This window comes from Camelus dromedarius, chromosome 12, assembly GCF_036321535.1.
Source record: "Camelus dromedarius isolate mCamDro1 chromosome 12, mCamDro1.pat, whole genome shotgun sequence".
NCBI classification, from domain to species: Eukaryota; Metazoa; Chordata; class Mammalia; order Artiodactyla; family Camelidae; genus Camelus; species Camelus dromedarius.
Genome location: NC_087447.1, coordinates 10,378,343 through 10,450,431, shown reverse-complemented (window position 1 = coordinate 10,450,431; position 72,089 = coordinate 10,378,343). Strand labels below are relative to the sequence as shown.

Below are 72,089 nucleotides of genomic sequence, written 5' to 3'. Positions count from 1 at the left end.
AAAAAATATTTATTCAGTGATTCCTGATTTACGAAGCAGTTTTGGGAACTGAGAGTTGTCTCGATGCCAAATATTTTTTTCTCAACAAGACTAATGATTATACAGAGAATATAACTCCAGATAGGAACTCTTGGATCAAAGTTCTTTCACTGATAAAGCTATTCAAAATAATTATTTGTTACAAAGAATTGGATAAAACAGCACTGAAAGAATGAGCTGCCAGTCTTAGGGACCACTGGAAAAGTTCCCTGTGTTGCAAATTCTAGATAGTAGATGCTTTTTAGGCAAATTGTTTTCTGCCTTTTGAGAATGATTATATGACTCAGAGAATTTCAGAGCACACTTTGGAATGATTCTACGAGTCTTTAAAATCATAACATTAAGACTGCTACTATTAATAGAGTCAAGCATTTCTTTTTTATGGAAAAAAATGTCCCCCTTTAGACCTTTGACGTCCTTCTCCAATAACTAGTTCCATAAAAAGTAGCTTTTATAAGATCGTTCCACTGGCATCATTTCCTCCCATGGCGCAATTCCAGGAAGACGTGTATGAGCCCTAGGCACTGGCACGAAATCGGCATGCCGTCTTACCCACCAGAGGAATAGCCACATACAAAAGAATGAAAAAAAAAAATACATCCCTCAGTCCCAAAACAACATTCAGTCTTAACTAGATATCCGTACAGGACTTGGGGACATCATTACGCCAGAGTCAGTTTCAGAGCATTTGCAAGGAAGTTCTCCCAAAGCAGCAAGCAACACACGATCCCTGTCTCTCTATTAGGTGGGATAGGCTGTGGGAACTGGGTGCATTTTACTCAACAAGACAAAGCTCCTTGTTGAATAAGAGATAACGATTCACCATCCTGAAGGGCATCTTCCTGCCTTGTGTTTCTCGCAGTTGGGGATCTCTGATGGGGTGAGTTGCATGATGCTGACAGAGATCATCTTTTATCTCTGCTGCTCAGGTGGCCACAGTTTTGAGTGCCCAAGTTCTGCACACCCGTTTCCATTGTGAGGGTAAATCCTAAGGTCTATTGACACACCAGTCCCCGGAGACCTTGCTAATGAAGCACGTGTTTCTGTCTGGAGAAGTTGTTTGACTTATAATAAAATCTTAATTTGTCCATAAAACCCTCATTTTTTAGATTTTATTTTTTATTGAAGTGTGGTTGATTACAATGTTAGTTTCAGGTTTATAGCAAAGCAATTCAGTTATACATATACATACATTTTTTTTCTTTTCATATTCTTTTCTATTATATGTTATTACAAGGTATTGAATATAGTTCCCTGTGCTCTACAGTAGGACCTTTTTGTTTATTTATTTTATAAATAGTAATGTGTATCTGTTAATCCCAAACTTCCAATTTATCCCTCACCAGCCATTTCCCCTTTGGTAACCATAGTTTGTTTTCCATATCTGTGAGTCTGTAAAACATTAATTTTTAATAGAAAATATGGGATTTTTTTCTATAAAATGGGACCTTTACTCTCTTTGTCCTCTTCTTATATTTTGTATGTTTTGTTAACAAAGCTGATTTCTCTGCAGTGCCTTTAGCTTCCTCACTCCTACTTCTGCTAACTCATAATTATATGACAAACAATGATAGAAGAATAGCACACAATGTTTATAGAGCCCATTTCAGGAAACCCAGGGGTAGGAGGTATCTGCTGATTGACCACGTCTCTGGAATTATATTCTCCAGCGCCATAAGGGTGCCTTCACACATTCTGTAGTCTTTGCTAAATTTTCCTCTTACTTAGAAAAAAGGTAGAAACATGCCATCCTCTGCACTCTAATTTCTCAGGGATTTTTTTTTAAGACTTGTACCTTGTACTTGTAATATCATATCTCCTGATCCTAGGTCTCATAAATATTCAGGCTTTCAGTATTCAGAAGAAAACACAGCTCTAACTAATTTAATGCCAGGACATAAATCTTCTTTCTCATGATTCAGGAGGATACTTTTTATTAAGTGGTTGGAGAGGCTAATATTTCCAATACTGGAAACAATCATGCCAAGAGTGTTAGCGCTCCAATTTCCTCCCAGCTGGAATACAAAAAAAGGTTCATTCACTGAAAATATTCAGGACAATTTTCTTCCATATTGTTATAAGGCCTCCATAAACTCTTTCCATGGAAGATATTCACAAAGAATTTTAAAAATCTTTTCTTTCTGGTTAAATTAAGTGGTAATCCATAAATGAGCAAAGGAAAGTTGGTGGCAACTGACAACTCAATAAAATATACCACAGGTAGAATCAACACTTGTGGGCATTGATTATTTCTCTTTCCTACTATGGATGGACCCAAATAAATGTCTACCCTGTCCAAGCCTAAAGCATGTATTTCTCTGTATCAACATTATTCATTGTTTCATTGTTGGCATAGAGCCTATCTCAGTTTTACTCATTTTCCTAAGAAAGGGATGGGAGGCATGGAGATGTGTGTTATGAAAATCCAGGGAAATAGATCTTATCTAAATCTGAGACAACTTCTGATTGTGTCTAGGAATGAGGTGATCAGGTAAACTATTGGGAAGAAAGGACATTTGTATATTCAAAGGTATCGACAAATATGGAACTTTTGGGTTATTGAGCTTTGTATAGGATATCAGACTGTTAGAAGGCCACACGTTATTTATAAATAAAGTGAGTTAATTGATACCTTACCAGTGCATTTGTTTGCTTCTTTGCAGACACAATGGTCAGATATCTAGAAATAACGAACTGCTCATAAAATAAGAAATGTGTAGGCATGTTACACTTCTTCCAGGTAGTTCATCTGCTGTCAGTCTCTAAAGGACCACCTTTATCCTCACCGAGTATTTTTTCCTATGAAAATCCCTTCAAAACTTTGAGCAAAGCAGATTATTGAATTGTATACACTGCACGACTAAACTTGCATTGGTCTGCTCGCGTCCTTATGGGGAAAAAGGCAATACTTAAAGGTAAATATTCTTATCTAAAGTAGAGGGGGTGGGATCAAAGGAATAGTGTGAGTGTTTTAATGCAAAGTGGAGAAAAACTTAAAAGAGAGTTAGATATAAATTAAACATATTTTGAAGTTCAGGAAAGGGACTGTGTGTACTTACATTTCATAATACTTGTCTCAGTAATTTTGGTCAGGAAAAATGAGGAATTGAAAAGAGTGCTTGTTCACTGCCTCATCATAATTTTCATCAACTCAACCCTCTACAATTAAAGACAACTGTGAATCTCAAACTCCCAAATTTATCCCTTCCCACCAGATGTTAGCCACTATATATAAAAATAGACTTTAAAAAATCAAGTTCCTTCTATATAGCACAGGGAACTATATTCAATATTTTGTAATAACCTTTAGTGAAAAAGAACATGGAAATGAACATATGTATGTATATGCATGACTGGGACATTGTGCTGTACACCAGAAACTGAACCATTGTAACCAACTGCACTTCAATTAAAAAAAATTCTGCTATAAATACAACTATGAATACAAATCAAGCATTATCTAAGAACCCCAACTCAACACAGTTTCCTAAAGCATGCAAGCAGAATTATATTGTAGACTTTATGATACACATTTAGCATTCCATGAACAATCATTAACACACAGACCTTAAGACTCACATTACAATAGAAGGTCCAGGAAGGCTGAGGTTGAATGTTGAGTTGTAGATAAGTGTGTTTAACTTCCAGGAGGTTAATGCGCAATATGGGTCTACTGATTTGATGAATGATGAATAAATGATTGATTTAATCAACTGTCAATTTTAGATGTACATCAGATATACTCACAGATAAAGCTGCCCATGTTGGGAAACCTATTTTAAATAAGAAGAAACTAGTTTTGTGTGTTGTGTAATGGAGAACAATAATTTCAACTATCTTATAGAAGATGAATTTCACACCAATCATAATCTGAGCCACCTGGATAAGGGACAGAACAAAATAAAATACATCAGTGAACATTTTCCAAGAAAGAGGATTCCTTTGTACAAATATAGAAGTCACCCATGAATTGAATCCTCAGACATCACTAAGAAGCACTTCTAAAAAGAGTCAGGTGCTGTGGTACCTGCTCCCTTTCCTGACGCAGCTGCAATGGTGTCACTGTGACTCTGAGCTTGCCTCCTCTTCCCAGTATGGGTCCCCCTCCCCTCCACGGAGCTGTCCATCAAGATCTTCTCCATAGAGTTCTCAGCACTTCACTCTACCACCTCCTGTGCAACCCAACAGCCACCACAGCCACCATCACCACCCAAAATTCAGGAACACTCCCAGTCTCTCCTCACTAAAAATTCTCCCTCGTAGAAGCTCACTTACCTCCAGTGGCTTGAGGTCTTTCCATGGCATTTCTGCAGCTTGTTTGATGAATGTCCTGAGGTCTTCCAACCTTTCCTAACAGGGTACCTTGGCTTTGACTTGAGGAAATATCCAGTCATCCCACTAGAATCCACTGTTCTACTCATTCTGTAACAGGCACCATCTGTCAACAGAATCAGATATGTATTCATTATTCACAATACTCTGTGCTTTTATCTGAGAACAATTAGTAGGAAAGCAGACAATAGCTGGTGGGGAAATATAACCGTCCTTGCCAGAATCAGTTCTGCCTTTCAGTGATAGTCACTTCTTTAATGTTGCCCAAGATCCCCTGGCTTCATCTTTATTTTTGAAGGAATATTCATTGGGTATAGTCTCCCTCTGCACTTTCTACATTTTCATTTTCTTCTTCTTTGCATATTTTCTAATGAGAAGTTTGTTATTGTCCATACCTTTGTTCCTCTGTATGTAACATAGCTTTTTCCTTGGGCAATTCTAAAGATTTTCTGATTTTGGGTGTTCAAAAAGTTAATTGTTATGTGTCTTGATGTGATAATCTTAACATTTATTCTGCCTGGGGTATATTGCTTTGGGTCAGTGGGCTCATGTTTTTCATCAAATTTATCAAATTTTCTGCTAAATTTATTCTCAATTTTTTCCTGTTCTTCACCCTCATTCTCGCTTCTTCCATGACTCCACTTATATTTATGTTATACTTGCTTGTTGTTCTTTCACAGGTTAGTGACATGCTGTTCATTTCTTTTAAGGCATTTTCTCTCTATGCTTCAATTTTTGTATTTTCTTTAGCTATGCCTTCACATTCACTCTTCTTTCCCTCTGCTATATTGAATCTCCCCTTAATCCTATCCAGTGAAATTTCATTTCAGAAAGTTTTATCTCTAGAGGTTTTATTTTTTCCTTTATGCAGATATTCGTCTTCTGTACTCCTTATATTCCCATTTACTGTAATCTTTAAGCATGTTATAATGTTTATAACAGCTGTTTAAAGTCCTTGGTAATTGCATCATCTCTAATTTATGGGTCTGTTTCAATTAATCGATTATTTTCCTGGTATGGGTCACAATTTCCAGCTTCTTGTCATGTCTAGAAATTTGGAATTTCTCATTGGCTAGTGCATATTGCACATGTCATTTTGAGTTGTGGTATTTTCCTTTTTTCTTTTACATCGATCTTCATTGCCTTGGGCACTTAGGTTATATGCAGACCAGCTCGATATTTGCACAGTTCATTTTTATGCTCTGTTAGTATGAGTCTTACATAGCCTTTTACCAGTAAACTTTATCCCTTTTCCTAAAGCATTCTCTTTCTGTGGTCTCTACTGAATGTGCTGAGTGGTTAATAAGGACTCTTCACTCCAGTTCAAGTATCTTCCCACATTATATGAGCTCATTTAATTTTCTGGTCTCAACTTTCTCTTTGTCCAGATTTGTGGAGTTTCACAATACGTATTATATTTCACTATATGGCAAAAGAATCAAGGGACTCCTAAGCAAACTTCTAAAATGTGTTTCCACATAGCTTTCTCTTTTGAAATTTTCTTTGCAACTGATAGTTGCATAAACCTCCCTAAACTAAGGTCTCTGTCTTTTCAAATCAGTAAAGCTGGTGTGCTCTGATTTTAGCTTTCTGTGCTGGAAATCAGAATGATCCTTTAGGCTGAAAGCCTGAACGCCGGGCTCATCTTCTTTGTTTTCATGCTTTCAGAGATGAAATCCCTCAGCTCCCTGTTTGACAGTGTCTGGGTGTGAGTTCTGTCCATTGTGGGTTTTGTCCAGCAAAAGTCCCACCACGGAAGAACGAGATTACTCAAGACGTTATCAGGTCAAGAGAGTGAGAGGGAGCCAGAGACCAACTCCTCGAGCTCCTCCAAAGCTCTTGTATTTATCAAGAACAGTCAAACAAAGAATCAGAGTAAAATACATCATAAGACTAGGTAAGGGGCATGGTGTGGGTGCAGGGATGCAGGTCAGCAGTTTCAGTTCCTGAAAAACAGAAACATTATAATCTTAATTTATACTTAGAGGGAAGGATACAATATTGATAGTACAGACGGTTATTTTAAACCTCAATCAATCATGAGCAAGGTATAGTGTTCTGAACAATTGATAATAAAAACCAGACCACCACAGAGTCTCCATACAATGATCAGAGAACATCTAAGCATGAGAAGCAGTGCAGCTGTTCCCAGCTAAGGGCTGAGTCACAGTCTTCTGTGAGCAAGAGCAGCCCACACTATCCGCCTATTCCTGGTAAGCGAAGCATGTCCTGCCGGTCAGGGCAGGGGACGAGTTCTGGTTTCCCATAAGCACAAAGCAGCCCTGAATCTATGACCTCGAACTAAGCAAAGCGAGCAAAGCATGTCTGTGCTTTTTATGGCGAGGACACAGTTTGTAGCAGATTCCTGCTGGCAAAGCAGCTTCAAGGCAACTGAGCTAAGTTCCATAGATAAGGTGATGACTGGTACTGAGAGTTCAGTCTTTTGTGCTTTTGGACATTTTGCTTTGAAACAGCAGTATAAAGACAAATACAGAAAGCATTGGTTTTCATTATACATTTCTTATGTGTTTACATAAAGGTGAGAATATGATTTGGTAAAAGCAATCATTACAATATCAAAGTTTGTTAACCCAAGTTTGTGCTCCCACATCTGGGGAAAATTCATATATATATTCCATATAGCATTCTATTTGTTTACATTAGGAGAACAATTCAGGTCTCTGTTACTCCATCAAGACTGATTTCATATTATAAAATTTTTCTTATTTGCTAGTAAGGTTATGCATCTATTTTTCATATGCTGTTGGACACTTCCATCTTTTTGTAGGTGTCTATTTAAATTTTGTCTATTTTTTAATGTTATTTTGTCTCTCTTACTTAATTATTTGTAGGAAATACTTATATATGTAGAAATTAGCCTTTTGTTAATTATAATTGTGGCAAATATCTTCTGCCATATAATAGTTTGCCTGAAAGTATGGGTAGGGAGCCAAGCCAGCAACCAGCCTACCTGCAAGGCACAGCCTCCAGCCCCTCTCAGATACAGTGCACAGCCAGAGACCCCACCCAATGGGAGAGCATAGCCTGCAGCCTTACCTGACTAATGAGCCTAGCCTGGGGCCTCATATGATTACAAAGCCCATTAGCAACCCTGCCCAACTGTAGGGAAACTGGGGTTCTGCCTGATCAGGAAGCCTGGACAGAAAACTTGTCCAGCAGCAGAGGACAGGCAGCAGCTCTGCCTGGGTAGGAAGTCCAACCAATGACCTGACTCGACTCAAGTCATAGCCTGATTGCAGAGCCCAGCCTGCAGCATGCTTGAGTGTGGGGCGGTGCAGTGGCATCACCTAGGCAGAGATCACAGTCTGAGGCCATGGGACCAGAGATAGTGGAGCCCAGCGAGTAGCTCTACCTAAATGTAGGGCCCAGACAGCTGCCCCATCAACCACGGAGCACAGCCAGCAGCCTCACTCAGCCTCAGGGCACAGGCAGCAGCCCTGCCCAAGCAGAGACCCTGACCACAAGCCCTTCCGCCCACAGATGCTGCAAACTGTCCTATTCAGAACCTCAGGCTCTGAATAGAGCTCCGGGCTGACTGTTAAAGATCTTCCCCTGCTGAAGCAGACATGTGAAGACTGGAAGAGGAGACTGCTTTGCCAAATACCCAGATACCAATATAAGGACAAAGGATTCACAAAGAGTCAGGTGACACCTGAATCAGGTATCATCAATATGACACCACCAAGGAAAACTAATAAAATGCTAATAACTGACTCTAAAGAAATGGAAATCTATGAATTAACTGACAAATAATTCAGAATAATGCTCTTTTCAAAAGTTTAGTTAACTAGAAATAAACACAGACAATTAAATGATAAGTTGGAAAATCCAGGTTGTGTGGCATTGGAGAAAATTCTGGCAAACGATGATTTACAAGTCCAGCAAAATCACATAGAGTATGATGAAACTTGTCTATACAACCAGAAAGATGAATATAGAAAGTGTATTATGTAGTTACAAATGCTACGTAATAAAAATTAACTATATTGATCACACAAAATAACATAGAATGGAATTAATTTTAAAAAGGTTTCAAGCAAAGTCTTGATGTATGAATATTCATATTTGCACCCAGCTAACTTAAAGGTAGAGTCATGTGGGCCCTACTAGGTGAGGATGTGGAAAGTGAAGCCTTATGCGTAGCACTCAGGAGGAACGTGGCAATGGGGAGCAGCTGTTGTTGAGAACACGGGTTTGCCTTCATACAGCCTCTAGCATGTGAGAAGTGAATTTGATTATTATCTTAAGGACATAACATAAAGCTTAAAAACATTACAGATACTCATCTGGCAAGCTGAGTGAGATAAATCACAGGAGATAAATGGTCAACCCGGGACTCCTGGCAATGTTTTCATCACGCATCACACGTCAGAGCCGGTCATGCTCTTTGAGGGCTGTGAATTAGAGCCCACGCACCAGAAGGGACAATAACTCCCATTTGTGTCCTCGGAGGATGCAAAGGTAGGAAGAAACCATTGCTCATCTTAGCCCTATGCTTTGTCTCCAAGAAGGGATCTGGGTGGGAGGGGTGTAAGTGCCTCGGCTATGGAGGTCCTTGTAAGTTAGCCAGAGGAAACTTCGGAATGAATAAAATCTTGCCTGACATCTTGCTGCAAATGGGTAGTTGCTTTTGCCTCTGCAATCTGGGTGGGGAAGGCAGATTTCCAGGTTTCAGTCTTACACTGCTTAGACCCTCTGCTTCAGGATCAGTAGCTGTGTACACATTGCTGAGGGCAGGCAGCTGTAACTCAGTCTAGATTTATCTGAGCTGGTTGCTTGGGTGGGTACGGGAATGAGGAAAGAAGTAAAAATCTGGGCTATGCCCTCATCAAAATGCAGAAATAAAATATGATTCCCCAGGGCTGCAAAATCCTCTGTCACTGGATTTCGATATTGATCAAGGAAGATATTCAAAAGTGAATATACATTGAGAAATATTCTCTTTCCTGATGCCAATAGCAACACCTGAACATGTGAGGCAGGTGCATCTAAGGGATCGACAAACCTTCCTGAGAGTGAGACCACAGTACAACTACGCCAGCTGGGGACCTGGATTTTGCCCTCCCAGCAGCGGAAGGGTCTGCTGCTCTTGCTGAAGGGACAGCCCCAGGCCCTAGGGGTGAGTGGGCCAAAGATCAGAGCATAGGCCTTGGGGATAGGGCCATTTCCTGAGACAGAACTGGGATTTCCTCAAAATATCCAAATTCTGTAAATCACTGAGAGTGATAATAAGCTGAATGGAACCATCCTGAACTGCACAAACCTTACAGATCCAGAAAATGGAAAGATTCAGTGAGCCTGTCCATCTCTGAAAGGGAAAAAAAAATTGCCTCTACCTAAGTAGCAAAGATATGAATAAAGACTTTTAAGATCAATGACAATGTCCTGTGTTGCACAAAGGAAAATACTTGATGTGCAGATTGCTATCTTCCTGGGAGACCTCCCCAAGTTTGGAGTCTCTAAGGTGGGAAAGTGGTTGGTGTGCACTGACCTTAGGGGAAACCTCCCTTCTGAGAACTTCTCATAGGCTGTCTCTCACCCTCCAGGTGGCTCAGATCCTGACTGGGCTGATGACACTGTGCCTGGGGGTGACAGTCGCTCCTTTTTTTCCACATTCCGTTGGATTTCGATTTTACATTATCACTAAAATATACCGTCCCGTGTGGGGATCCTTCTCTGTGAGTATTAGTCATCGTTTCATTGCCTCCAGTTTCAGCTATCTGCAGTACCTTCATCCTTGTCTCTCAAAAACCCCTGCATTTCTTTTCAAGCCTTAGGCCAACTGTTTGGGTAGATAACACTTATAGGGAAGTGGGGGGAGCTAGGAGAATGTCATAAGGCTGAGAGTGCATATCCAGGCTCTGAGTGGATTCTCTCTCTCTGGTCAGTTCTTCATTTCCGGAGTGCTGTCCATCGCTGCTGGCAGGAAAGTAACAAAGGGTCTCGTAAGTGTCTCACTGCTGAATCTCAAATGGGTCTAGTGAAACAGGGAATTATTCAGCTACGAGGCTAAAGCACACAAGACTTGCTGGTTCTCTAAAGAAGGGCCCTAGAAATGGTCTGGGGAGATCTCTAGAAGTGCTGTCTCCATGACACTTGGGCAGGAATGACTGACTTAGCTCTGTGTTCTGTGACATTCCATGCTCAACAGTCTCCCTGTACAAGAGCCTGGGGGAACCAAAGCTGAATCTCTATCAGATGCTTCCTTCTTCTTCTTGAGAATGGGGAAGCTCCCCCATGGAAACGTCCAAACTCAACTCAGCTGAGTTAAATGTCACTTACTGACCTCTCAAACACAGGTGACCATGGGACTGCAAAAATCTTTCTCGCTCACTCTTTTCAGATCCAAGGAAGCCTAGGGATGAACACAGTCAGTGCCATTATAGCAGTGTTAGGTACATATCTGGCAATTCAAGAAGAAATAGTTCTGTGGCAAGAAATTACGTGGAAATATTCTCATGAAAGCGTATTTCTTATTGTAAGTATTTCCTGTTCCAATAATGGCATTCTGGAAACCAGCCTTGTCTGAACTTTTCTTTGTAAATTCTCACCATGGAGCTGAATGGGGACTTGGGTTGCCTGGATGCTAGATTGAGGGTTGAGGAATCTAGAAGTACTGAGCAGTAAGGTTAACTTTTCAACATTATTCATCTCTGGAGGCTCTCATGTAGTGTGATTGGCCAGTGGGAAATTCTGTAAGAACTCAGATTCTCCAAGGAGCACTTTTCTGTTGATTTTGAAAAAAATCTGAGGAGAAAAAGGAAAACTGGTGTTCCAGTTGCTCCATGATTTTTAGGGATTCTGAGCAACCAATGGAAATGACCAGAGTGTATGTGTATTTCTTAGATGTGCTGTGCAGTCAGGATAAGGGAGAAGCTCAGGGGATTAACTGCAGGATCTTATGTGTCATAAGAAACAATTGCTCAAAGTCCAAAGGAGACTTTTAAGTCAGAAAATTACTGTTGAGGGTAGGAAGTGGGGAGGAGCAAAATGAACCAAAAACGTCACTATGGAAATACTTGGCCTTAACTGATATTCTTGCGTCCAAGAGTGAAATGGTAGAGTTCCACTGATTCATTTTCAAGTTGTTTACTTAGTGTATTTGAATTGAAAGAAGACCCAGGATTCCCTACTAAGGAAAGGGGCTCATATTGTAACGAGATGACCTAGGACCAGATATGAAATTCTACCAACTATGTCTGCCCAGACCTTCTCTTCTGTGCCCTGGTTTCTCTGTCTTCTACAAGCTTGACTTTGTTGTTGTTGTTGTTGTTTGTTAGTTTGGTTTTTTTCCTCCTGGTTTACAGGCAACGCTGACTGGAATGCTGATCCTCTTTCTGATGGAAGTCTGCACTGCTTTGTCTCTCTCCATATTTGGGTGCAGGGTGGCCTGTTCCATCAACAACGTGAGTGCTCTGGGTTTTTATGGGTTTTCTTTCTCTCTTTTCTTTTCTTTTTCTATCTCCTCTCCCTTTCTCTCTGTCTGTCTCTCTCCTGTTTCTTTCTTTCTGTGTGTGTGTGTGTGTGTGTGTGTGTGTGTGTGTGTGTGTCCTCTCTTCTTTCTGTGGGGAAGATTAGGGAGGGGAAAATATATGCAAACCCTGCTTATCTTTGAAGGAAGTAGCACAGATGGAGATGGAATGACATGACCAATTGCACTCAGCCAAAGAACTGTCCCTTTTTCCTGGTCCTCTGGAGTCATTTCTGGTATTGTTGAGAAAGCGTCAGGAAAGAGAGTGAAAGCCAGGATGGGAATATAGACCTGCCAGGTACCAGGATTCAGAAGGAAGGTGCTAAAGATTATATTATTTCCAAGGCATGTGGAATTCCTTTTTGCCTCCTGATAGTTTGACTACAAGATTCTAATGTTCTGATTTTTTCACAGGTGGTGGTCCTCTTGCCAAATAATGACAACAGACCTTCAGCAGTCTCCCCTGAACATGTCTATGAGGAGGTCACAATGCAGTAGATCCCAGTGGTTTGACAATTCCATTCAATTTGTCCTATTCTCACGCCACTGGCTATTTACTGCGTACATTCATGCGTCTGACTGTCCTCAAGTTTATACATTTGAAATCCTGTTGTGACAAAACAGAGTACAATAAAGACTTCTTTTGATTTTATGCCGACGAAGGTTATTCTTTTAATTCTCCACCATACCATCCCTCAACTTTTCGAGGAGTCAGGAAACAGTGTGGCACTTTAAAGTCTCTAAATCTATGTAAATAGAAACAAGTTGTAATTGGATTCAGATTTTTATTACATCAGTCCATATCACACCAAATCTCTCATAGGAGAAAAAGAAATCTACGTTGGTTATTTCTCATTCAACCGCTCTGTGTGGTCCTGCTTTTTAAAATTCTGTCTCTCTGAATGAAGGTCCGGGACATTTCTATGCCAGTGAATTCTTAGCCAGTGTCAACCAGAACAGCACCTGTATCTTCCTTCTGTGTTCCTTGATAACACTCTCAGACAAGGGCAGCGTGCATTCAAAATAGTAGCCCTACGAAGATCTCTGCATCCTGATTTCCAGAAACTTTGAATATGTTATATGGCAACTGGGAGTCAGAAGTGACAGAAAGAATTAAAATTGCTAATCTTGGATTGTCTCTTGGGCCCAATATTGTAACAGGGAGGAACAGGTCTCACTCCATATTAGGTCTGTTTCTTTTACTTTAATCTTTGCATTTGATCACTCTTGCTACAAGTTAATCACTAAAGGGCTGTTGACTATAGCTTAAAGTATACATAATGGCCCATCCTCTGGAACCCTGCCTCCTACGCCTGAGGGTTGAGTTAAAATACCTTTGTTTAGCTCACAGGAAACATTTTGACCAGGCTCACCTATGAACGACCGCAGGAGGGAAGAAACCAGCACACCTCCAGATCCAGGAATGTCTGCAATAGCTTAACCACTTTTTCATGCTACCTCCTCACCCCCTCCCAATTTTTGCTCTATAAAAGAACCTAACATCCAAACCCTGGCAAGATGGTTCTTTGGGACATGAGTCTACCTGCTGACTTTATGAATAAGGTCTCTATTCCTTGCCCCAATGACTGGTCTCTCGATTTATTGGCCTGTTGTACAGTGAGCATTATGAGCTTGGGCTCGGTAACAATCTAACCATATGGGTTCTTAAAAGGAGAGAACTTTTCTCAGTTGCAGTCATAGAGAGTGACATGTCAATGGAAGGAGGGTTAGAGAGACATGATGTGAGAAGAACCTGACCCACCATTGCTGGATCTGAAGGGTCTGGAGCCAAAGAATGTGATTATGTAGGGTCCAAGAGACAATCCAGGATAATTGCCTTATTTTAAGATCAGATGCAAACAATCCTGTAATAAGCAATCCTCACTCATCCTCTTTGAGTATCCCACCAATTTTCTTTCAAGTTAATAAATGATAGATGACACTCATGTAGACTAGGTGGGGGAGGGGACATAACCATTTAAATAAATCATGCTCAATCAATAATCCTAAGTAATCTTAAGGGAGAAAAAAGCTGAAATTGTACTTATAATGCACATCATAAAAAAGGCAATTCCACATGAATGATGGATTAAGTTTGAAAAGAAAACCATCATCAAGACTATAATGCAATATAGAATAATATATCACCACAATGAGGCACAGAAAAATGCCTTAAACAAGATGCACAAAATTTGACTGAAAAGTGTGTTTTACAGTCTGCATAGAATTAATTTTTTTATCAGATAGAAACATAAGGAGAGTTGGCAGATCAAGAATATATTTCTAGAATATTACTGTATTACACAAAACATCAAAGGGTTAATGTGAACAGTCTTCATGGACAGCAACAAATCAACTTTTTTAAAGACATAGAAGAGGGAAAAAATATTAACAGGGACCTCGTAGAAGAAAGCATGTAAGTACCAGAGACACAAGAAGACTAACCACCCTTATCAGTATTTAGGGAAATGAATTAAGTCCATAGTGTGATGCGTAGTGTGCAAGTACACGCCAACGAGGGAATCTGACAACACCAGCGTTGGCTCAGATGTAGATCAATGGGAACATTTATTCCTATTTTAAAGGAGAAATTTGATTAAAAAACACTTCGGGAAATAATTTTAAGTTTTCTCATAAAGTTACATGCTACATTTCCTATGTACCTGTTATTCCACTCCTAGATAAACTTCTACAGATGTGAACTAGGACTCATGCACAACAAGGTATTTTAAAGCCAGAATGGTGATAGCAAAGAGTTGAAGCAATCCAAACATCCATCTATAGCATGTTGGATAAAATACATAAATTATAAAGCAGTGAAAAAATAAATGAACCGCAGCTGTGCGTGACAATCTCCAGGAGTCTTCAAAATGCCGAAAGTGGAAAAGCATAGAACATGAGAATAGAACATGAGACTATATATTCATTATGACTCCATCTGCCTTTCTACTCACCCACTGAAAGTTTACATTGGAAATATATATGTGTATGTATATATACACACTCACTAATGTTTTATGCAAAAACCAATAAATGATTAGCACAAATTAAGAGTGGTAATTACCTGACAGGTAGGTTACCTCTCTAACCTTTTCTCCGTCACCTCTCACTGAGTCACCATGTCTAGCCACAGCCTTCTTGAAGTGAACAAATGAAGCTTACTCACTGCACTATTACCTCTTCCTGGAAGACTCTTTTTAATTCCTCAACAATTTTAAAAATGGGACCTTTTCAGGGAAACTTTTGACCATTCTATTCAGAATTGCAAACCTACCTGCAGCGCGCTTAATCCCTTTAAACTTCACATTTTGTTTCACATTCTTTTTTGTCCTCTAGCGTAACAACATAAATGTGCCTATGTACTTTGCTTATTTCATTAATTTCCATTAGAAAAAGTGCATCAGGAGGGATTTTTATGTTTTATTCACTGCTTTATCCCCAGTTGCCTAACACAGCATTTGCTGCATAGAGAATTCTCAAATAGTCTCTGAATAGGAAATTAATCAACTCCATATAGAGCAAATGATCCATATGAGATGCTTCAGACCTTGCTGAAGTTTTGAGAGAATGTAGGTCTGAGGGTTTAAACAAAGTAAATCTCAACTTGTTTGATTGTCTCAGGAGCCGGGGGCTCAACCAAAACTACAGAAACCCAAATTTACAACCAACTTTGACAACTTCTGGCAAGTTAACCATAAGGACTTCTTATAAGAAAACAAGCCACTGACTACCCTCGTTAAGCTTGGAGACGTTAAGGGTGCAGGGCCAGCCTCAACCAGTCCCTTACCATTTAGTAGATGACTCCATATGAGCTTCAGACATATCCTAGGACTTCTGACCAATCCATACACAGCCTTGAAAGTGTATTCATAGGTACAGCACAATTATTGACCTGAATATTCACAGAGGCCCAAGAAGACCATATGCTGGGAATGGAGTCTGAGGAGGGGAGTGTGTACAGTTGAATCAGAACAACTATTCCTTATTCACAGAAATGATACTAAGAACGTTGTCATTTCCTCTGTGGGCAAAGTGCGTGGTAAAAAAATGTTATGATGTCTCATGGATCATGGTTAACAGGATCCCTGTCTTGCAGAATCACGTCTTCATAAGTTTCAGGTGGAGTCAGTAAGTCTTGGTAAGGATCTTCAGAATCTGATCTGATGCAGCAACTTAGTGCAGAAACCTGGAAATACGACATCATAGCATCTGTAATTATGTCACCTAAATTGTCAGTGAGTTTTTTATCTGATCTTGTCAGTTATCTTTGTAACACTTTATTCAGTCCACAATTTCTCAACTGATGGTAATCTTACCCCACCACGGGACATTTTACAATGTCTGGGGACATTCTGGTTGTCCCAACTAAGGGTGGAGGAAGCAGCAGACATCTCGTGGACAGAGGCTGGGAATGCTGCTAAACACCCTACAGTGCACAGAACATCCCATCACAGCAAATAATGATTCATCCCAAAATACCAACAGTGCCAAAGCTGAAACTCCGCGGTCAGCTCATGTTTTCACACTAGCCAGCTAGGGGAGCAGGGATGTTCCAGCCATGTCTGGGAACGCCTTGAAATACACTTTGCAGTGGTCTTGCAGGGTATTAGTGTGGTCAGCAATCCATGCCCGCATCTACAGGATTTCGAGGAGGAGTAAGAGAGAGGGACATTCCATATAAAAAAACAAACACAGTGCCATCCATGAACACAGTGAGGTGTGTTCCTCTCTCTGCTGTCCTAGGGACATGGAAACAGAAGTATCAGTATGACGAAGTTGGGGCTGTAGCAAGGTCAACCATCTATGAGGGCTTTGCAGAATCTATGGCTGGCGGATGTCATACACACACGGCGACGTGCGAGATGACATGTAATATATAAATATGTATGTGGACATGAACACATGGACATATTGGTGTGTATATGACTGATGGGATGGCAGGAAAGATGTTACGAGGGCTGAATTAACATCAAGACTACACTTAGGCATTCCTAGAGCTATTTTGTCTCTCACTTGACTTACAATTTTTCCATTTAAGTATTTATTTTTATCTACTAGGACATTCACTTCTTGAAGACATGGGTAGTGTCACTGTTTCCTTATCTCACAACACAGTAAGCAACATAGTACATATTCAATATTTTTTAAGCCTTTTTTTTTTTCCAATGGAGGTACTGGGGATTGAACCCAGGACCTTGTGCATGCTGAGCAGTGCTCTACCACTAAGTTATACATACACCCCTCATGTGTATTTTAGATGATCAAATAAAAAAAAGTATGAATGAATGAATGAAACTGACTTTGTATATAACTCACAATGAATCAAAATGTTTACACAAAAGAACATTTAGCAAACAGAGTGCCTGGTGAGTATAACACATAATCATTGTTCTCTAACCCCACCATCTCCCACTTTACCATTAAGAATTTACTTTTGCCAATTCTCTACCCAATGAGAGATTGAAGTTAGCAAACAGGACATGTGATTCTTTGAAATACTACTTGAAAAGCTTCTCCCCTTCCCAGTAAAGAAGGCTACTCACCAAGCTGAGATCATTGCCATTCACGTGGTAAGTGAGCCCGCAGAGTGAGAATGAAATAAGAATTTGCACACAAGTCAGCATCATTTGAAGGATCACGATACTCTAGGGAAGAGAGGAGGACAGAGTTCAGGTTTCCCCAGTTTCCGCCTGCACTGTTCTCATCCTGATTGCCCAGGGCTAAGGGTTGGTGGATACTTTGCACAGCAATGCATTTCCTATTCAAGACATGCACATTCTGTTAAGACGGAATATTGGATCTGACGCAAACCTTACATACTAACACCCATAAATCTAATTCTACAGAAACAAATATGGGTTATGGGAATTCTAAATGGCAAAGCTTCTGCAAAGGAACTCCCTTGACATTCTAGAGCTACTTTTTTAAAAAGTTTTTAAAATTATTAGTATTAAAGTTTAGTTGATTTACAATGTTGTATTAGTTTCTGGTGTACAGTGTAGTGATTCAGTTATATATATATATATTTTTTTTTCTTTTTCATTATAAGTTATTATAAGATAATGAATGTAGTTCCCTGTGCTATACAGTAGGTCCTTGTTTATGTATTTTATTCATAGTAGTTTGTATCTGCTAATTCCAAACTCCTAATTTATCCCTCCGCCCTTTCCCCTTTGGTAACCATGTTTGTTTTCTGTCTGTGAGTCCGGTATCATATGTGGAATCTAAAAAAATAATGATACAAATGAACTTATTTTCAAAACAGCTGAAGTTACTCTTAGTTCAAACACTGCTTCACATGTAAAGCATGTACTTTACTCATGTATAGGATAGATTTGCCAACATTTCATTGGGTTCTTAAATAAACATAGAAAGGACTCAGACTAGCTCCCAACTTCTGTAGAATTTTAACTACTAGAAATCCACATACCAATTCTCAATTAATGCTCCAGATCAGGCCTCCTCTGGACACACTGGTCTATAAACAGCCTTTTTGTTATCGTATTTTTATTACAGAACATGTTCATTAGAGAAAATTTGGAAAGGTAAGAGTATGTTTTAAAACAGACACATACACACAATTCTGTAATCCTAAAATTGTGTTTTTGTTTTGATTTTTAGCAAAATTTGTGATTGCGTTTGTTTGAGTTGGTTTTTATTTCTCTATTCCTTTTCAGCATTTAGAAAATGTATCTTTAAGCTTTAGTCACTGAGAACTAATGTGGCTGGAAACAAACATCACAAGTGAAAACACCCTCCAATTAAAAAAGTACTTACAGTTGTAAAAGATTTAACCAATGAACATTCAAGAAACTCTGAACATCCAAGTATGATTATATCAACCAAATTCATTGAGAGAAGAATTATTCCAGTGCTTGAAAGTACTGTACTTATAATGTTAGCACCGATATTGGCTGTAACCTGAAGGAAAATAGTACATTTATTGAAAATACTCAGGGCCTTTTTTGAATTTCCAGGCGCATCTTCTGCAGCATCCCAGATGCACACCCTACACTGGTTGGTGCAGGGGATCCTTCCTAAGCAATTCAGTTCCCTTTGTTCCTGCAGCAGTGTGCTGAAAACCCATCGCATGTCATCGGAGAGAAGGCTACAACCCTCCCATCACAAATGAAAGGCCGTGGACAGAGCCAACATGATGGGGGTTCTGTGCTCTGATGTCACTGGTGGCAATGACCTTTAATATGACTCCTCTGAATTAGAAGCTCCCTGGCACAAGCACACACAAGCACTCACATATTTTCACCTTCCAAGATGTATCTCAACTACTGTAACAAGGTCTGCAAATAGAGGCTCCCTTACTGTGCTTCTTACGGGGAGAATTTTTGTTAACGTCTGCTAAAATTCAGACAGTTGGACACCTTCCTCTCCTCTAAGAAGTTCTTTTTTTCTACAGAATTACAGAGATCATTGATGTGAAAGTTACAAGTTCATCACCAAAATAGATTGGAGTATCCAAATTTTGTGTGGTCTGTCTTTGTACAGAAAGTCATTGTCAACTGTTCTTACTCATTAAGCGAGCAAAAGGGGAAATAATACTCACCAGAAATTTTGTGTGTTTTTTTGTACATGTGACAGTCAAAGATCCAGAAATGATGAACTGTTCATAAGACAGAAGAGACATCAGTGGGAGAGAGCTGCTCTCCATCTACCTCACCCACCTCCACCCTCGCTGACCCAAACTGAACCCCATCTCTCTCCCAGCCAGGGTGTATATTCTGAAAAAATAATCCTGAAGGCTAAATCACTGAACTGAACTGAAATGAATATAAGTCTATTATGGCTCTTCTTAGGTTGCTAGAAAGACCTGGAAGCATTGTTGCAGTGAATGAACATAGAACTATACAAGTGGAAAGACCAACTAATAAATATCTTTTGTTGCAGCTAAAGATAAAGCAAAAAAAAAAAAAAAAAAAAAAAAGGAAGAGGGGTTTCTGGATAGAAGAATATTGCTGTGGGGAAAAGGTAAGGCAAGAAGTCATTGATTGCGATAGAGTTAGAAAAGAGCGATCCTTCTCTGCAGACGCCCATCCTAATCTATCCAAATATGTTCCAACTTGAAATTCACTTGCTCTCTAAAGGATGCCTGGATTATCTCAGTTAAGAATGATGTCTCCTTTCAAAGGAGCCAGCAGATAACTCAAGAGCATTTTTTTTTTTAGCCAAAAACTTGCAATTGGTCCTGAGGCTAATTTTGTCTCCTACTTTCTTACAAATTCCCTAAGTTCTTGGCACAATGTCTCTTCTAAAAAGAGTCTCAGCTATTGTCTTTAAAAGTTATAAAAAATTAAATATACATATCTAATTATATATATATTTTATATAACTTTGATTTCCATGGTGGTTGAAACAGATATACTCACAGACATTGCAGCCCAGAATGGGTAGCCAATATAAAAGCAGAATAAAAAATTCCTGAAGTTGGAAGACCAGTAAAAAAAAAAATCTCAATTATCCCAAATAAGAAATATGTGGAGCCAATCATTATCTGAGCTGCCTGGAGGAAGGAAAAAGAAGGAAGCCGCTAATGTAGAAAGGTTATACATATGAATCTCAAAATCACATATGAATCACATTCTATCTTTTCTACCTTCAATGCCTCTTAAAAATTATCCTGAGAAGAGTGAAATCCTAGAAATTTGTGTTAGTTTACCAAGCCCTATTCATGGATATTGCCTCACGGGAAAAAAATATTTGGGGAAAAAACAGTTCATTTTATCTCTAGGAGCCCATAACACCTTCAAACCAAAACATTTTACCTACAGGTACTCCCAGATACATTTTCTTTGCCCACTTTTGATCTAATCTTGTAAACTGGTATAATTTAATTCATTTCCAAGAAAATTATAGACCATTTAGCTTTTCATACTCAACCCCCACATGTCTACAGGACTGACAATAACTTACACCAAGGGACTGTAGATTGTTTTTAAGGAAATTATTCAGCTTGCTGTGTCGATATTGAGCAAAATCAGATGTGTCTGCCTGTTCCACCCGAGTGCTTTGAATCTTGTTGGTTGGAATGCCCTCAGCATCCCGAATGGCGTCAGCGATGTTGCTCATTCTGTAAAAGACCACATGTAGTTAAAATTCTTAGTTAAGCTCCACCACTTCCAAAGTGCAAAATTTCTGAAAGCCATTTCACAGACAGCAGCCACTGTACTTCCTAGAACTCAGAGGTTTGTATTTAACAGGAAGAGAAGGGACTGGCAAAAATGCACCACATGTAAAACTTGGTCACCCGGCTCTCAACAAACCTATGGGAAGCAGGTGACAAGCCACCCTTTCTTAGGGCCTGGAAGGGCTGGTTCTGAGGTGCTACAGGATGGAATCAGTGAAATGTGGAATTAGTGGGAAACGGGAGTGGTTCAATGCACTGCCACTGGGGCTTGGACCAGCCTCGTTGCTACTTCCAGAAATTAAAGATGCTTACCTTTGTAAAGGGGACACGTCAATCTAATTTCCCACGTACCTGAAAAGACAATGGCTTGAATTGAAAGAACACACACTTTAATGTCAGGCCAACTCAGGCGTAAATCCCAGCTCACTCACTCACTTGTTCTGTGACTTTAAACAATTCACTTATATTCTCTGAGTTTCCGTTTCTTCAGCTGTGACTTAGGAACAGTGGTGCTTATCACACCTCATAAGGATTTTCTGATACAATGTCATTGAGATAAGCTCATCAACATTATTTAATAATCAGTCAGAAACATGATGAGTATTTCCAGCTAATGTCCTCTCTCCTCAGAACAAGAGCAATTTATGCTTTCCTATTAATTTTCCATGGAATTTTATACAATTCCAATATGATCAGTTTTTAGACTAGAACAGTATGGAACTTACTTAACTGGTCTTCTCATCTAAGCCTCATTTTTCTTTAATTCTGAAAGCAATACTATTTTTATATATTTAATATAATAAATGTAATATAAGCTTACAGCAATTTTGAAAAATAGAGAAAATTTTACCTCTAGTAGCACTAACCAACACAACTAACAGCATTTGTCTTCATTCCATTCCAATATTTCTTGATATACATAAATGGCTTTGGAGAGTTTAATTAGGGTTTATGTGCATACTTGTATCTAGATTTTTTTTACACTTAGCATTATGTATTAAAAATCTATGCCTCTTCCAGATGACCACTTTTATGTCTGCACAATATTTGTTAAAAAGGGTAAAAGTATAATTTATTAACCATTCTCAAGGTGCCATATGTGTAAGTGGCATTTTTTTGTTATTGTATATAAATATCCATTTAACATTTATATTTGTAAATGTCCTTTTGTGGGGTCACTGGATCAAAGTATAATAAAGATACTGTTACAGCGTGTGCTGCTTATTCCAAATTGCATGCCAAAGACGTTTTATCTATTTATGCTCTCACTAGACATACCTGGATTAGCAAGTTATGACACCCTCACTGAAAAACTTCTAAAGATTAAGTCAGATGTTGAAGAGAGACTTCAAATTAAAAATAAAAAGGAGCAGCAACAATTTTCTTTTTCTAGTAACATAAGATTTTCTTCACCTCTGTTTCTTTAGCATATAGAATATCACTTAGCATATAATGGGAGAACAGTACTTTATTTATTCAATAAACTAATGTCAAAAAAAATAAAAAGAAGATTTGAGTCTATTGCTGAAATCCTAAAACAAAAACAAGTAATACTTTTATGGATAAGTCATGAATTCTGATGCAAACAGACAGAATTAAAGGTGATACTTGCTGCTTTAGAAATGTCCTGAGTTACTTTTGACTATTTATCATATACACGCCTCTGTGAGAAACCTTTCTGTCTGTGGCTTTCAGAGTTTCAGAAGATGGCATATTCAGCTTTGGGTGAAGAAAAGTCTTATTTTTCAAAATTCTTTAATTACCTTTAAAATAAAACACTACCCTATCATGTGTATGAGCACATATACACATGGTAAAATTTCGATACGGGTGGGAAGGAGACAAACCATTCTCAAAAGAATGATTGTCTTTGAGTGAAGAAAAGAGAAAAATGGGATGGAGACTTAGGGTAGAGGCTTCAATTCTACCTGTGAAGATTTATTTATTTGCATTATGTAACATGAAGGTAAATATGGCAAAAAGCGACTCTGGGCGGTCGACTCTGGGCGGTCGGTAAAGTAGGTGTAACAGTATTGTCTGGCTGTATAGCATTACTATGTAACATATAACAGTAAAGGGAAAATACTGCCCCAAAACAGCTGCCATACTGACAGCGAGAGAAGGTTTTGTTTCACCCCCAGTCCTCACCCCTCCAGCTGAGACCTGCTCCCAGCACAGGGGTTTTACATATCCCCAACCCAGACTCAAGTACAGATTCATTGTCAAGTTCTGCCAGAACATATAAACCCCAAAATGGGTTGTGCCTACCTTGCTGTCTGTCCAAGGCTGCTCAGGTTTTAAGTTGCAAGCTACGTGGGTTTTTAACCAAAGGATTGTCACTCTAGGCTTCTGCAATTCCAACTTTAGACTGGGCATAACGGCAGTAGAGATAAGCCAGCACTCACGTTATCAGAAGATAATCAACACTCTACTGTGCTCAGAAACAGAGATATTTTGCCCGCTTCCTGAACTCTTCTGATGGTATATATTCTACTGTATTTCTGTTTTTACTTGCTTCTTTTATTTAGATTCAAACTCCCTTCAATTACATTCATATTAATTAATTCTAGTTATGTTTTTAAGTTACCCTTATCAAAAAAGACAACTTCAAACCCTGGTATCCTCCTGTGTCTGACCCTTTTGCACTTTGCAGAGAGAACACTTCCGAAAGGCTAGAATAATATTTTGTTGCCCTCATCTCTAACAAGTTATTAGAGAGTGGTATGTATGTAAGTAACGTTTAATGGGCTGGTTTAATGACCAGTGCTCAGCATTTCGTTGTCCAACCCTTACATAATCCGATGATTGACTTGTCATTTGTATTTTATAATTAAAAAGAAATGGAAGTTGAGAAGGGCTCCAAGCTCACACAAGCAGTGATTAATCAAACCGAGTCTGTCAAAGCACATCTCTGGGTTATTAGAGTTAATTTCAGCAAGCTTGAAATTGTCATGAGCTGTTCTGCTTAGAACCTGCGTGGCATTGACCCTTAGTCAAGACATTGATCCACAGTGTTGCTTTGTAACCATGGATGTGAGGAGTTTCTGGGCAGTTTCTACCAGCTTGTCAGCATTATTTATTGATAACAACGTGACTGGTGATTTGCACGTGGCTTCAGTGAGACCACAAAGTGGGTCTGCCGTTGGGGCTGGTTTCATAACAAGAAATATACCCACATGACTAACCAGGTATGAGAAGTCCCAACCACCGCTACGATTTGGGGCTCCCTGGTTCTGAGGTGTTCTGCCGGGGCTGCCTGTCAAGAACAGAGAATGTGTCACAGCGAACCGGAGCCTGGCATTCTAGACCTCTTGCTGTGAGGCAGTCTTTAGCTGGAATGCATATCCTTTGTCTAACATTGCTGCTGTATTGTGTCCTATCCCTGCATAGACCCCAAAGTTGTAAGCATTGTTCTGTTGGATCTTGTTGGTTTTCTTTAGAAATAGAACCCTATCTAACGGCCACCGTTAGAGCATTTGGTATCAAAACTGACACTGCACTAAAGACCCAGACTCATCTTTAAAAGTATTGCTGAGAATTTACTTTCAAGTAAAGAGGATGGCTCTGATAAAAGGGATACTGAGGTGTTATTGAGCCATTTTAGTCTGAAGTAGCACAGGCTTACATATAATAAATGGAAATATGTGGAAGTATAATATGGAAATAACAGAAACTTAATCTTAGGATCTAGCAAAATGGATGAGTAAGGAACTACAAAAAACGGCAGGTCAGCTAAAAATCCATTTTCAGTGTTGCTGCTTAGCAAAAACATAAGTGAGCCTTTTCCCTTTCTGGCCAGCAAGATTTGGTGCTCCAGCCAAAAGAACCCAGACAACCGGGGGAAGGGTATAGCTCAAGTGGTAGAGTGCATGCTCAGTACCCAAGAGGTCCCAGGTTCAATCCCCGGTACCTCCTCCAAGCAGATTTCATGAAGAAACCTAATTACCTCCCCCTCAGCAAACAAAAGAACCCAGGCAACCAAAACTGAGAAATTGGTTACAGCTTTTAAAATGGCTCCCAAGACCTTAGAGTTGACCAGAACGGATTAAGGGAAGGGTGCGTCATACGTACTCAAATGCTCTGCTGTCTGTCCTTTGTCACATAAATGGTCAGCACCTACTGGAGACATAGAAATTCTGCAGATGCTGGGGTATGAGAATGGCTATATGAAGACAAAAACAAGCTTCCAAATGGGATGCCCCTCACCTAGGTTCTGATCGATACTATGATAAAAGAGGCGCCACCCAAGTGGGCATCTCATTTGACTTTGCTGGTGTGATGTGACTGCAGGAGGATATAAAATGGTAGTTATGAGGCATACTTTTCTGACTTTTCTGTAGCTTCTTTTCTAACATCTTTGTCTGGCTTTGGTATTAAATTATACCGGCCTCACGGAATGAGTTGCAAGCATCCCCTCCTCCTTTCCTTTGTGAACAAGTTTGTAACGGACTGCTACTATTTTTTCTTAAAATATTTGATAAGATGTACTCGTGAAGCTGTTTGGATCTGAACTTTTCTTCGTGGTAAAGTGTTGTTTAAATATTATTTCCATTTCTTTACTTACTATAGATAGATTCATATTTTCTAATTCTTCTTAGGTCTGTTTTGGTAGTTTATGTTTTTCTATGGTTTTTTAAAATTTCATTTAATTATGTAAGTTGTTGGCATAAAACTGTTTATAATTCCCTTATAACGGTCTTAATTTCTGTAGAGCTGGTGGTGGTGTCCCCTCTTCTGTGACTAATTTTGGTAATGGGTGTCTTCTCTTTTAGTTCTGCTTGGTGTGTCCAGCTGAAGTTTGTCCATTTTGTTCTTGTTTTTCAAGGAGCCAACTTTTGGCATCACTGATTTTTCTTTATTATTTTTCTGCTTTCTATTTGATTTTCACTCTAACCTTAAGTATTTCCTTATTTCTGCTTACTTTGGATTGAGTTTTCTCTCCTTTTTGTAGTTTCAAAAAAAGGGAGCTTAGGTTATTGATTTGAGAGCTTTTGGTTTCTTATATAGGCATATAAAGCTATAAACTTTTATCTAAGCCGAGCTTTAGCTGTTTCCCAGAAATTTTGATATATTATATTTTTTAAATTCAATTCAAAATATTTTCCAATTTCTTTTTTGGATTTCTTTCACCCATGGTCAAGTGAGAAACAAATGGCTTAAATTCCAGTTATTTGACAACTTTTATGATTTCTTTCTGCTATTGATTTCTAAGAAATTCTGTTTTGTTCAAGGAACATTCTTTATATAATTTCAACATTTTAAAATTAATTGTCTTAAGTCCTAGCATATGATCTGTATCTGTTTTCTATTGCTGTATAACACATACATCAACACAAACTTAATGGCTTAACACAATCCAAATTTACTATCTCACAGTTTCCTTGGGTCAAGAGTTGAGCAGGGTGTGAACTGGTTCTCTGCTCGGGGTCTCACATGGCTGAAATCAAGGGTTGGCCAGGGCTGTCGCATCATCTCAGGAATGGGGTCCTCTTCCAAGTCATTCAGGGTGTCGGCAGCATTTAAGTTCTTTGCAACTCTGAGAATGAGTTTCTGTTTTCTTGCTGACTGTCGGCTGGGCGCCCCCTAGAGGCCACCCACGATTCACTGGCATGTGGCTCTCTCCAAGACATGGCAGCTGCCCCCTCATGGCCAGGAGGAGATTATCTTTGCTGCTTTGAATTTCTGATTTCCTGTCTGACTTCTAGACCCAGATTTAAAGGGCTTGCGTTATTAGGTCGAGCTGCTCATATAATCTCCCTTTGATTAACCCCAAATCAACTTATTAATAGCACTAATTATATCTTCAAAAGATCCTTTGACATATGACATAACATAATTCTGGGAGTGATATTTTATAATGATCACAAGTGTCACTCAAATGCTGCAAGAAGATTATGCAAGGTGAAAATCACTGGGGATCATTTTATAATTCTGCCCACAGTGTGGTCTGTGCTAGAGAATGTTCCATGTTTGCACTTGAAAAGTATGGGTGTTCTGCAGTGCCTGGAGTGTGTGTATATATATAAATATACATATTTAAATATAAAATATATATTTATATATGTATATTATAATTTTATATATATATTTATATTATTATATTATTTATGTTTGTTTAAGTTGGTTGCTAGTGTTGCTCTTTTATTCACTTCTTGCTTTTTCTGTCTGGTTTTTCTATCAATGATTGTGAATGGGATATTGAAACCCAGTTAAATTTGGTGAATTCTCTTTTCAATTCTATCAGTTTTTGTTCATATATTCTGGAGCTCTGCTGTTAGATCTCCATTCATTTACACTTTATCTTCCTGCTGTACTGACTTTTTATTGTTATAAAACATCCCTGTTTCTCTCTAATAATACCTCTTACATTAAAATATGTCTTACTTCATGTGAATATAACCAGTCCAGCTCTTGTGTGGTTATGGTTTGTGTGGTATCTCTTTTTGCAGAGGCACATAATGAGTAATTTCTGAGAGATGTGCAGGTCTCCCCTCACTGATCACTTATGCAGACAAAGATTGCACGTATGATTTCCTGTTGGCGAGTTAGCTGCCTTCAGGGCGATTTTCCAGGGAGACTGAGTAAGTATCCTGGCTGCCTTTTCTATTTCTCTGAGGGTTGAGGGGAGGAGGAAATTCCTCCTCATTATCACCACTGGATGTCAGCAGAGTCACCTGTGCAGAAGTCCTGAAAAAAGCTCACTTACATGTGGACTCTAAAAGTTAATAAAAATGAATCTATATACAAAACAGAAACAGACTCACAGACATAAGGAAAAAACGGGGAAGGGGAGGGGGTAGGACAGATTAGGAGTCTGGGATTAGCAGATACAAACTACTATACGTAAAATAGATAAGCAACAAGGTCCTACTGTATAGTACAGGGAATTTCACTATCTTGCAATAACCTATAATGGACAATAATTTTTAAAATAACCTTTATAGAGATAACTCAGTCATTTCGCTGTACTCCTGAAACTAACACAATATCGTAAATCAACTACACTTCAGCTTTTAAAAAGCCATTAATTCTCAAATCTTCCCCTGCAGTAATGGGAAGAGAAAATAGAAATAGTCTCAGAAAACAGTCTGAGACTCTTGTCTAGAGCCCTCTACGACTCTCCTGAAGAAACAGGATTTTATGAGACTAATCAGGTTCAAAATCACAGAAGTGGATTGGGAATAAAACTGACTTTAGTCACAGAGAATCAAGTTGGAGCAGGGGAGGAGAGGCAGTAAGGAAACAGAGAACAAAACTCCACTAACTGAGTATCTTCCATGTGCTGGATACAACAGTAAGTGCGTTACAACTTTGTTTCTATAAATCTTTACATGTCAAGGTAGACACCATTCTCATTTCACTCAGGCTAGAGGGGCATCGTTACTTAAGAGGAAAGATATGGATGTCTGACTTAGCATTTATGTTGAACCTACGACAAGAAGTGGCTTTAAGTGTTGCCCAAATAGCTAGCTGCCTTCTCTGAGAAAGAAGACAAAGCTAAGAGAGGCCCAGGAGGAACTCTGGGGACTAGACATTTTATTGGATAATTGTGATGGAAGTGATGGGGCAGTGGAGGTGAAGATATGGTGGCAGGGGGTGAGGAAAATGAGCCAGCATGAGACTACAGTGGGCGGAATACACCAATTGTATATTCTGGGCCATATTCTTCCCTCATGGAAGGAAGGTGGCACCATGTGATTGACAACCCCACTAGGATGATGTCCACTGGGAGGTGGAGTTCTCAAAGGAAAGAATCTCTCTCTCTCTCTCTCTCTCACACACACACACACACACTTTTATTCTCTACAGTTTTTAGGCAGAAGAAGGTGTTCTTTATTCTGTGCTCAAATAGCACTAATGCATTAAAGGCGTATAACGCTCCTCTGATTCATTGTCCTCTGTTTCCCCTAACTGATTGTGAATTTCTTGAAGCCAAGAAGTGTATCTTATTCATCTTTATAACCCTAGCATCGAGCATAGTGTCTGGTGCTCCAGAAGTGTCCATAAATGTTGAATGTCCATGTTAAAAAATTTATAAACAGAAACTGTAAGTAAATAGAGACAAGAGACGAGAAGGGGACATACTGAAGCCCTGTGAGGGACAGCAGAACCAAACAGGAAGAGGAAAGAACACTTCTCTCCTGGCAAGAATTCAGCCAATGATAAGCCACTGACTCTTTGTTCGCTATGGACTTCCCAACTTCCTCTTCTCCTCTAAAAACATCCTCCTCCCCTTGCTGTTTGGGGACTTGCACGTGGCTAGCAATGTTTGCAGATGCTGAATGGCAATTCTTTGCTGACCCTGGATAAACTCATTTTTACTGGAGAAATAATGGCCAGTCCATCTATTTCAGATCAACATAGGCCAATAAATAAAAGGAATAGTGAACATATGTGAATATGTGTATGTGTGGAGCGGGGAGCAGAAGGAAAGGAGAAGACATAGTCAGAGAGTTTGAAGAAAGAGCTAAAACCAGAGGAACCAACATTCTCCTCTCAGATTGGAAAACAACAGAGAAACTGGGCACGGGAAGATCTGATACAGTGGGTACGGTCCTGATAACACTGGGTCCGGGCAGGGAACATATGAGATTGTTCAAAGAAATGGACCTCATATAAAATTGAGGATATCTTTCTACACGTGTGTGTGTGTGTGTGCACGCATATGTATATGTTTGTGTGTGTTGAGGCTTAACATTTGCACTTGAACAAATGTTCCTTCTTATTTTGATACCAGAAAAATATTTACTGGTCGTCTCTTAATAACAGTTAAGTATTCCAGTTAGCTTTTGCTTGCTTGTTTGTTTTGTTTGAATATTTGATGAAGGGGAAGGAAGTTCAACTGTAGGTTTATAATCAATCATTTTTCAGTTACTCTCTGTTTAAAAGGAAAACTAGGAAAATGATTTTTCAAAGAAAATAATTGTGTAATTGGGGTACTGTGATTTATAATAAGAGATATATATTTGGCCTTACTGCCAGTTCCTGGTACGGAGCTCCTAATACCACTTAGGAATTTCCTAAGTGACTGAGCAGTAAAGATGACTTTTGTTATGTTAATGAGGTGACTTTGGGAAGCTCTTAGGTGCCCTAAGATGGCAACTGGTTGCCAGGGGAATGGATCTTAATTAGACGTATGGAACTTTCTGTCCTGCCCCTGGACTTCCTGGGGGAGGAGAGGGGCTGGAAATTGAGTTCAGTCACCAAAGGCCAATGGTTTAATCAAGCAGGTCTATATAATAACGCGTCCATAAAACCCAAAAAGGACAGGATTGAGAGAGCTTCTGAGGTCCTGACCACGTGTAGATTTGAGGAAAGTGGCACACACCCCTTCCTGGACCTTGCCCTTCGCATCTTCTCTATTTGGCTGACTCTAAGTTATTTCCTTTTATAATAAACATCTAAAAGGTAAATGTTTTTTTGAGTTCTGTGAACTGCTCTAGCAAATAAATGGAACCTGAGGAGGGGGTCTTGAGAACCTCCGATCAACAGCAAGTAAGCCAAGTCTTGTTGGCAATTAAGGGGCCCAAGAAAAAGTTGTCTCCTCTACTTCACCGTGACCCCACTGAATCAACTTTCTCCCTACTTTTCTGGGAAATGTTTGTTTGGCCAGTCTAGTCAATGGTAGTTCACTGTTTTGTGCTTTTGCTGAAGCCAATATCAGGGCAAATCAAGGAATCGCCATTGAACACATATTTTAATGACAAGAAAACAAATACTGTTTTTTTAATGTTCACTACATAAAAGTCTACATTTTAAGAAGCTCAAACTTTGCTTTCTTGGGTTGGGTTTCTTTGTTGGTTTTCATTTATTGTCATAAAACCAAATTTCTGTTGAATATTTTTCCTTTTTTTTCCCCCTAAGGCGTCAATAATTCTTCACAATCAGGGTCAAACGGTGCCTTTGAGGTCGTGCTGGATTTATTCTTGTGACCTTCAGGCAGGAAGAGTACACTCTAGAAGAAACAAAATATATTAGTTCTTCAGACTTCACTCAGGTTCAAATTACATATACATAATTTCCTCCAAACTTTGTACAAAAAAATCTTAAGTGTTCCAAGACGAGTGTAACATTTCACTCCGTTTTTAAATAATTGCTGTTCATCAGTCTTATATTCCATTCTTCTATCTATAAGAAAATTGTGGCTAAGTCAAAGCTTTGAAATTCAGTTAAATGAGGTCATGTGTGCACGGTGGCCATACGGTGGTGTCCTGTGGAATTCTGTTCAGCATTTTTTAAATATCTTCTAAGGAAAAAAGAATTTTCAGATCACAAGAGGAGAAAATCAGAGCATAGGACATTTATTGAATCCAGTCACATTTGTAAATGCCCTTTTCCAAGTCAAGACCATGAAGGAAACTATTGGCTGTAGCAGGAAGTCTAGCTGCCTGGAAGAGAGGCTAACCAAGTTCTAGCGACTCACTGCATGATGGCTGGGCAAGTCTTTTCACGTTCCAGGTCTCCGCATTTACAAAACGGCAAGACTGAACCTGTTGATTTCTCAGATTCAACTATCTTACTCTCCAGTGAGCCCTCAGCTGGTCAGCTACCCAACTGCCATCTGCTTTGCTCATCTCACCATCTTCCATCACCATCAAACCACCTCCTACGTGTATCTCATGACCAACCACTGGCTGTCCCTTCAGCCACTCTTGCTGATGTAGCTCCGTACGGCCCAGAAACGGAGACACGCCAGGCAAGACTCAGAGAGACCAGCCATCGCACTCACCTCAGGGGAGTCAGAGCGAGCCTGTTTCTGCCAAGCCACAGCAGCGAGCACAGCTAGGAAAAACTCCAGCACTGTGCAGATCAGCATCAAAGACAGAGTTCCCTGAAAGGCAGGAGACACAAAATTGGTGAAGCTTGGTCAGCAGAAGCTTCCGTGCCTCGTGGGGAGGTAACTGCAAAGATGAAAACCCCCTCAACCATCAGAGGATGCAGAAAGGATGCCATTAGGAAGAGAACAGGCTTATTCCAAGCCTGCTGGCTCATTGCAGTCCCTTTGTTCATTTATTCCCTTGAGGGGAAGAGGAGGGAGGGGCAATAACTAAATCAGCTAGCCCACTTGTTGCCCGCCGTTCTGAGACAGAGCTAAGTCCGATTACTGTTCACTCAGCGGGGGAGCAGAGATGAGTAAGGACACCCGGCACCGAGAAGCACCAGCTCCCAGTCCAGCCCCACTCTTCCTGCTTTGTAGCTGTGTGTGCCTGAACCAGCCTCTACTTCTCTAGCTTCTGTTTCCTCATTTATCAGATGGACATAATGATATTTCCTTCTCAGAGGGCTGTGAGAATCAATGAGGCTTTGGCTGTGCAAGCGCTTTATAAAATTCAGTAGCAACACCCCCTTCTCTGTATCTGACCCCCTTTGGATGGACTTCCTTTGCCTTTCTTGATGGCAGCAAGAATTAGAACAATCAAGCCAGGAAACTGCCATAGCTGCTAACAACCCAAACCAACTCGAAAAAGATACCACACCAAGAGGCTAAGCTCTACCATTTCTGTCCTGAGGTATTGTTCACGCAGAACTGGTCATTTGATAGAACAGGAGAAAAAGAAGTGATTGCACAAACCTCTAGTTTACTTACACACCGCCAAAGAGGGTGTGCAACTTGCTTACATTTCCTAGAAATGGACCCAGCAAGTAAGCTCAACCTAACCCCTTCTGTTTATGATGTAAAGTTGTCCCATCATGAATTCATACATTATCCACGCAAGTCCCTCCCAAGCTTCTCTGTGGAATTTTTTCCCACAGTAGAATTGGCTCTGCCATGTGTTGGTTCATATCGATTACTACCAACTTCATTTGCATATGCTTTTCCTTGTTATAATATAATTAACCTGGGAAGATGCAGCTTCGCGTAAAGAGTGGTTTACAAGCCAGAGCTTGGCCGGCTCTGCTGTTATCTGACTGAACAGCAACTATGTCCTTGACTTAACTCACTTTTATGATTGTGAGACAATAAATATTCTGCAGCCTCTTTATTCTTGTAACTTGTTTTCTTTTTTCTCAGTGTGTTTCTGACAATACACGTGCTGCTTAATGTTCCAACTTAAGACTGTTATTTCTGTTAACCAAACTTCATTGCTTTTCTTTCTCCAGTAATGACAATCATTATCAATTTTCATTTTTCTCCATCTTCTTATATTACTATTTGATAAATCCCACCTGTGTAAGTTGTAACAAAAACAACAATGATGTTGCCTTTTCATCTCATCAATGCTACCCATCACTGTGGTCACTGGAAAGAGGAGATGTCCTCACCTTCAGGCTCCATCCTCCCTCCTCACCACTCCTCAGCGCAGTGCCTGTATCTGCTCAGCCCAAGGACCCGCCACCACACAGACATCCTTGGTCTCCTTATTGGCATTTCCTGATCATTTGGGTCTTTCTGCTATTTTTGCTTTTCTTAATTCGCTACTCCATGTACCAAGATTTATAGCTTGAAAATCTCACATTTTGTGCCTCTAACAATGGAATCAATTTGATTAACAAAAACTCTATCAACAATTATTAATGTTAGTTTTTCATCATCAACTTTATCTGATCTTTACTCTTCCATTCCCCCTGTAGTCTAGCTTCTTTATCTCAGTCACATAGTCCTTTCACCTTTACATACCCCTGGCCTTCCTTTAGATGCTGAAATCAGAAAGAGAAAAATCAGGGAGTTTTTCAAAAGGAGAGACAACAAGAAGACAAGATTTTCAGAAGCCTCATAATTTCATTGGAACATCCCATTTAAAAATACTTACAGCCAGAACAGATTCAGCCAAGTAGCAGTCCTTAATAGTCTCGTGGAAATTTAATGGATAAAAATGATGATATGTTAATTCTTCTCTGGGTAAGTCACACAACCGAAAGGCAGGACCCAAAGCAGCCAGTTTGACAGAGAGGAGGATGAAACCAGCTAGAGCAGATAGAGAACTCAGAATGTTTGCAACCAGGGTGCTCTGAGCCTGGAAGAAAAATGCCGGGTAAGAATCACCCCTAATGAGCAACACGTCTCTTAACCTTTTTGCTAGTTCATTGCAAAAGTTTATTTATTTATTTTTATCTGTGTCCCTCAGGAGGTCTAAACCTGTATGTCTCTCCAAAGCCTGGAAACATCTCTGAACCTAGAAGGTAAATCTTGTCTAAGCAAATAAATAAATGAAATCTTTCCCCCTAGGCAGGGCTTCCATAGGATCGCAGAGAATATTGCTTTCCTAAATTCTTTGTCCTGGACTGACACTAGGGCTGTATAAGGCTGACTGCAAAGTCCCCAAGAGGCAGAGTGACCAAAGGTAGATGTGGTGTTTCACTCCCCCAGCTCACTTGGAAACTCCTTGTGGAAGCAATGGCCACATACAGGAGGCAGATGAAGCAAGTCACTCCTCCTTGCACAAGGCCACTGTTCAATGCGTGAGCACTCATGCGTGTGCGCGCACACACACACACACACACACATACACACACAATCCTGAGATGAGCATAGGGACAGAGTTCCAGTCTCAGGCGGGCCCTGGAGTCTGGCCAGGCTCTGGTTGGACACACCCAGGGCCACATGTGGATGCCCGTAGACAGAGACCTAGAGCCGGACCCAAGGATGGCATAATATGTGAGCGGCAGCATAGGGTACAAGAAAAATTGGGAGGAAACCGATCACGGTAGTAGCTTTGCCTCTGACCCCCTCAGTTTTCTCAAGTGCTCAGTTCCTCAGTTTCATTTCCCACTCGGGGTCTCATTTCTACATTTACGAAGTGAGGGGAGTGAACAAAACTGATCTCAGAAATGTCTTCTCTGCTACCTCAACTCGCAGAAGGAGAAGCTGAGCTAGGACCATTCTGAAAGCTCTATTTATAGGTCGGTGTGGTCCAGGGCACGCCCAGTCGCCATCAATTAGAATATTACTTAATCCCACTTAGGGTGCTCTTCTTCTAGGAACTCAGCAGTGGGAGTTTGGGGGCACAGTAGATGAGAGGCAGGACATTTTTCTCTTCCAAAGCCCGGTGTGTCAGGAGAATGACTAAAGTACATGCTTCTGTGCCTCCTGATAGCCAGCAACAGTCATGATTTCTGGAGTGCATATTTCTTAGAATAATACACCTAGTAAATAATTAGGTTTGTTTTGTGACAGAACTATTCTTCAATCTCAAAAAGGGCTGATACAATGTGTGACCACAGTAGAACTCACTGCAAGACAGATGGCTTGGGTAACCCTGAGCCAACTGTATTCCTCACCCTGTATCCTTGAACTTGTTGTCGTAATCATTGAGGTGTTGTTTTTCTCTAGTAAGAGCCCCACATGCTTCTCCCCGAAAATCTAGAAACATTATACTCGTATTGTGTTGTCCATACAGCTGTCATCAGCCACGTGGGATACTTATATTTAAAGTAAACTTAAGTAACATTTAAAATTCAGTTCCTTGATTGCACTAGTCGCATTTCAAGTTTTCAATAGCCACATGGGACTGCTGTGCTGGACGGCTACTGCATTCCCACCATCTCGGAAAGCTCTATCGGACAGCATGCCCTGGTAATTATGAGTCTGTGTGGGGATTCTCAATAATCATCTCTAAATCCTGATGAAAGAGAGAGAAACGTGGGCATCATCCTGAGCACTCTCTCTAACTTCTTCCTGACTTTGGGAGATTTTTGTAACCAGAGCTTCCAAATTGGGTTTCTGGGCTACTATGTCATAAGGCAGTCTCACGCCTGACCCTGAACATCAAGCTACTTGAGGGAAGTAGGATTGAGTGAACACTTGGTGAATCTTTACAGATTAGAAAATTTCTCTCCTCCCTGCCACTTTAATTCTGATTTTCTCTGGAAAAAGTTAAAGGGAGGTAAAGTAGTTTTCTCAGTCAATACAAATGATTAATGACAACTTTTAGGATGCAAGAGTTCATGCTCAAATCCAGCAGAAAAGTGTTGGCTTTCCGATTAGGTAGATAAAAGAATTAGTGATCGTTTTCCACAAGAACCGACATTTTGACTGGGTTTCCTCAAGGGTTTTGACAGATGGACTTAAACAGTGAATCCACAACAAAGAGACCTCTTTATAACACCGGCAGCTTCTTTATCATTGAAGATCTAAATTTAAAGGCCAGTTACCACCAAAAAAGTATTCTGAGGAGGGAGATTTTTTCCAAAATTGATTTCTGGGCACTGGTCTAGGATATAATACAATATCTTGAATGCAGACTGTGCTTTAGGGAGCAGCAGATGGAGTGATGGGCACTGAACAGGAATACAGATGAGCCAGGCTCAACTCCTAACTGCCAAGTATCTTCTCTGAAACTCAGCTGCCAGCGCTACAAAGTGGAGAGAGTGACTCTGAAGTGCTCTCCCTAAATTTCGTTCTGAGCCGCTGAGTGGTGGCTTACGACTCTCTTACTTACCAACCGCTTAGTTGACTTTTTCTCTGTGATGACTGACAGAGATCCAGAGAGGATAAACTACCCAGAAAGGAGAGAAAACAGGTCAGCTTCTATGTACAGATGAATCTACATTGTTATCATCACAGTGCTTATGGAAAACTCCCATGGAAAAAAAATCCCCGGGGAACCAATGAACAACCCAACTAAATGGACAGATACATCCCTTTTGCCTACAGATTATCAGAAAAGGCAGATATGAGTACTAAACTATTCCAGTAAACACAACGAGGGCTTTAAAAGCCAGGAAAGAGGAGACTTTTCGAATGAGAGAATAAAGTTTTAAAGAATTATTTAGAGAAACACATGAATGCAATGGTTTGGGAAAAGAAAAGAATGGGGGAAGACAGCAGATACGGGACGGCAGAGACATACACTTTAAGTTGGTGGTTCCCAAGGCTAGAGTAGAATGATAATTAAGAGCATTGGAAGGATCATGCTGGATGTCAGAGAACCTTTAAGGCTGTGATCAGAAAATGAAAGATACTACATTCACTCTCCAGAGTATTCATGATCTAATACATTTGGGATAGCTAAGTAACAGAAAATCCTCTGACAATGGAAAAAAAAGGGGACAAGCTTTTTTTTTTTTTATAGTTCCAGTGGTCCCAGCATTAAGCAATTTATGTCTAAATAAGTCCTGGGTCTTAAAAATTGGATGTGATGTCTGTCCAAATGTGGGCTGTGCTTAGTGACTTGCTCCCAAAGAGCGGAGTATGGAGAGAGTTGGGAGGAAAGAAACTATGCAGTGGAGAAACCTGCCAAACACTGCCTCAGCCACATGACCAAGCTCAACTTCATCAGTAACAAAGCATGTTGATAGCATGCCCTTGATATGACAGTGAACCTCTGTCACCTGCTACCTAAAAATCCATTACCCTGGTCTAAACGTGAAAAAAACATCAGAGGAACCAAAATATAGGAACAGTCTACAAAAATCCTGGAAAATGCTACTCAAAATTAGCAACATCAGAGGAACCAAAATTTAGGAACAGTCTACAAAAATCCTGGAAAACGCTACTCACAATTAGCAACATCGCCAAGGATAAGGAAAGTCTGAGAAAGTCCAGGGGAAGCCGAAGGAGGCCTAACGACTACATCTACTGTAGTATCTTTGATGGGCTCTTGGGACAGAAAAAGACCTTTGGAAAAAATATGTGAAATTCAAATCAAGTGTTGACTTTAGTTCATAAAAGAAGAAAAATGAATCAAAGACATAGGGGGACTTTCTGAAAGCATCAGGCAGAGAAACGAGGGCACGGAAGGCAAATGATGGCCACTGAGTTGCGGGAAGTTGGTAGAAAAACCGTGAAACATAAGCTTGATTGTGAAAACAGTTCATCCACATCAGCCTGGAAGAAAGCTGTTCTTGACATCACAGACTTGAAGCTGCTTCAGAGGAATTCCCAGGCCACCACTAAAACACAGACACCCGCTCAGTGTGTTCTGGGTCCCACACAAAACAACAACAACAAAAAAGGTGTCTTCAAAGTGCTCCTTCCTCCGTGACCCCACAGGCATGTGTGGGCGTCCCTGTATGTGTCTGCTTGTCTTTCACTGGTGCTCATTTCACTGGACAGAAGGCTCTCCTCAGTGTTATCCTACCTTATGGATTTTTGCCTAAACCTGGAGAGAAGTCTTTAACCTCATCACAGCTCAAGCTAATGAGGTGAAAAGTAAGATGATCTACAAAAGAAATGTTTATTTGTGCCAGCTAAGAAATAGATTTGAAATCAGGTGGCTTCTGCCCTCTCACCCCATTCCGTTCTTCCTGGGCTACCCACATAGAAGAACAAGTTCTACTGTTGAGCCCCTGCCCCTGGCAGACAGAAGCATAGCAAGGTGACAGGTGAGGAGCCTGCGTTATTGCATCTTCCTCCCAACCCCATCCCATCTTGGCCTCCTAAGGAGCTCTACTCACACACAAGGCTCCTATGAATGGGTAAGCAGCTTTCAACAGGGTGGAAAACACTTGGGTAAAATACTGAGCGAAGGGAGAAGAGGCCAATATGATTCCCAAACTCAACACCATCACCCCGCACATGATCTGGACAGTCTGTTGGAAGAAGAAGGGAGATGGAGGGTTAAAATCAGCATTTGTGAAGACAGGGCTTCCTCATCTCTCCCCTGGTGTTCCTGCTGTGTCGCAGCGAGGACACGGACATGGTGAAAGCTCTGGCATGAGAACTATGAGAACACATTTTGGAGGAGATGCTGTTGGACCACCTGGCAAGCGCTCAGCAAGCCTTCACGCACTTCTGCCTTGTTAGCTCTTGTCTGCTCGTGACCCTTGCTCGTAGCTCATGACAGGTATGAATCTCTGTCTTGCCTGCCTCCCTGATTTGCATTGCTACTAACTCTCTTTCTACCTCTTAAGGGAACAGGGGGCCACCTGGAAGCCCTCACACTCTCTTGAGCACTAGCAGTGTGGAGCCCCTTCTCACGCATCCCTGCTGGACCTGGCACAGAGCCTGGCCTCCTCCTCAACTTCTTAGCGTCCCTTCAGCTGAGGATCCTGAAGCTCTGTTTTCAGAGGAAGAGTTTTCCTCCTTGACGTCCACCTCAGAATTCACAGCTCTATTAACCAAGCAGCTTTCTAAACCTCACATCGTATCAGCATCGCAGGAACTCACGTGAGTATAGACTTGAGGCAAGGCAGGCAGTCCTACCAGCTTCTTCAAATTGGTCAGGTGGAGTGCCTCACCTCACAGCATATGAGAACAGAGCCAATTCTAGGAAACAGAGCTCTGTGTTTTCCTCCCAGTTCTGGAAACATTATTTTTTATTCTTTTTTAAATTGTGCTATAGTCAGTTTACAATCTTGTGTCAATTTCTGGTGTACAGCATAATGATTCAGTCATACATCTACATACATATATTTGTTTTCATATTCTTTTCATTATAGGTTACTACAAGATATTGAGTATAGTTCCCTGTGCTATACAGTAGAAACTTATTGCTTATCTATTTTATATATAATAGTTAGTATCTGCAGATCCCAAACTCCTAATTTAACCCCTCCCACCTCCTGTCCCTCTGGTAACCATAAGTTTATTTTCATGTCTGTGAGTCTGTTTCTGTTTTGTAAATAAGTTCATTTGTGTCATATTTTTAGATTCCATGTTCTTTCCTCCCACCTCCCCTCATTTAGTAGAGCTTCTTTAATAAATCATGCATGAGTGAACAGAAACAAACAGAAGGTATGGGGAAAAGAGGCAAAGGAAATTTATATTTCTTATAGTTTCCAGTGAGGGAAAAATTCCCTTCAAAAAAATCAGTCAGATTATTAAGCATGCAACTGGTGAACACATAGGAAAAAAAGGTACATAAAACATGTAATTGTTTACCACCATTACTTTTGTAAAAAAAATAGATGTACAACTTTTAGTATGCCAATTATACCCCAAGTGGTCCTTAAAAAATGAAAATGTAGAGAAGTACTCTACTGCAAAAATACAGAAACAACGAAAACTTAATTGTCAATATTCAGAATAGGGGAAAAACATTTTTAATATCATCTTATGTGGAAAAAGTCTGGGAAAGTTTCAAATGGCTCTCCAAGTGGTCTCCATCAGCTTGGAGTCCCCCTGGCAAAACTTAAAAAAGTCTCCACACTCACAAGGGGTCTCCAGTCTCAAGACATGCCTAGTTTGTTCCCTGTGCCCAACCCCTGCCATCGATCCCACTGCAACATATTCTGAACTGGGCTTACCCCAAGAACTTTGATCTCTGCCTTTAGACATTTCTCCAGGCTAGCCTGCCTCTGGGTGGTGGGTTTGAGTTTCTCTGCTGAGGGGAAGTAGATGCCACTTGGTGTGAGAACTATAACGCTCTCATTGGTCACGGGTTGTGGTATCATGCTGGTGTTGCCAGTGCTGGAAGAGAAAATGAAATACAGCTTTGAAAAAGTACAGAGATGCCAAGCCTGGCTTCCTGAACCGTGAGTCTGTATCTGACCGTGGGTCCAGACTTGACCTGTCCTCTAGGGAAGAAAACGGGTCTTACGGAGCTGTGAGAACCACAAAACCTTGGTTTCAGGAGTATTTTTCCACATTGTTTGGCACTGTCCTATCATTATAGACAATAAACATGTCATAGGGAAGTAGCAGAATGAATCTTGAGAGGTCTCAAAGTTCAGAGGCAAATGATCACACAAAACTTGCAAAATGTAGAAATCTCTTTTTCCTAGTCCCACTGCGTCGTTCTCAGCCCACGGACTGCTCAGTTTGCACATGAAGAGGCAAGAGCTATGCTCCCACTAATCACGTGGCACTAGGCAAGGGGCTCAAGGATACCATGCAGTTAGAAAACAGCAGAAGCAGTTAAAACCAGATACCCCTCCCCTTTGTCCATTCTATTTCCAAAATACTCGAGTGTTCCTTAACTTCTCTCAAGGAGATTCAAGTCAAAGATCCCCTCTAATGGAATCACAGCAGGGGAGTGGTGAATTGGAGAAGGTCTCTTAGCTTTGCCTACCTGTGCCTATGGCCCGGACTGCTGGCTCCAGCTCTCAGAAACTCCCGGGAGACTGTAACTGCCCTACGGTCCTGTAGAATTTCCTACTTATCTTCAGCTAAAGTCACCAGCCCTTCCTTACCGCAGTGTTTACAGCTACACAGGATGTGATAGTTGGGAGTGTGTAGATTCGTGAAAAGTATCTTCACTTCCTTTTTTTTTTATTCCTAAACTCTTAATGTCTTTAGAAAAGTCACAAATAGAACCAACTAATGTTTTAGAGAATATGGGAGTCACGGAGCTGTGTGTGTGAACTGCCAGCCCCAAACTTACTAGCTCCGTATCATCAGACAAGTCTGTGATCTCTGAGCCTCCGTTTTCTAATCTGTTAAATAAGGGAACAATACCAACAATGAAGATTTGTTATAAAGATTAGAGAAAATGTTTATAGAAGGTCTATCCTGCTTCCAAGGAGCATCCAATAATATGTAATACTAGTAATACTGATAGTACAGGTAATTATTGATAATTAATAATGTTTAGTAATACATAGCTAACCATAGTAATAATGACTATGTTGCTTCCCAGGAGTATTTGATAAAATATAGCTAACACTAGTAATAATACAACTTAAAAAATTCTTCTTTTGCTGTTTATATATATTTTCCTTTTTCCAGTTCCTCAGACTCTGGACAGACTGAAGCAGCCTGACAGCACTCATTGCCTGATTGTTGCCTGCCACAGAGTCATCTTCTGTGTCTGGCCTCTGTCTTTCTCTAACAGTAGATCTCCACCCTACAGAAAGGCTGGACACCCATAAGGAAGTGATGAAACTGGACAGATGCATAGATGGAGAAGATTCTGCAGGACCTGCACAAATTCGACAAACTAACTTATACTTGGGATAGTTCTGTGAAACAGAGGGTTCCTGTGCCTCTCTGAGTCCCCAGATGGGTGTCCTTTGGAAGTTGGTTTTGATGTACTGGGCAACAGCACCAGAGCCAGGGCCAGCGCAGCAGCTGAACTGTCTGATTCCACACGCTTCCTTCCTTTCCTCGGAGGAACGCCAGGAAGCACCCAGGAACAAGGCTGGAGCTGTCACTGTCACCTCAGGGGGCAGTGAGTTCTGCACTTAACGCCATGCATTAAGTCTTCCGGTAAAAAAAAAAAAGGAGTTAAGATCGGCTTAGTTCTCAGGATCAGAATGACACAGATTACTAAACGCGAAAAAGTGTATAATGTTGAAGTTCCAAACCCCTCATGCAAAGCTCTGCACTGGTCATGTTTTTTTCCCTTCCCTTTTTTAACTATGAGTGAAAACTTAAACGCTGGTGTAATTTTTTGACCCTGTATTTACACAGAGGTAAAATTCTTCATGTATAATCTATTTGCATAGAAATGTGCAACATCTTTTTTTTTTAATTAACTTTTTGTTGCCTTAGCCTGGTTCTTTAGAAAACAGAGATCAAGACAGGGATTTAGCACTGATATTTAAGTTGGAAGAACATAAGAAGTGTATAAATTATAAGTGTACACTCAATGAACGATTGCAAAGTGAACACACCTGTGTTCCTCCCTCCCAGATCAAAAATTAGAAAAGTGCCACAAAGGAGTGAGGTGCCTGAGCTCCAGCCAGAGTGTGACCCTCCTCCTCTTGATGGTCAACCCCGTTTGGCTAAACTGAAGACGTCCACCCAAAAGATGAATGCAAGTTAGAGCTTGGTTCTGGTGAAGCTGTATCTGGTACCTGAGAAGGATTAGAGCAAGCTGTTTTGATCTTTTTCACTGGGGGAAAATAACCACACTTTGCTGAAATTGACAAAAAATAATTGGGGGTGAACCACAAGGAACTTTCAGAATTGCTTCCCCTGCCTGAATGTATGTACCTATTGGACATGAAAAATTAAAATGTCTAATATCAGCAGCCTTACACAGCTAATCAAAGTCAGTAAAGTTCCTGGAAATCACATGAGCAGTAGCAACCCCAACAAATCTGTCAGCAAAAAAATTGTTGACTTTAAAGATTCTCTAAAAGGAAGTCAAATGCATTGTCCATTTTGTTAAAATCATATCTCAAATTTAGATGTTGATTAATCTGTTTTTCTCCATGCACTAGCCAATCAAAAGAAAATGACTTCGTATATCTTTCCTGTGTTTATCACATAGCAAATTATAAATATAAACCAAGGGACATATTTTAGTTAATTCAAAAATATAAATATTTTTGCCCTGAAATTTGAATAGCATTGTCTTATTGTGTTTCTGATGCTTGTGTTGTGGGAAAACAAAAATTTCCAGCATGGATTAAAACTATCTGGATATTACTCAATAAAGGCGTTGGAAAATATCATAATTTAAAAATAAAATAACAACTGAAATGGGTGTCTTTTATGAGTTGGTTCTTATGGAATCTAAATAAGGTGGCTTAAAAAATCAGCATATGAAAATTGTTACACTTGAACTTTATGGTTGAAGATTTTAAATTATCAGGTAGGTGTTGATTCAATTAAATTACATATGTCAACACCCTTAAATACATTTTAAATATTGGAAACTGAAATAAAAATATAAATACCTATGTTTACAAATACCTTTTTAAAACTGAAGTTCAATTCTTGCAATCATACTAGAACCAGGCTTATTTTCCCACTGTAAAACTAGAAAACTGGAAAAAAAATTAAATAGCTGCTTTCAGACATTGTACAGTAGTCAGTGTAGGGCTTTCAACAATGAGAAGATGGAAACAAACATGACTATAACAATTGCTCTGGCTTTCTGCATAAGGAACTTTCTAGACCACAGTCAGGGAGATGGATCCCTGCTGATCTTACCAAATTGAGAAGACAGAAATCAGTTTGAGGGAGGTGAGGCAGCTAGAATTAGTAGGTGGCAAACCATAAAGGACGTAGCTATGCAGGGAATAGAGTTCCTGAAAACTGCAAGAGAGTTCCCTTAAATTTGTTGAATACTAAGCTGTACCTTTACAGGTTGAAATTCCAAAAGTCCAGTCAAACAATAAACAGGTAGTTGGGTAGTTACAAGCTGAATGCTGACCAAGACACACAGAGGTGAGAGACACTCAAGTTCTGATCAGTTGGAATGCAGAGTCTTCCACACATACTCAGAGTATAGAATAAAGACCCCCAGAAAGGTTATTATGCTTTAATAATAAATCCAAACTAGCCCAGAGTAATAACAACTCTAAACCTTCCCTAGAAAGGCTTTTTAAAAGCCTCAAAACTTCAAACTTGTCTTCACGTTTAACTGCCTGTCAGAACAATACTCTTTGAAAAAAGAAAGTTTGAACAGTCACATAAAAATGACAATATCCAGCACCTGATCAAGAATTACTATACATGCCAAAAAGCAGAAAAATAACAATAACCAATAACTAGGAGAAATCAAGTCAATCAACAAAAGCAGATCTATAAATTACTGTGAAGTTTAGAACGACATGATGTGAAATGCAGGCAGTCTTTTTTAAAAGCTTCTTAGAATCGTATTATCTTGCTCTAATAGCCTAGATTGTTTCTATGATTTTTTTGTGACTAAAAATGTACCACTCTTAGGTCGCTTATATAAATATGAACATGAAAAGATTTATGCATGTAAAAATTTTGACAAAAGGAAGGCATTCTGAGGCCATTTTAAATCAACCCAAAGCAATGTATCAGCAAATATGAGTGTAGGGTATTTTTATAAAATCCAAGAGATAGTAAATGATCAAGTGATCTAGGATTTTATAGGGCTTAGTATGAGCTTTAACTTTTATTCTGAATTAGACAGGAAGCCATTAGAGGATTTTGCCCAGTATTGTACTACCTGAAGAGTTTCATTTTAATTTCTTTAGGTACTAAAACTTCAGGGATTGATCCAATTCCAGTTACATCTTGACTCAGAGACTCAAAGGACATCATTAGAAATGAATTTTTCACTAAAAACTTCTCAGTTCTGCTCTCCTCTGTAAGCATTTATCTTTTTTTTTTTTACATTTTTTATTGAGTTATAGTCATTTTACAATGTTGTGTCAAATTCTAGTGTAGAGCAGAATTTTTCAGTTATACATGAACCTACATATATTCATTGTCACATTTTTTTTTCGCTGTGAGCTACCACAAGATCTTGTATATATTTCCCTGTGCTATATAGTATAATTTTGTTTATCTATTCTGAATATGCCTGTCAGTATCTACAAATTTTGAAATCCCAGTCTGTCCCTTCCTACCCCCTGCCCCCTTGGCAACCACAAGTTTGTATTCTATGTCTATGAGTCTGTTTCTGTTTTGTATTTATGTTCATTTTTTTTTAGACTCCACATATGAGTGATCTCATATGGTATTTTTCTTTCTCTTTCTGGCTTACTTCACTTAGAATGACATTCTTCAGGGACATCCATGTTGCTGCAAATGGCGTTATGTTGTCATTTTTAACGGCTGCATAGTATTCCATTGTATACATAAGCATTTTTTGTCTTTGATGGGATTCATATAGCAGCATGATGGCTACTAATAGCAGAAGATTTACATCCTCATAGCTCCAGGCCCAGTGGGAAAGAGAAAATAAGAAGACACTTTCCTGCTCAATGAAGCAAAAAAATGCCAGGATTAGCTTTGATTAGAAATGTGTCAGCCATTCATACAATTGATGTTTTTATTTGGTCACAAGACTGTCACAGAACCAGTCACTCAGGTTGGATTGATCTAATTCTGCCATTGTCCAGATCTAGGAGAGGTTAAGGTTAAAGTCAGCTCTAAACTTGTATGTGAGTTGGGAGTAAAGGAATAGTAGTTTCTTAGAAGAAATTCAGGCCATGATTATCAGAACAAATGGGAATAAATGCCATGTATCAAAAGTTGTAAAATGTAAATGAAATATTGAAGAAAAAATATAAATGAGAGAAGTAGCATATTCCCTTATTCAAAAATATCAACACATAAAAAATAATTGTAAGACTGTGATTGGTACAAGAATAGATAAATATGTTTTCACTGTATGGTGAAATAGGCATAAAATGAACAAATAACTTACAGAAGAAGAAACATGACAAAAACTCTGTTACAATTAATAAAGCACTCAATTGAAATGGCTTAAACTATAAAAATTATTTACTAAAAATCAGTTAAAAGAAGCTTCAAGAGACAGCCTCTCAACCATGAAATCAAAGAGCCATCTTATTTCTATTTCTCATTATTTCTGTTTATTTGACTTTTTCTTAAAGCTTGTTCCTTTATAAAGGCACACAAGTGCCAGTAATAAGCCAGGTTATCTGTATCTTCCTTGATGTCCAGCAATAGATAGACACAGGATATCTATTTAACATAAAAACACTAGTTTTAATATTTACCTTAATGGACCTTGCTTGATTGTTGTTTAATCCTTAACCAAGAAAAAGAATGCATTAAGTGGTTTTTGTAACTACTGTCAATCTGCGGAGCTGGCAAAGGCAGACAGGAGGGTGTAGAGACAGGGAGGCCTTATATTCCCATGATCCTACAATGAGCATTCTTGAAGAAAACATAGATACTGAAATTAAAGTGTGCATGGAGCTCAGAACGGAACTATAAAAAAAAAAAAAACTGAATAGAGACTGCCTTGATGCAATTCCATTTGTCTATTTTTGCTTTTGCTATCTGTGTTTTGGAGATCATATCCAAAAAAATAATTGTTCAGATCAATGTCAAGAAAGGTTTTCATTATGTTTTCTTCTAGGAGTTTTATAGTTTCAGGCTTTATGTTTACGTCTTTAATCCATTCGATTTGACTTTTATGTATATTGTGTGATATAGATCCAATTTTATTCTTCTGCATATGAATATCCAACATCTTCTATTGAAAAGACTGTCCTTTTTCCATTGTGTGTTCCTGGCACCTTTGCCAAAGATCAGGAAATGTGATGCCTCCAGCTTCGTTCTTCTTGCTCTATATTGCTTTAGCTATTTGGGATCTTTGTGGTTCCATATGAATCTTAGTATTGTTTTTTCCTTTTTCTGTGAAAAATGTCCCTGAAATTTTGATAGGGATTGCATTTGATCTGTAGATCACTTTGAGCAGTGTGGACATTTTGACAATATTAATTCATCCAATTCACAAACACAGGATATCTTTTAATTTACTCCTGTCTCCTTCAAGATCTTCCACCAGTGTCTTGTAATTTTCAGTGTACACATCTTTTGCCTCTTTGATTACATTTATTCCTAAGTATACTATTCTTTTTGATGGTATTATAGATGTGAGTCAGCACTAACTCTAGAAGCCCTTGGCTTTGGTCCCACCCACCAGTGAACCAAACCAGCTCACTGCTGTTGGAAATGCAAGTTGGTACAGCCATTATGGAAAAAAAGTATAGAGGTTCCCCCCAAAATTAAAAATGGGGTTATCATAAGATCCAGCAAATCCACTTCTAAATATATAGTTGGCCTTTGAGAAAGGCAGGGGTTAGAGATCTCCAACTCCCACACAGTTGAAAATCTATGTATAACTTTTGACTCCCCCCAAACTTCACTACTAATAGCCTATTGTTGACCAGAAGACTTACTGGTAACAAACAGCCAATTAACACATAGGTGTGTGTTACATATAACACACACATATATAACATTTGTATGTTATATGTATATCTACATATATTACATGCATTCAAGACATAACTAACTTTTCTTAATTTTTTCGATATTTCTAGACTATGCAGTTTGTGCATTTTTAAAACTGTTGCAAATCTCCCCAAATTTTTCCAGAATATTTATTGAAAAAAATCTTCCTATAAGTGGACCCACATAGTTCAAATCCGTGTTGTTCAAGGGTCAACTGTATATTCAAAAGAAACGAAATCACTGTCTCAAAGAGATATCTGCACTTCCACATTTATTGAAGCACAATTCACAAAGTTAAGATAGAGAAACAACCTAAGTGTCCATCAATAGATGAATGGATAAAGAAAATATTGTAATAAAATTACACATATATATAAGAAAAGAGGGGATACTATTGACTCATTAAATGCATGATTTATTTATTTAACGTCTGCTATTGTTTACAAAGAGCTAGTGAAGTGAGCTGTTGAGTGCTTAGAGGAAAAAATAACATGACTCTGAATTTTATATAAAATAGTTGGATTCTGGTACTCTCCCAAACTGGGTTCTCGCATTACTGTAGGGATACATTTTCTGGAACATTTTTCTGTTGATCCATTAGTGGCATCAAACCTCCTGTAAATGGTGCGGGAGATGCTATTTCTGCCATGTGAGGATTTGATGGCAGAATGAACACAACCTGTGAAATTAATCAGAATGCCATAGGTGAGTCAACCAAATAACCTCAGGGCTTCTCTCTCCTGTCTACACAATGTCATCATTATCAGAGTCTACCCTTTCTCTGATTTCAGTTTCAAGATCTAATTGGTGGAGTTTCTCAAGAATTCTTTAGATCAGGCTACAGCTAAGAAAAAACATTCAGTGGTAGCTTTTGGGATGAGATGCTGACAGCTGTTGCTGTGATCTTACAAGTGGCTCGGTCTTACGTGTGGATGATGGTACCCAGCACGCTGGGTAAACCACAGTGTTACTGGAAAACATAGAGCTCTTCTTCCAAACCAGGTTTATGTCGATGGCAAATACCCAAATCACTGATTTGCTAGCCATGACTAAAGCACTGCGGAACCCACAATGACCCAGAAAGGCAGGAACCATCAGGAAACTAAGGAAAATGCTGGTCCTTCTTCCACAAACTCAGTATGAAATGGAGTGTTGCGGGGTGGGGGTGGGGGGAGCGGGAGGTGGGATGGGTGAACCAGGATGAGATAAAAGACCCAGGCATTATATGCCCCAGAGCCATTGCTCTTTGGCATCACACTCTCCAGCCGTCATCAGTGGGGTTAGTGGGAGACGTATTTCCCAGTTCTGTCACTTCTCTAGGAGCAAAAGGAAACACAGGTCTAGACATAAACACTACTGAAATACGACATTACTGAGGAGTGTGGTGTTGTCCAAATGGCTCACTTAATAAGAACAAAATGCTTCACTTAATGAAACTACAAAATCGATAGAAATTGCGAGAAACGCTAGCTTCTAGGGTCTTGTAACGTCAAAGTCCACTCACAGAGTTGATGTGATTTAGTCAATCTCTCTTCCATGGGGAAAGGCTGTGGGGGTGGGGGTTGTGGTGTCGCACAAAAGCCCCAAAAGAAAGTAAAGAGGCACAGACTGGTATAGAAGAGCCCCAGAAAAATCACGTCATCCCACTATTATTATTTTGTGATTGGCTTTGGGTAACGAAGTTAATGAACATCTCTTAGGGTTTTAATATCCATTTTCTCACCCTGAACCCTTAGTTCTTGGAAGATACACTTGTCCTATTCTTTCTAGTGCCGTTTGGTCCCTTTTCTCCTCCCATTTCCAAACCATCTCTATGCGACCTTCTCTCTGCTTAGCAGCCAGGAAGATCTGTTGCAGGTCTCAAGGTAAGAAAATGGGCAAATGTACGTATACTGGGTAAGTCTGAAACCCTGACTTGCTTCAGTAGCTCAGGGAAGGTTTCCAAAATTGGATAATGGAGTAAAAATTGGGCACTCTCTGGAGACTCTCTACATTGTGAAGTATTCTCTCATCTGAACTAAGAGAGATGCCCTTTGGGGTAGTAAGGATGGAGGAAAATAGTTTTTCTTTATCCGCTGTGGCAGGCAGAATTCTGAAGTGACACCCGGTAACCCATGTCCCTGTATGATGGCCTCCCCTTGAGTTGTGGGTGGGACTTGTGTATATGATGGGATATCACTCTTTTTTTTTTAAATCAGTGTTTAGTCTTTTTTTTTTTTTAATTGAGGTATATAGTCAGTTTACAATGTGTCAATTTCTGGTGTACAGCACAATGCTTCAGTCATACATGAATATACATATATTTGTTTTCATATTCTTTTTCACTGTAAGCTATTACAAGATATTGAATATAGTTCCCTATGCTATACAGTATAAACCTGTTTATCTGTTTTATATATACCAGTCAGTATCTGCCAATCTCGAACTCCTAGTTTATCCCTTCCCACCCCGTCCCGCCCTGGTAACCATGTTTGTTTTCTATGTCTGTGAGTCTGTTTTTGTTTCACAAATAAGTTCATTTGTCTTTTTTTTTTTTTTTTTTTTTTAGATTCCGCATAGGAGAGGATATCACTCTTTTGAGTAGGCTACTAATCAGTTGACTTTGAGTTTATCAAAAAGGACATTATTCTGGATGGACTTGACCTAATCATCTGACCCCTTTAAAAGAGCTGGAAAGCACCAGGCGCTTTAGCTCTCTTGCTGCGCTCAGAGTAGAAGCGAGTTGTCATGAGTTCCTCAGTTGAGAGGAAAGAAATTCTGCTCTGGGAGCAGGAAAGAGGACCAGAGGCCTCAGCTGAGACCACACTGCAGCCAATTCCGTGATGACAGCCTTGTAAGACCCTGCGCAGAGGACCCGGCTCAGCCGTGCCCAGGCTCTTGACTCATGGAAACTGAGAGATAGTAAATGTGCGTTGTTTTAAGCCACTGAGTTTGTGTAATGTGTTACACGGCAGTAGAAAAACTAATATAGACATTGTCAAGGGAAGCTTGATACTTACCCCATTAGGATTACAACATATTACTTTGCATCCATAGGCAGAGAGAGACACGGCAATGCAGAACTCCAGAATACTTAAAAGGAACATCATAACGTCCATACCCTAGAGACAGATTCGTAAGAAGGAAATGTAAGGGATCGAGATGACAAGTTCAAACACTGACCACTGATTACAAGGCCCCAAGGGAAGCAGCACTGGCCAGAGATCAGAAATACTGGCTCCCAACTGAAGCCAGGTTCTTTTCCCCACCCTCTGCTTTCTAGGGATATTACAGACACAGAATGTGAAAATGCAACAGAAAGGAGGAAGGGATCATGAAGATAATTATCAAACGAGTTCTTTCAAACAGTAGAAATTCCATACAGTTGATACAATAATAACGACTTCCCATCCTAGTAATTGTAGGCAGAGGAATGTTTGTAGACAGACTAATAAACAGACCAAAGAGGTCCACATTCTAATGCCCAGAACCTGTCCGTGAATATGTCAGTTTACGTGGTAAAGGAGAATTAGGTTTGCAGAAGGAATTAATGTCGTTGATTATTTGACCTTGAGATGGAGGGGTTATCCTAGATTACCCAGGTAAGCCCCAAAGAATTACAGAGTCCTTGTAAGTGGAAGCAGGAGGAGGAAGAGTCGAAGTCCAAGAGATATTGGAAGATGTTGCTCTGCTGGCTTTGAAATGAGAGGATGGGACAACAAGCCAAGGAGTGCAGACAGCCTTGGGAAGCCGGAAATGGCAAGGAAACTGATTTTCCCACAAAGCCTCCAGAGAGGAAGGAACACAGCCCTGCCAACACTTTGATTTTAGCTCAGTGAGAACCATTCCAAACTTCTAATCTCTAGAACTGTAAAGACAATAAATTTATGTTGTTTTAAGTCACGAAGTTTGTAGTAATTTTGTTACAGCAACAATGAGAAACGAATGCAACTGCGAAACTGCGGTGGTTGGGCTTTAATCCATCTCCCCAGAGAACTGGCTTTAGGTCTTTAGCCATTGGCTTTAATCTTCAGCCAAAATACATGGTCAGATTTGAGAAACACTAGGCAGTACTCTTCTTTCTAAAAATTTGAATCAGTTGCCTGAATTGATGCCAGAGATTATTTACTCTAAATAGTTTCTCTTTTTCTCTCCATGAATAGGGGTAGTACCTCTGCTGTGGAAGAGCCAATAGAGCAAGAGCCAGGCCGTATGTGATACTGACTCAAGGGGACCTGAAGAATATTTGCATTCATTGCTTCTTTATCTATTGACTCATTTCTTCAACATATTCAGTAGACTCTCTGTTTCAGGAACTGTTGTAGGCGTAGAAGACAGAGCAGCAAACCAAGCAATTTCCCTAACTTCAAGGATTTTACCATCTAGTAAGGCAGACCAGGGGTTGACAGACTTTCTGTAAGGGGCCAGCTAGCATATATTTTAGGTTTTGCAGGCCATAAGGTTTCTGTCACAAATATTCAACTTTGCAATTATAGCTCAAAAGGAGCCACAGATAATATGAAAACAAATGAGTGTGGCTACATTCCAGTAATATTTCATTTACAAAAACAGGCACCAGGCTAAATTCTCAAGAAGTAGCAAAAAATATAGATAATATATAAGGGGGAGCTAAAGGAAGCTGCCGTCTTTCTAAATCAAGCACAGTTGATCGCTGGCAATTTCATACGGTCCTGCCCAATGATTCCAGGTAGCGTCTGCTCTACTCTTTCCTACAAAGAGCTCATCTTTTTCCAACCTCTCTTTTACAATTATATTCAAAAGTAAGCCCTCGGGGTTTTGTCAACCTCTAACTGCTTTCCAATATTTCTTTCACTCCTAGGAAGATGAGCACCCTGAAGACGAGTCTTCTTATGTCTCTCAGAGGGCCAACCCTAGGACTGGGCATGAAACATAGGCCCATAGACCTGGGGACTGGCCGTGCAGGTGTCCAGGTAGGAACAGACTTAATGCTTCAGATGTCAGGAAACCCTTATCGATGTGCTCTGCTATCAGGAGAGGCAGAAAATGATCACACAAGAGGAATTTGTGATGGCTTCTGGGAGGTGACTGAGATGAAGGCAGGACTGGCTCTATCATTTACAGGGCCTTTTGTTAAAAAGGTATTAAGAACTTCAAGACAGAAACAGCCGAGTTGTAAACCAAGCCTCAGGCTCTTCTAACTACAAAGCCCTGTGTGACCATGCAGGTCCCAGGCCTGTGAAGCCAGCCCTGTGCAGCTGGTAGATTTTATCCCTGTCATTGCCCTTGGAGTCTATGCATGGAAAGAACTTCAGAAACTGAAAGTAAGATTCTTCTTCAGGATACCTACATGGAAGAATATGAAATAATAGGAGGATGAGAGGCAGGAAGGTACAGTATCTAATCTTGCTTTTGCCAATTTCTAACCACATGACCTTGGGGAAAAAATGTTAAGTGTGCTGAAAAAAATTCTTTTTTTTCCAAAAATTTTTTTTGAGCATTTTTAAAAACAATTTCACATTTTTATGTATTTTGAGAGCAGGGAGGTAATTAGGGTTTTGTTTATTTATTTTGATAGGGTACTGGAGATTGAACCCAGGACCTTGTGCATGATAGGCATGCACTCTACCACTGAGCTGTATCCTCCCCATCTTTCTTCTTATTTTGAATGAGTAGCAAGAAATAAAATTGCTTACTGTAAGAACTGGAAAAAAAAAAAAAAAAGAACCGTCAGGAATCTCAAGAGGAGTAAATAAGTTTAGCAAAGACACTGAAGGGGTTATTTTGGTGTGACTATATAGCACTCAAGATTTACCTAGGATTAGCAAGGAAAAAAAAAAGAAAAGGCAATGCAATTGATCTGCATAGTAAGTTAGGAAGAATGATGAGTTTCCAAATTTAGGTGATTAAAGGACATAATGGGACAAAGAATTAAGCAGCACAGGGAAAGGCCAGAAGCTCACATGGAGCTCAGATAACAGACACTTCAGTGGTGTCAAGAAAGGCTAATAGACTTTTTAATAATATAGATTTAACTGCTTTTCAGTCTGCAAAGCTGTGCTGCAAAAAGTCTTCCTCCCTACACTTACCCAATGGCCCCAAGCTTCAGAAAGTTGTACTACCTGCAAAATCTGGTGTTGGAGACTAAAGCAATTAGGATAATATCCAGGAGAGGGCAAGTGGTACAGAAAAGCAGTTATATACACAACAAAGACAGAATTTGCCAGGAGGTGGACATTGAGGCCAAAAGTGCTTAATCTTACAAGAACATCCAGAGATGCTGAAAGGGATACTGGGTCATTCCCTACTTGTTGGATAACATTTAAGACTATTCTACTTTATATTATCAGGGAACGCCATTAGGCTCCATCAGGAAGGCCTGGGGATACAGAGGGACTGACATCTGGGCTCCATTTTTAGAGCAGATAACAGTACATAGTTATGCATGTTTTGCAATTAAACAGGAAAAATTACGCAAGATACTTACCAGCCCAACTATTAGGAGTATTTGTTCTATAACTATGAGCTTCCTTCCCGCTTTCCCTCATCACACATAGAAGAGGGACAATGAGAAAGATGAGATGCGGGCATGACTCCTAAACAAAACACTGTCCTATTTCTCAATCATCTCCAGCTTCCCAAAGAGAGTCATCAATTAGAGAATACAGATTGTTACTTTTGTCAGAGCCAGGGGTCCCATGACTTGTTTCCACCACAGTATCCCATGAAAAGAAGATGCACTCACTATTAAAATAGATCTGATCATGAAACAATTTCCTTCCTGTTCACAGTAAGGGATTTCTAAACCCAAAATCATGCTGATTGCAGTGAGTATGACCCCAGATAAAGCCAAGACAGAGCTGGCGATGTTCAATCCTAGGCTACCTTGGACCTAGAAAGGAATGAAAATCAATTAAACAACGCAACAACATCCTCAGATGTCTCCATCAATCACGTTACACCCACCCACTTCTTGCCTCACACAGTCTATCTTCTCTGTCTTGATGACTACAGGAGCTCCCTAACTTGTCTCATTCCCTGCTCTGACCTCCTGCTAAGGCACAAATCTCATCCCGTTATTCCCAAATTTAAGTCCTTCAGGAAACTCCCATGGGTGCATGAGATAAACTCCAGTCTCCTTAGCAGGGCTTTCTATACCCTTCACACTTTAGCTGCACAGTCCTGTCTGCTGTCTACCTCCTCCTACGCTCTCCTTCAGGCGCCTGACTTCTCAGTACTTTCTAAATTCTGCCTGCCTCTCAGCCTCCATGTCTTTTGCATCATACTATCTCCCTCTGTTGTATGTTCGTTTTCGTACATTATCTTCTCATGGCAAAGTTATGGAGGTTTGTAGAAGAACTAAGATTCCCTAAGAGAGTATAAGACGATCAGTGCGGCTGGAGCACAAGGCAGATCTTAACGGTTACATCTGGAGGAGATGCTAGGGAGATAGGTTGAGGTCAGATTTGGAAAAGCCATACTGACCATGCTCCACAGTTTGATACTTGTCCTTTGAGCAATGGAAACTCAAAGACCGTCTTTAGCCAGAAAAAAGGAGTCTGTTGGGGTCTGGGCTTTTGTCTTTTATTGGCTTTGTGAAAGATATATTGGCATGAAAGTTACGTTTTAAACTGTCTTCTTCTTATTTAAATAGCCTCAGTGTAAACTTCTTTCATTGCACACTGAATCCAAATCCTTTCTGCATACAGTTGGGATACACAGCTTAATCAATAAGTCAACAGATACTGGCCACACCAGCATCGTTGCCACTGTCATGGCCTGGATCTCAGACTACAGGGTTTGTTTGACCAATCTCATTTGACATTTCTCCTCAGGAATTCTCTGTGCTGTCATAACCATTTTCTCAGCAACTACCTTCCCAAACTATTCACTCTCACGTCAATAACTCTACTATCAGACAATTTTTTTACAGACCCATCCGACTAGTTAAAATTTACAGTCTGTCCTGATTTTTTAAAAAACAAACAAAATCTGTTTTCCTCTCTGGCAGAATACATACTAGTTTGATCCTTCTTTTCGAACGAAAAAGAACAAACAGGAGACAACACTCACCAGACCTTTTGTCGTTTTAATTCCTGCTGCAATTGAGAAGGACCCTGAAATAATAAACTAGTAACAAGAGGGAAAATGCAGGTAAAAAACTTTGAACAAATACTTGAAGTCCCAACTTACTAAAACATATCCCTAAATGTGATAAATATGTTAAACAAACCAATTATATTGGAAGAAACACAAAAGTTTATACATAACCATCCCTTTTACCCAGAAACAACAGAGACATTCTACCAGAGTCACAGGAGGATGTATCGAATCTTTCCAAAACTGTCTAACTGCAATGGTGTTTAAACTGCTCGAGGGCAATGAAATATAAAGGAGGCTCCTAAGTTCCTGATATGAAGGTTTGTTTGTGTGTCTATGTGAGTTTAATTTTTTTAAGGCGGGGAGGTAATTAGGTTTATTTATTGTTTATTTACTTATTTTTGACTGAACCCAAGACCACGTGCATGCTAGGCATGCACTCTACTGCTGAGCTACACCCTCTCCCCGAAGATTATTTTTACTTAAAATGATGATTAGAAGTTGTGAATAAAATAGTAACAAAAAAATTTAAATTCCATATTAGATAATGATTAGAATATATGATTTCATTTGACTCCATCAACTTGGTAATTATTTTCCATTTAGCTAAAATGGCTGGAGTCAAGTCAGTTGGGCTCCCTGCCCTGAACTATTTGACTGTTTGAATTTTGGGGTCTGCTTTCCAAAGCTGATTTCTGAAGTTTCAATAATTGTACCTTAATACCAAAAAAGACATGTAATTAAACAGCTTGATAAATTTCTTCAGTGAGTTTCTAAATACCAAGACATAGAGATGATTAATGTAAACTGAGTCACCTTTAGAAAAAAATAGTAGGAAGAATTATCCATCATATTTTATGAAATGAATCATGAACATGTGGGGTATTTCTTAAAATGTTCAGATTTTTAAAATATTGAAACATTATTACAGTTTATGACATTAATATATTTAAGGAGAAAACTCACACACTAATTGCTATTCATGTTTACAATGTTGATAAAACATTTAATAGAATTCAATGTTATTACTGACTTAAACATTTGTACAATACGAAGAGCTGCATTTTCTATAACATGACAGAATGTGTCTCAGTCAAAAAGTCTACATCATGTTTAACAAAGGAACAGTAGGGCCATCATCTCATTAAAGAAAGTATCAAGATAAAAAATGTAGACTATTAGGTATTATTATTCTTAGTAGAGTACCTAAAATAATTATACAAGAAAAGTATTTAAAGCAAATGGTTAAAATTACTGTTGCTTAAATATGAATATGTTATACTGCAAAATTCAAGAATATCAACTAAAAACTGCTTTAACCTCTAGGAAAATTCAATAAGGCACATGAGAACAACATTATATACAGACATTTTATATATGCCTATTATAAATGTGTGCGTGTTTGTGCGTTTGAAGACAGGATTTAATAAGAGAACGTCATTTACCATAGCAAAAAAAATATATGAAGTTTCTGAGAGAAGAAAAGCTTAATAAGGAATGTGAAAAGTAAATATATCTATATATGAATAAAACTTCACAATGTTTCAAAAGTACACAAAAGAAAACCTGAACAAATAGACTAATGTGGGGATAATTTCATAGGATTCTAATAAGTGACATATAACTGTACTGGAGACTCCAGGGCCAAAAATAAAAGAAATGTGTGATTGGCTCTCGTACTGCAGAAGGAAGAACAGAAGGCACTTCCCAGGTGCGATCTGGAAATAAGTTGAAAGAATCACTGAAGGTAGCAGTAAAAAATACTCTGCTACTTAAGTAAAGGCTCATCTAGCAGGATCCTGACAGGCAACATTCTGAGTGGTACCTCCATTTACAAACACATTCCTGCAGTTCCTGAGCATCTAATGAACATGTGTAGAAGGCACACATTATGAAAACTGGATTCAGAAGTGGTCTTGAAAAGGAAAGGAAAAGGTGAGCAGAAGGCTAGTGGTTCAGTGTGTGCAATACTGAGATTAGACTGACCCTGCTTGGGCCCTGATTCCTGTACCAAATAATTGTGTAATCTGGGGCAAGTTACTTCATCTCTCTGCGTCTCGATTTCTTCATCCATAAATTTAGGTCAATGACAAACCCTTTCTCAGAAGTCTGTGATGGTTGTTTGAAATGTGAATGTAAATGTATGTAATTTACATATAAGGCACTTAGCAGAGTGACCAGATCACGGTAAGAGTTTAATAAAAGCTATTTCTGACGTCAGCATGATCGGACATAGAAAGCGCTGCACAGCTGCCCAGATGTAGAACAGCATTTGCTGGTCTTCAAATCTTGCACTTCTTCTGTTAACAGGTGAGGAAGAACAAAAAGCCACCTCTGCGATACAACTCTCAACTCAGTTTCGGAGATAAATGGAAACCTTACAACACCTGAATTGGTTCCTTGATTCTAACACAAACCCAGTTAACAAATTTATTTTCCTTTTGTCAGTAGGTAAAACTTGACAGTTTATGCTCTGTTTACATTCTTAATTTGTATAGAAACAAACCTGCATTTTGTTTGCAGCGGGGAATTTTTAAAACTTTCTTAAATTTTAATTTAATTTTAATTATAGTTGTCATTAAATTTATGAGACAAAATTTATCTAATGGCAGTTGCATTTGCTAAAATTTGATAGTCGACTTTAAACTGCCTGCATACCAGCGGTGTCTCCTCTTCTTCCTTCCTAACAAAATCTTCATTTTGTTCCATCTCTCGTAAACTTCAGTGAACCCTTCCCAGACACAGAGGTGAATCTTGAATAGTCCGAGCCAATAATGGCAAATCTATTGCCTTTGCCCATAGTTAGCTTGAGAGTGAAAAGCATTCATGCACACAGAGCATTTACGAACAATGAAATGGGTCAACAAGGCCGACATGGTGTGACACCTGTCCTCAGTGAGGCTTCTGCACTCCTGAATTAACCAACCCTGGAAACAACAGGTCTTCTTGTGGAATAACCAATGCTTTCAATGTTTAATCCATTCTGGTTTGGGTCTTTTGCTACATGCCACTTTAATATCCCCTGACTGATACCTATTAAATACTTAATCTACCAAGCTTTCTATGAGTTTTATGTTATTTTTCCCATTTCAAATATGACAAAATTGAGTCAAAAGGACGTGAGCTATCTTTCTCAAAGCTACAGAACTACAAGATTGGGTTAGGGTATGATTCCAAAGCTCAGGATATTAACAACTATGTTAGGTTGTCTCCAACTACGTCTGACGGTATTCTCCTTACTCACCATCACTGACCCCCAAACCGTATACCCCGTGTACGCTGAAAAGATAGTAATAGTCAGTCCTGTATCTGGGAGCGTGACACACATTATTACTGTTCCAAAGCTCAAGTTCATCAGGGCAATGAGGATCTCCATGACCTAGAAATGATGAGGAAAGTAGAAACAGATTGTCTGCCACGGAAGTGATGCCCACGCCACGCCCTTTCCAACCCTCATTCTCCATCTTTGGAAAAAGTCGGATGGTCTTCTTGATATACTCTTGTCACTTCTCTTTCATATAAAGAGCTGTGGCTGTATCAGCTTACTAAAACGATCTCTTAGGATGTCTATCCCAATCATGCCAGTCATTTCAAGGTAACAAGAGTGTCCCAGGACCCACCCAGAGGTGCTGTGCTGATACCCATGATGCTATTCTAGCCACAACTGTCAGTGTCCTTTACACACCCCCAGACAGGCACGATCCAGACATGAGGAAGTGATTTCTCCAGCAAGGAGCAGTAATCTGAAGGAAGGAGAGTGTGTCCAGGGCAAGAAAAAAGAGAAGAGCAATACGGCTTTTTCTCCGGGTCTGGGGCCCGAGGATATGAGTGAGTAGAGGGTCTAAAAATAGGATTTGGAGTACAATTACATTTAAAAAAAAAAAAAGGCATTAAAAAGGATCCAGGGTGCCATTATGACTTTGTACCATTGGTTCAAATCTTGGGCTCAAAATAAACCTCTATTTTCACGATCCTTCTACCTGAATTAACCTGTTCTTTAAACCGTCCATTATTTTAGGCACACCCAACTGAGACTCCAGACAGAAATGCACACACAGAAGATAAAAGAATTTTTATCCTCTGAGGAGCAGGCTAAGAAAATTCCCCAGAAAGACATGGTAACCATATGGGGCCATGAGCTATCGGGAAGGTCTGTGGAAGGGACACCACGCGGCCTTTTCTTCTGCTACTCCTCCACACTGACATTAAATACAGCTATCACGGATGATCCACAACCCTAGAATCAATCTAAAGTCACTATATTTTAAATACAACTACATTAGAAACATGGCGTAATAGAATACTGTATCATTTTTCAACTCTAGAACGTCAAATATGGATGCCCCTAGGGCTGGCTGATGGATATGGGGCTACTGGGACAGAGTATGTGGCATTAGATCTGATCAGTACTGGATTTACAGGATGACTGGTCTTCCCCCAGATCCACAATGGACTTACCCCAAGGACTTTGGGTTCCCCTTTCAGGAACTTCTCTGGCATCCTTTTCCACAGATATGAGTGTAGAGAAGCAGGCTGGTACACACCAGGGCCAGCCCCTGGTGCGGTCAGTTCCATTCCCGGTGTGGTTGTCATGGCAGCAGAAAAGGGGCTACAGTAAGAAATGTAATTGAAGATGAGGTCCTGGAAATGACAGAACGTTTCCAGGTCTGGTCTATATCCACTCCCTCTATTATAACAGGCAGTAGAAGATCTTTGCAAACTGTAACTATTGCATAGACCAGCTGGGAAAATGGAACAAGAAACATCTTAAGGAGAGATGGAGGCACGTAGAGAGAGAGAGAGAGAAAGAGATGCCATGTGACATCAAGATTCAGATGCTGGAAAATTTTGAAAAGAGGAAAATGTGGATAGAATTGAGGTGAACATGCTGAACTCCTCAAATTAGGGAAATGTCTTCAAGTTCCTATATCAAGTCTGCACTCATATTTTATCTCTATCCCTGTTACTGTATATTCTCTTAATTACAGCCACTTCTCCTCTGAAGGACAACTTTTATAACAGTAATAAACTGCACAGGACCATCTGCATTCCAGTTTATTGTAGACTACTTTGTGGTCCCCCTTTTCTAATCACAGTGCACTTACATTCTCAGAGCTGGAAACCTGACCCTGTACATCTTTACTAAATGTTATGGAATTATGGGTTTCATCCTATAAACTCTGGACTTTGGGGATGGAATTTATGATTTCAAGTCATCTCTGTGGCACCAAGAATTTAAATCTCTTGTTCCATTAAAATGTCTTAAATCCTGACTTGCAATGCCTAGCAAGGACACATAAAATTATTTTTCTGAGACTCAAAGCACAAATATAATACTTTTATGCCACTTTCTCTCCTCTAAATAGTAACCCCAATTGGGTGTGGTGGAGATGGGTTTAAGACACTTGAACACTTTTATCTGCTCATTTGAATCCATATCTAGATGTTGCATGGCTCACTTCCACACATTTTGAGGGAAGTGAAACTTGTTAAGACTCTGCAAGCCACAATCAATTCTGATATACTATTTAATTTATACCAATTTGATATACCATTTGATTTATAACAATCATGCAGAAACTTCAATGTTCACAGATTACAAAGAATACAGACTTTGAAGAAGAGATCAAGAAGTCAGTAAACAAGCAAGCAACAACAACAAAAACCCCAGCAATGACAACAGCCACAGCCACAATGAACCCTTTGTAGGGGGTATTTGAAAAGATCAACAAAATTGGAAAATCTTTAGCTAGACTGAGCAATAACAAATGCAGAAAGAAATCAGTAAAATCAGGAATGAAAAAAGGAACATGATTATCAGCTTTACAATAATAAAAGATGATAAGGGAGTGATGTGAACAACTGTATGACAATACATTAGGTAACTTAGATTAAGCAGTCAAATTCCTATGCAGACACTAACTAGTGAAACTGACACAAGAAGAAACACAAAAGTCTTATAGCTCTATAATAAGAAATTAAATTAGGAATTAAAGTAATACCCACAAAGAAAATAAGCCCATATGGTTTCACTGGTGAATTCTAGTAAGTATTTTTAAAAGAATTAATAACTCTTCTTCAAAAACTCTTTGAAAAACTAGAAGAGGAAGGAACACTTCTCAATTCATTGTATGAGGCTAGTACCAAAATCAGGAAAAACCACCATAAGAAAAGAAAACTGTAGGTGAATATCTGTTATGAATAGACACAAAAATACTCAACAAAATACTAGCAAACAGAATCCAATAATATGTAAAAAGGATTATACACCTAATCAGGTTAATATCAAGAATGCAAGTTTTTTTTTTAACCATTAAAAACACAAACAATATAATATGACATACTAATAGACAAAAAGACAAAAGCTGCATGAACCCTTTAATAGATGTAGAAAAAAATTTAATAAAAATCCAACATCTTTTCATGATTAAAACACTCGACAAACTGATCAAAAGCAGCTGTGAAATACCACAGCCAAGATTATAGTTAATGCTGAAACACTGAATCTTTTCCCTTAAGATCAGGAACAAGAAAGAATGCTCACTCTCATCTCTTCTGTTCAACATTGTATTGTATGTTCCAGTCAGAGTAATTAGGAAAGAAAAAGAAATAAAAGACACTCAGATGGAAAGGAATAAAGTAATCCATCTTAATTCACAGATGACATGATCCTGTTTATAAAAAACCCTAAGGAATCTGCCCTCCCTTAACCCCCCAAAACTATTAAAATCAATAAACAAGTTCAGCAAGGTTGTAAGATACACATAATATATACAAAACTCAATTATATTTCTAAACATTAATAATAAATAATCTGAAAATTAAAATAAAAAGAAAATTCTATTTATAATGGAAAATAATAGAATATTTAGGAATAAATTTAATAAAAAAGTGCAGGACTTGTTAAAATATTGTTGAAATAAATTAGAGAAAAACTAAGTAAATGGAAACACAACCCACATGAATGACTTGGGAGACTTAATATTGTGAAGATGGCAATTCTTCCCAAATTGATCTACAGACCCAACAAGATTCCTATCAAAATCCTAGCAACAACCTTTTTCCCAGAAATTTACAAGCTTATAATTTAAAAGTCATATGGAAATACAAGGGACTCAGAATAGTAAAAACAATCTTGAAAAAGAAAGACAATTTGGAGCTCTTATACTTTCAAATTTCAAAATGTACTACATGGCTACATTTTCAGAACAGCTTGGTGCTGGCACAAGGACAGATGTATAGAACAAGGGAACTGAGTTGAGACTCCAGAAACAAACCCTTGCATTCATAAATAATTGGTTTTGACAGGGATGTCAACACTATCAGGAGGAAAGAATAGTCTTTTCAGTAAATGGTGTTGAAAAAACTACATACCCACATGCAACAGAATGAAGTTAGACCTTTCTTCACACCAAAAAAACAAACCAAACCAAAAAAACTTAGAATGGATCAAAGACCTAAATATAAGAACTAAAACGATAAAACTATTAGACAAAAATATAGGAGTTAGTCTGTGTGACCTTGGGTTAGGAAATTGTTTCTTAGTTACAAAAACCAAAGTTCAAGCAATTAAACAAAAACAGATAAATTAGACTTCAAAAGGCACCATGAAGAAAGTGAAAAGACAACCCACAGAATGGGAGAAGATATTTGCAAATTCTGTATTTGATAAGGAGCTTGTATCCAGGATATTTGAAGAACACTTACTATTATAAAAAAAAAAAGAACACAATTTAAAAATGGACAAAGAACTTGAATAGGCTAATTTTTCCAAAGAAATATACAAATGGCTGATAAGTATATGAAAAAATTCTCAACATCATTTGTCATTAAAGAGACATAAATCAAAACCACAATGAGATGCCACTTCATACCTAGTAGGATGGAAAAAACTAAAGACAGTAACAAGTGGTGGTGAGGATGTGGAAAAATTGGAACCCTCAAACGTGGATGTTGAGATTGTAAACCAGTGCAGCCACTTTGGAAAACAGTTGGGCAGTACCTCAAAATGTTAAAGACAGACTTACCATATGACCCAACAATTCTACTCCCAGGTATATACCCAAGAGAAATGAAAACGTAAGTCCACCCAAAAACTTGTGTTTGCATTTTGTTAGCAGCATTATCCATAATAGCCAGAAGATGGAAACAAACTAAATGCCCATCAACTGATAAGTGGATAAATACATAAACAAAATAATTCTTCCATGTACCAGGCTAGTACAGGGCATCCTCTTAAGCAAAAGAGCTCTGGGATTAGATCACTGGGATTTCAATTCTATCTCTGCCACTCTTTACTCAAGTTACTTCATCTCGTGTTTCTGTAACTCTATAATGTAAATAAGAGTGCTTGCCTGTTGTGGAAATTTAATGCTGAGCTGATGCATTTCACATAATTCATACTAAATATATGTTAACTATTATTGTTGTTATTACTACTGTCATTTACCCATCTTAAGGCTGTATCTATAAAATGTAAGCTACCTCTAACACTCCTTGCCACTTGAGAACATGCTAGAGAGGGACTTTATTCCTGGCATCCTCCCGCTCCAACGTGCTCCTGTCTTGGGGGAGGTGGAGAGTCGGAGGAGAGGGGCTTATAGGATTGGTTAGAGCGTGTTATTCATTGTGCCCTGTGGTCAGCAGTTGAGTCTTCCTCTTTTTCGGTTTATCTCAAAAATTGGTCTGAGAGGCCAGGGCTGTCCTCTGTTTTCTGCTCTCATGAAGTAAGTTACATAGAAGACTACTCAGAGGCAGACCAGGAGACTGTCCCCTCGATCTTCCAGTCTGTGCTGATGATAACTGGGTTACCTATTGCGAGTTGTTGACTACATGTATTCAGACTTTTCTGTCTACTTGAGCATCCCCTGAGCAGGACCCGAGATCTCAATTCAGAGAAAAGAGAATAAAATAGGTAGCTTTCTTCTTGGCCTTCACTCTAATCCACATCCTCTAATCCAGTTTTTCCTGGGAGATCTGCCCCTCCAGAAGCTTAAGTTAAAGTCACTATAAATAATAAAGCCCATAATTTGTTCTCCATTTAGCAACTTTTCCCAGAAGAGAATAGGGAGAATTTCCACTTCAAATGTCAGAAGACTCAGACAGAAGATCTCCAGCCTTTCTTAGCATTTTTCATTCAAAAAACTAATGCAGTGCGATGAAAAGTATGTAGAGGACACTATTTCAGAGTCCCTAGTATAGAGTGACAAAGGATAAAGATCACAAGAACAGTAAGAGGGCTACGGGAACTCCAAGTGTTTTTCCTCAGTGGGAAAATCAACAATTAGCTCATTTTTTTTTTTTTTTCAAATTAAAAAGCCTGGTAGTTTGTTGTTGATGCCTTTTCTTAGCTACCCTCTAGGTCCGATCAATTGTGCTCTTCTGATCCAACATGACCATTTTCAAACTCTGGGTACATTTCCTACCATGTCAGACCAAGGTATCCTCTTATTTTTATCAGGAATATTGTCATAGCCTCTTAATGTTTTCCTGTGTCCATCTGTTACCCTGGATGTCCCGTTTATTCCCCCCAACTTGTAGCCAGAATGATCACAATAGAATGCAAAACAGTTCTGTTACCCTCCTCTTTAAATCCTTCCTTGACATTCTGGTCCCCTTCCTGTAGAGTTAAAATGGGTAATGTAGCTGATAAGAGAAACTCTGCCACTTCAACTCATCTCTATTATCCCAACCTTACCTTGAATCTCTCTTCTTTTTATTTTTGAAGCCAGCGCCAGGAGGGAGAAAGGGGTGGGTGGAGGGATAAACTGGGAGTCTGGGACTTACAGATACTAACTACTATACATAAAAGAGATAAACAACAAGGTCTTACTGTAGAGCACAGGGAACTATATTCAATACCTTGTAATGGCCTATTATGAAAAGATATATATATATCTCTGAGTCACTGTGCTGTACACCAGAAACTAACACAATATTGTAAACCAACTATATTTCAATTAAAAAAAAAATGACGTCTCAGAGACAGAGAATAAAGACCATGGAAGAAAAGGCATCAAGAGTACATGAAATAATAAGTCAAAAATGCATTCAGTTCCCTGATAGCCTGGGGATTTAGAGAACAAAAATAACTAAAACAGCCTCATCCAGCATCAGCCTTTGGGAGCCTGTTCTTACTCCCACTCTCTGCAGCAAATATTGTTCCCCAACCTCCACCCCCAAACAAACATCGAAAGTTTCGCTCAACCCATCCCAACCCAGAATACCAGCTTCTGCCATGGGAGGTGACCGCATCCTCCCTCATTCCACTTTCAGGGATCCCAGAACCAGTGGATGAGAAAGCCATCAGCCCAAAAGCCTAGGAAGATGTGTCTTTGGACCTACCTTTCTTCAAGCCTGCAATGTCTGCTGGGACTCTTACAGGTGCCGGAGTCTCTGAGCAAGTGCTTTCAGTTCAGATACAATCACTTGCCCTCGCTCCACTCCCTCACTCAGTTTAAATCTGCATTTCTCTCCTAGCCACTATCCTAAAACCCCAAAGCTGTGCTAAGTACTTCTGAGACCCACAGCTAGTTCCTCTTTTGCGTCGGAAGCTAACTGATTTTATGTCCCTGATACGAGTGTGCATGTCTATTGTGAAAATTTGCTGAACAGGCAGTGACTGCTTCACGGTCTTTTATAGGAAAATAATAGTGGTTATCACTGCTTATATCAGGGGAGATCAGTGGTTGAGGATTTACCGTGTGTCAGGCTCTGCTCAAAGGTCTTTATATACGCAAATGAACTTAATGGCATTTAAAATAACTTGAAAAGCCCCCTTTCACAATTTCACATATTTTCACATGTTCCTCTTATCTCCCTAGAGAACCAGGTCTTACCATTCTACACACAATTTAAATGTATTATTTACATGAAATTCCACCATTTTGGATAAACATCTCTAAAGTGGCAACAAGTTGATTTTATAGCAATAATTAAAATGATCCCTTTCTGAATCAAAGAGGCAACTGGTATCATAGAAAGAGACTGAACTTTGAATCAGACAAACCCAATTCTAATCATTTATTGAATGACCTTATTATTTCTCTGGACCTAAAATTCCTCATTCGTAACATGAAATCAACATTTAATTTATATAGTGAAGGAAAGCAAAGTGGTGTTCAGTTGTCATTCACTCAACATTTTATTTGAGGAAAAATATTTTGAGCCAAACAGTGCGCTGCTATGTGCTGTGTATAAAATAGTGAAAAAATATAGACACGGTCCCTGCTCCCAAGAAGGGTATACAGACTTATACATAGTATATATACACAGTGTATAGACTGCTGGGTATACAGACAAGTGAATATGCCATCCTCATGCAGGATGGCGTCACAACCGATTACATCTAGCAGTCAGTTCCCTGCAAACTAGAGTGCTGTAAGAGAGCTCATGGGAGGAGCAATTAATCCAGTCTTGGATATGCAGAGGAGACTTCCTGGAGGAGGGGGCATTTAACTGGGGACCTGACGAATGAGCAGGGGACAAATGAAGGATAATTAGGGGATGAAGAATATTGCAGACAGAGGCATCAGCATGAAGAAAAACCAAAGGGCTGGAGGGATCATGGTGTATCCAAGAAACTGAAAGAGCATCATAGTCACTGAAATGGACCAGGAGCAGAGAGCGAGACTGGCCAGATAATTCCCCTGAATTTACATCACCTTCAGGACGTTTCCATCTGAGTGATGGGAATTTACAAAAAGTTGTCAAGTTAATGACTGTAACTATATCCATACTTAAAATTGATTGAATGTTTATTACAGGTCAGATATGCTTTAGATGTACGTCTACTTTGGTTTTCACAGGAAATGAAACTAAAGCTCAGAGATGTTCACTGAGTTGGTGTAGGTGAGATTGAAATCCAGTTTTGCCTAATCTGAAAGATTATGTTATCTGGAATCCTTTGGAATTATCATTCTCAAAATGGAAAAAAAAAAAGTATTTCAAAAGTATTATCCTGGTCTCCATACAGAGAAATGATAGGAAGGAACAATGCTGAAGTAACAGAGTTAGACTCATGGAAGCACCAGTTACCTAGGGAACAAATGATGGCTACCTGAACCACTGCTGGTGCTAATTAATGTGGACAGAAGCAAAAGGGCTTGAAAGATGCTTGGGGAGTAGAAATGGCAGTCCTTAGTGGTAGAATGGATGTGTAGGATAAGGAGGAAAAACAGGAAAGGATGACACTCAGATTCGGTTCAGGGAATTGAATGAGTGATAGGACCATTCACTAAGGCGACACACATGAACAGAAACAGTATAGGTTCCATTAGCAAAATTTTGAGCATATTTAGTTTAAATTGTGTCAGGATCTTCAGACAGGGTTGATAGGAACTAGATTACTGGCTGGAGCTTGACTACAGAGGTGAATCCAGGCAATTATCACATACAGAGGAATGAGATCACCCAGGTTGAAGGTGGAGGCAGATAAGATCAAACCCTTTGAGAGAAGATAAAACCAGTATTAGCAGAAGTAAGAGTTCCCAGAGGAATATAAAAAGAGAGCTACAGAAGGAAGCAGGAAGACTAGGAAAGTGTGGCATCCCAGAAGCCAAAGGCTACAGAGAGTTTCATGACTTCACAAGAGACAGATGGTGAACTAAGGACAAGTGTCAATCTCCCCTCCCACTCCAAATTGCATGAAATGACCGAAAGGTTAAAGACATCATTAGTTGACAAGTGATTTTGAGGAATTATGGAAACATGGAGAATAATATAAATGCATGAATAGAACTGCCCTACCCTAAAGTAAGCATAAAAGAAAACTATAGAACTAAGAGTAAATTCAGAAAGAGTCCAAATTCGGTGCCCAAAGCTATAAATAACAGGGGAGCGGGGCAGAACCTGGGGAAGTTGTTTTGGTATTTGATTTTTAAAGTTATGTTGGAAATGGCTGGGTCAGCTGGTCCCGGGCACCACACAACAACGTGGTTTATCCCTAAAGCCAAGGTTTCAGAACTGTTGTCCAAGCCACACTACAGCTCTTCTCCAGGCACATACAGAGGATGGGTGTGCTAGATCTGATAAGAAGGAGAACAGAGGCAGGAATACATTCAAACCTTCAAAATAACAGGGGAAAAAAGAAAAAGTAGAGAGAAGGGTATTATAGAATTGGCCCCCAAATAAAAGCCCTGAGTACACCCTCTAGAGCCAGGATTCTGATGATGGAGGCATGGAGGGCACCTGGGTCTGGAGAAGCAAGGTGCTCTCTCCCACCTACATCACAACCAACCTGCACATACCACCTGGTTTAGTGCCTACTCCTCTTTCACAATCACCAGGTGTAGGTTACGCCAAGCAGAGTGTACATCCATGACATGAAAAAAGCAGCTACCAAATGAAAGTGTGAATAGACACAAAACATTTAGTGAAACCAATACTATAAAATAGAGGGGGAGAAAACAAGCAAATGAACAAACAAAATATGTTTTCTATTTTTTTTGCAACTGCTCTATATTATTTTATCTCCCCTATCGTGCATTATTTTCAAGTAATTGAGTATTTTTTATAATTAGATTTCTCCCTTCAATTAGTCTGGTAATTATACAGTCTTTATTACATGTCTACTTACAATCCTAAAAATCACAGCATGTAATACATGATTTATCAGATTTATAGTAAGAATCAGAACGTTTATTTCTTCCAGGAAAGCCACTAGTAGTATGGTAGATTTGATTCCAAATATATGAGTAAATATATTATGTGTAATAAATGGCAAAGATTTCAAACTAGATAAAAAAAGTTGAAACCTAACTACTTATTTAAAAGAGGCAACTCTTAATAGATACAAAAACACTTTTAGTAAAATAGTGAGAAAAGATATATCAGGCAAACTCTAAACCAAAAGCTAATTAATATCAGACAAAGTTGACCTTAGAGCAGAAAGTATTACTGGTATAAAAGAAAAACATTACATAACTATAGAAATAGTCAAATCTCCAGGAAGATGTAATAATTTTCAATGTGTATACACATAATAACAGAACTGCTAAATATATAAAGCAAAAATTGACAACCCACAGAGTATTAAATGGCATTTTTAATACATATAATCAAGAGAGAGTATATATCCAGAACATATAAAGAATTTTCACAAATATTAAGTAAAAAAGAGACTGCTCAGCAGAAAATTGTTCAAGAGATTTGTCCAGGCACTTCACAAAAAGAGAATATCCAAATGGCCAAAAAAGACATGAAAACATGTTTAATTTCATCAGCAATCAAGAAAATGAAAATTAAAACCACAGTTAGATACCACTGCACACCCACCAGGATCAACAAATGCTTTTAAATAAAAAGCACTCACTTCTCTGAGTTTCCTTATTGTTTTAAAGCAGTAAAGGAAAATCCCAAGAGATGGTGAGTTGCCTCTGGCTATTCAAATTCTCTGGTCTTTCCTTCTACTTTCCAATTCCTGCCATTGGCCAAGCCCAACCAGATGGCAAAGGTCACTTCTACTACAATCCCTTGGTTCCAAAATGGGTTATTCTGGTATTTCCCAAAGTGTTTCCATTGAAAACTAGTCCCCTGAGATACTCTGGGGGCAAAACCAGAATGGGTAGATTCCACGCACCATTAAGTTTAGAAGGCACCAGAAACTTCACTACCTTCTGGAAGGACACAATGAACATTTAACATACTGAGAACTTCTGAGAAGTCCTACAAAAAGATTCACACTCAAAAGTGAGGGCAAAATAAGTACTATCTAAGAAATAGCTGGACACAGAAAGCCACCTCAGAGCTTCTTGGAATTATTAAAGTATATAATCCAGCAAAACAAAAAACTAATATGAAACAAAGAGAAAAACATGAAATAGCCCTAAACAGAGAAAGCAACGGGACATTTAAGCCTGAGAGATTTTTCATGTAAAATATAAAACGTAACAACCGGAACTCAAAAACTACATGACTCCAACATGAAGGAAAAAACACAAGTATTCTAATGGTCCACTTGCAACAATGGAGCGGTATTTCTCAAAGGAAAAAGTCTGAATACATTTCCGGAAAAATTAGAAAAGATGCTGTCCAAGCAAAAGCCATATTTACTGTTTCATTCCTCCGATATCCAGTTCACAGACCTACAACTATCTAACCAAATCTTCATCTATCTGTCATTTATCTATCCTTTTTAAAAGGCTGTGCATCTAATACAACGTACCCATCCCACATACGAACAAAAATGCACCTGTCTTTTCCCTACAGGGATAAAGCACAGAAAGGTGCTGTCATTGCATCCAATCTCTTTATTCTGAACAAAGGGTAAATTTTACTGCCTTATCACGTTCATAACTGACTCATGTTCTGCATGCTTTATTTTCTGTATGCCTAACACTAGTTAATTCCCAGATACTCTGCCATAAGCATAGAGCTCTCAATGTCTACAGACTCATAGGATAATTGATCAGTTTTATTTATTTATTTTCTAGAGACATTCCTCCTGGAGCCCTGTATTCTCCTGTTCCAGTTAGAACTGGTTACCCTCTAGGCCTGTTGAGACCTTAATTCAATATTCTTTGTGAATTCACTTAGTTTACCGTTCACTAGCTTCTTAGACAGAACCAGCTCAATACCACGTCCACCAAATACCACATGCCACTGGAGGCATTTCCAATTTTCGAGGCTTATAGCAGTTCTGCAAAGAGGATTAGCCTTTCTCCAGGATTCCAGCTCCACCAGTCAGATTTATATTTTCTGTAGGCTGCTAAATCACTGACTACTCATCCATCTGCTTACCAATACTGACAAAAAAAAAAAAAAGTGACGCCATTTTCTCATATTATTTTTTTGGATTTACGGATTTATGACTATCTTCCTACCCCTAACTGTCATTTTCGTTGGGTTTCATGAGGGAACAGAAATAGATGTACTTAATCCACCAAGATTAGCCACCATTCAAAATTTTATTCTTACGTATCTGCTTTTCTTACCCATTTATTGTATCTCTGAAGGTGGGAGTGTATCTGACTTATTTTTCTGATTTCAGTATTCAGCAGACCCTGATACCATACAGGGGTATTTCTGTTGAATATTTTGGGGTGGGTAAAACAGAGTCAAATGGAGGAACTGGATGTAGGTGATACATCAGGAGTGAGCTGAGATACATTATCGGAGAAAACTGTATTCTAACCTCAGCAAAAGACAAGGGTAAAGCCTCAGACACCTGGTATTAGAGATTCCAGCAGAGGAAGAATGTGAAAACAAATATACTGGGAAATAGGGGTCCTGTAAAGTTGAGAAAACATGCTTAAGGGTTGCTCTTCATTATTTTTAATCTAGGAAGGATATTATTTTGCTATCTCTTTTTAAAAATTTATTTATTTTTCTTGGGGGGAGGGAGGTAATTAGGTTTATCTCTTAATTTATTTTTAGAGGAGGTACCGGGGATTGAACCTAGGACCTTGTGCATGCTAAGCATGCGCTCTACCACTTGAGCTACATCCTCCCCCTTGCTATCTTTTAATAAAAGATTTTTTCCCAGGTCCTCCATGATTCCAAATTAATAGCACAAACATATAGTACATTTTCCTGTACGGGCTTCCACTAGAATTAGGAACAAAATGGTT

General features: G+C 39.2%; 2 protein-coding genes across 3 annotated transcripts; both read right to left on the bottom strand.

The window, feature by feature from the left end:
• Window positions 1–30,680: 30,680 nt before the first annotated feature.
• On the bottom strand, window positions 30,681–41,030 carry LOC105094899 (membrane-spanning 4-domains subfamily A member 6A). Of its 2 annotated transcripts, XM_010987001.3 has the most exons (7): window positions 40,895–41,030; window positions 40,131–40,293; window positions 38,340–38,474; window positions 36,383–36,439; window positions 33,755–33,958; window positions 31,732–31,833; window positions 30,681–30,957 (listed from the first exon to the last, which is right to left on the bottom strand). In XM_010987001.3, the coding sequence occupies exons 2-7, from the start codon at window positions 40,275–40,277 to the stop codon at window positions 30,862–30,864; spliced, it is 741 nt and encodes a 246-aa protein (XP_010985303.1). In that variant the 5' UTR covers window positions 40,278–40,293; window positions 40,895–41,030; the 3' UTR covers window positions 30,681–30,861. The 2 variants fall into 2 exon arrangements, with proteins under 2 accessions (XP_010985303.1, XP_031315385.1); XM_031459525.2 differs by lacking the exon at window positions 36,383–36,439.
• A 6,793-nt stretch (window positions 41,031–47,823) lies between these two features.
• On the bottom strand, window positions 47,824–66,003 carry MS4A4A (membrane spanning 4-domains A4A). The gene is made up of 7 exons (XM_031459523.2): window positions 65,866–66,003; window positions 59,980–60,130; window positions 58,766–58,900; window positions 55,495–55,551; window positions 54,167–54,313; window positions 50,463–50,564; window positions 47,824–48,142 (listed from the first exon to the last, which is right to left on the bottom strand). The coding sequence occupies exons 2-7, from the start codon at window positions 60,112–60,114 to the stop codon at window positions 48,017–48,019; spliced, it is 702 nt and encodes a 233-aa protein (XP_031315383.1). The 5' UTR covers window positions 60,115–60,130; window positions 65,866–66,003; the 3' UTR covers window positions 47,824–48,016.
• Between the last annotated feature and the right edge of the window lie 6,086 nt (window positions 66,004–72,089).

Coding starts and splice junctions, on each gene's coding strand:
- MS4A4A (XM_031459523.2), bottom strand. CDS start 60,114: ATGACAACCACACCGGGAATGGAACTGACCGCACCAGGGGCTGGCCCT. Junction 54,314..55,494: donor TTAAAACGACAAAAGGTCTG/GTGAGTGTTGTC, acceptor ATTCCTTTCTAG/GTCCAAGGTAGCCTAGGATT. Junction 48,143..50,462: donor TATGTTGTAATCCTAATGGG/GTAAGTATCAAG, acceptor TTAATTTCACAG/GTTGTGTTCATTCTGCCATC.
- LOC105094899 (XM_010987001.3), bottom strand. CDS start 40,277: ATGATACCACAACCCGTGACCAATGAGAGCGTTATAGTTCTCACACCA. Junction 31,834..33,754: donor TGGCTGAATCTGTTCTGGCT/GTAAGTATTTTT, acceptor CCTGCCTTTCAG/GGAACTCTGTCTTTGATGCT. Junction 30,958..31,731: donor CTCGCTCTGACTCCCCTGAG/GTGAGTGCGATG, acceptor TGTTTCTTCTAG/AGTGTACTCTTCCTGCCTGA.